Source organism: Ananas comosus, linkage group 4 (assembly GCF_001540865.1).
Source record: "Ananas comosus cultivar F153 linkage group 4, ASM154086v1, whole genome shotgun sequence".
NCBI classification, from domain to species: Eukaryota; Viridiplantae; Streptophyta; class Magnoliopsida; order Poales; family Bromeliaceae; genus Ananas; species Ananas comosus.
This window is the reverse complement of record NC_033624.1, coordinates 10,878,452-10,950,540: the sequence shown is the minus strand read 5'-3', so window position 1 is coordinate 10,950,540 and position 72,089 is coordinate 10,878,452. Positions and strand designations below refer to the sequence as shown.

General features: G+C 36.1%; 3 protein-coding genes across 4 annotated transcripts in view; 2 read left to right on the top strand and 1 right to left on the bottom strand.

Moving 5' to 3' along the window:
- LOC109708370 (WAT1-related protein At5g07050-like) lies at nt 16,587-19,051 on the top strand. Its single transcript, XM_020230076.1, has 7 exons — nt 16,587-16,894; nt 17,000-17,062; nt 17,153-17,269; nt 17,373-17,622; nt 17,746-17,904; nt 18,125-18,276; nt 18,376-19,051. The coding sequence occupies exons 1-7, from the start codon at nt 16,692-16,694 to the stop codon at nt 18,665-18,667; spliced, it is 1,236 nt and encodes a 411-aa protein (XP_020085665.1). The 5' UTR covers nt 16,587-16,691; the 3' UTR covers nt 18,668-19,051.
- LOC109708529 (65-kDa microtubule-associated protein 5) lies at nt 33,786-49,548 on the bottom strand. Of its 2 annotated transcripts, none has more exons than XM_020230317.1 (11): nt 49,337-49,548; nt 48,140-48,343; nt 47,740-47,994; nt 47,438-47,653; nt 46,101-46,256; nt 45,830-45,989; nt 44,253-44,404; nt 43,263-43,350; nt 35,175-35,248; nt 35,007-35,081; nt 33,786-34,344 (listed from the first exon to the last, which is right to left on the bottom strand). In XM_020230317.1, the coding sequence occupies exons 1-11, from the start codon at nt 49,409-49,411 to the stop codon at nt 34,069-34,071; spliced, it is 1,731 nt and encodes a 576-aa protein (XP_020085906.1). In that variant the 5' UTR covers nt 49,412-49,548; the 3' UTR covers nt 33,786-34,068. The 2 variants fall into 2 exon arrangements, with proteins under 2 accessions (XP_020085906.1, XP_020085907.1); XM_020230318.1 differs by having other exon boundaries at nt 33,786-34,338.
- LOC109709095 (cytochrome P450 4d8-like) overlaps nt 65,961-72,089 on the top strand; it is a gene marked incomplete at its 5' end in the record, with an annotated part of 9,346 nt that continues 3,217 nt past the window's right edge. Inside the window, 4 exons of the mRNA XM_020231166.1 lie at nt 65,961-66,162; nt 69,375-69,574; nt 69,703-70,347; nt 71,631-71,781. Of these exons, the coding sequence (XP_020086755.1) occupies nt 65,961-66,162; nt 69,375-69,574; nt 69,703-70,347; nt 71,631-71,781 (1,198 nt within the window). The remainder of the gene's footprint in view (nt 66,163-69,374; nt 69,575-69,702; nt 70,348-71,630; nt 71,782-72,089) is intronic.

Below are 72,089 nucleotides of genomic sequence, written 5' to 3'. Positions count from 1 at the left end.
CAATCTTCTTGCAATGCACAGAAATAATTAACTCTGACCAAAAAGAACAAAGAAAAAAAAAAAAAAAGTTGAAGATAGCTAGCTCTTGTACTTTTAATTCTGATTCTTCCGACGTCTCACATGGGCTGTAAATAATTCTTTTCCTTTTTTTTTTTTTTTTTTTTTTTTTTTTGGGAGAGTGAGGAATCAAGATGAAGCTATTGAAGATGCTTTCCAAACCTCTCGGGTAAAAGCAAGGGCTCCACCTAAGTGCCAGGGGCCAACAACTAGGGTGGTGGAGCTCCAACATTTATGCCCTACACCCCGTGTGAATGTGGGTGTGTGTTTGTATGTGACCTACCCAACTTGACCCAAATGTGTAATGCCTGGTCAGCTTGGAGGTGATCGATCACTTGTCTCAATCAGTTGACAAAGTCCTATTTGCACTCCTTTTGTTTTTTTGAAGCAAAAGCCCCTAGCTAGATATTCCATTAAAAATAGTTTTGATTATATTAATAAAACAGTTTTGGGGCACAATGTAGAGTACAATTCCATTCCAATAAAGATAAAAGGGAACAATATATATTATGTAGAGTTCTACTAATTTGCACTTACAATTCAACGTTTTCTAGATCCTCTTGGCTCTTCTTTTGCTTCCGCTATTAAAAGAAATTTTTTTAGCAGAGCGTTTGGAGACTTAAATATCCAAAAGCTTCTACTGCAATGGAATGATAGTTAAAAAATAAAAATACGTATGAATCTTAACGATCGATAGAAACTCCCAATCAATTTTTAGAGTTCTATTGCATAAGAAAGTTTCTGGAGGTGTAATTTCACTAAGGGTGTGTTTGGTTCGAAATCAGAATCGGTATCAAAATCGGAATGAGAATAAGCTAGAAATAGAATTGGAATGATTCATTATCTCATTCTGTTTCGTTCCCACCTGAATCTGAATCGGAATAAACTATTCCCATTGTCATATTTGATTCAAATAGATATTAGAAATGTAATCAAATTAATATATCAAATTTATCTTTATAATATATTAGTTTAAATTCAAACTGAAAATTAAATATTAAAAAGTTACTTAAAAATTTTAAAATAATGTCAAAATTTTAAATATATTTTTAAAAAATTTAAAATTTGAAATTGAACTGATAATCAAAATATAAAACTAAATTTTAATTTATTCAAATTCAAACTTAAAATTATAATTTTAATTTTAATTTGAATCCATAAATTTAATTTAAATTTTAAATAAAATTTGAAAAAAACTTTAGATTTTAAATTTAAATTTAAATTTATAAATTAGATTCAAAATGCTTGATTGAATTTTAATTTTTAATTTAAGTTCAAATTAAAATTAAAATTTATAAATATAATTTTTAAACTTAAACTTATATTTTAATTAAAAAGTAAGTTTAAAAAAGTTAAATTTAATCCAAACAAGTCCATTCCATCCGAATTTAATTTCCAATCCGGTCTAGCAGACCGGATTGGAAAGACGGGTAATTGTGGGGATTCTCATTCACCCAGGAATCGGAATCGGAATGGAAATCCGGCGTACCAAACATGGATAAACAAATTTATCCATTCCGGTTCTGATTCCAGGGTGAAAAAGTGGCAAACCAAATATGCTCTAAGTATTTGTTTGATACTGAGAACCATCTAGTACTATTTGGCAAGACGGAATTAGAATGAAGGCACATAAAGATATGCTTCTTCGTCTTTTGCTGGGATTATTGAATATATATATATATATATATATATATATATATATATATATATATTCTGACTAACTCATTGCAATATAAGCAATGTGATATTACATACATAAACATTTTAAAAATATTCCATCGTACTTTCTTGCTATACGTAACGCATTCTTTTTATAATATCAAATAGAACCTAAGTCTTCTTAGATAACATTATAAAACAAAATTTCAGTAAAAGGAACTTCATTCTACAAGGAGGCGGCCACACGGCCCCTAAATATTGCAAAAAAAAACAATGCAACCCGTACTTCCCGTAATACACCTCACCCATCCAATGGGTGAGATTGCTTTACTAGTCACATCATGTTAAATAATGCGAAATAATTATTTTTCATTAAAATTTTAAGCTAATAGAGAATGATATTTTTACATTGCTAAATTACAGAAAACCCTGCTGTCAAAACCCGATTTTTCACTTCCCCCCCTGTCATTTAAAAACCTACACTTTGCCTCCTTATAAAATGAAAAATGTGCACTTCACCCCCTACCGTTAGCGTTCCGTTATAAAATATTTTTTATGCCAAAAATATCCCTCCGCCCTCTTCCCTGTTGCTTCACCTCCCTCCGGCTCGTCACCTCGTCGCTGCCTTGCCGTCCTCCATCACCTCGCCCTCGCCCACATCCCTTTCGCCATCTTCCGCCGCCTTGCCTTCGCTCTTGTTGCCTTGCCTACCTCTCCATCAACGCCCACCTCGATTTCCTCCTTACTATCGCTGAAATCGACGAGCGGCGAAGGTGCGGGAGGAGAAGAGGAGCAGGTGGAGAAGAAAATGGAGAAAAATCGCGACCGATCGAGGTGTGAATCGCGGCCGAACGAGGCAGCGGTTGAGGAAGACGATGGAGAAGACGAAAATGGTGAGGGGCAAAATGGTCATTTTACACACCGTACCCCCTCGTGAACATTTTTTATTTTACAAGGAGGCAAAGTGTTGGTTTTTAAATGACAAGGGGGGAAACTGAAAAATCAGGTTTTTACTGGGGGTTTTATGTAATTTAGCCTTTTTATATTTAACAATTTCTCTTATGTTTATGCTCAAGGCATTTTGATAGGTTCAAGACGTTGCCTTAAATTAACTAAGAGGAAATCAATTTTAATTGTTGGAAATCTGGCATGACTCAAATTTAGAATCTTCTGCTCTTACAACATGTTAAATTATATGAAACAATCCTTCTTCTCTAGAGTCTCTTTTTTTTAGAAAAAAGTAGCAAGCTACCTGCTTCATTCATCAAGTGATATGAACTCAGCGTACAACATGGAAGTAGCTAAGGCTTCCGAAAAACATACAAAAGAAGGTAAAGGTAAGAAGCAGAAAAGAAATGGCTAGGCAGGAAAAGAGAGAAAAAAGAGAGAAACTAGTGTGATGTTAGAGCAGAACAGTCCAATTGTCCAATAGCAATTTGACACGTTCTAGCGACCGGGTGGCATTGGGCAGATTTGTCAGAAAAACGAAATTGTTTCTGTCCCTCCAGACCACCCACCAAATTGCAGCCAGAGTGGTCAGCCCTTTTGTCCGCATTTGATCTACAGGGTTGGTAGAGAGTCCGACCCAGAGACTTCGGACGTATTCCATGAGGTCTTCTGGTACATCCAATTCTTCCACACAGAGGAGTAGGTAACGTATGAAAACACAATTGCAGAATGAGTGATCACAACATTCCGATAGTATAGCGCATAGGACGCAATGTTGCTCTACATGCATGCCTCGGCGAAGCAATCTATCGGCAGTGGGTAATCTCTTTCGGAGAAGCGGCCAAATGAAGACTTTGATTTTTACTGAAATTTTCAGTCTCCAGATATGTTGGTTTGTCGGCACTCGCAGTCGAGCATCAGTGAGGAATACGTATAGGGATTTGACCGTAAAAAGCTGATTGGAGGTCCACCTCCATTTTGTTGAATCCAGTCCATTACGAGGGCAGTGGCTCAGTAGCAAGTCTTTAAGCCTCGCTAGCTATCTACAATTTTCATCAGATTCAGAAACCACGAAACCGCAGCAAATGAAGCGCCATCTCCATCCATTGGAGTTCCAGCATTGGTAGACTCGGGCTTCCTTGTTCGTAATTCTCCGATAGATGTCAGGAAATAGGGTGCTTAGGGAGGTTTCTCCAATCCAGATGTCGGACCACAGCCTGATAATTTTTTCGTCACCTAACTCATAGGTAGCGCCACATTTAAACACATCTCGGCAACAGATTACGCATTTCCACCACTGCGAATAAGGAACGAAGGATTTTCCCTCATGCAGTGGCCTTCTTCTGACATAGTAGAGGGTCCTTATCAATTTGCACCACAGCAGTTTAGGTTCATTGAAGAAGCGCCACCACCATTTACTTAGAGAGCAAGATTCATAGATTCCAAATCTTTAATTCCTAATCCGCCTTCTTTCTTACTTTTGCAGACGATTTTCCAATTGACCAGACATGCGCCACCAGTGATTGTGGAGCACCTTTTCTAGAAGAAGGCTCTTTGAGCGCGACTATCCAGTGAAGTACCCACTGAGGCGCTTTGAAGATAGGCGGGTAGAAGAGCGGCAAATTGGTGAGAATCGAATTGACTAGAGTGAGTCTTCCCCCAAATGATAGGAGTTTAGCTTTTCAACCTTCGATTCTCTCCCCTATACGATTAATGACCACAGCCCAGTCTCCTTACGAAGTTGCTTGTTATGCAATGGTAGTCCTATATAGCGGAATGGTAGCTTGCCGACTTTGCATCCTATAATATTGGCGAGTCTTTCGGCTTTGCGTGAATTGGCCCCCACGTAGTACAATTTTGATTTGTCTTTGTTAATCCGTAGGCCCATTCGAAAATATTCCAAAGAAACAGGAGGTTATGCATGAAGCATTTTCTTGGCTCGCTGAAATAGATTGTGTCATCGGCGTATTGGATTAGCACCGTCTGGCACTCATCGGATGGTCCAAAACAGCGCAGTAGGTTGTTCCCCCGTGCAGTGTCAGTCAGCCTAGGTAGACAGGCAACCATCGGTAAGAAAAGGTAGGGGGAGAGAGGGTCCCCTGTCTGAGCCCCTTCTTTGCTTTCATCCATGGGGTTGGAGTATCGTTCACTAGAATGGCTACTTTGGCATTGCAGATACATTCTTCCATCCAAGCCCACCATTTGTCACTGAAACCAAACCAGTGCAGTATACTTCTAAGGAATGACCATTTGACGTTATCAAAGACTTTCTCAAAATTGACCTTGATGCTTGCACATTCCTTACCGATTTTAGAGCACCAGTTTACTAATTTGCTTGCTGTGACAAACGAATCAGCTAACAGCCGGTCTTTGAAAAAGGCCGGTTGAGTTGGGGAAATGATGGATGGCAGAGTAAGCGCTAGTCTATTGGTCAGAACTTTGGAGATGATTTTCTGAATTCCATTGATGAGACTAATGGGGCGGAAGTCTTTGACCTTGCACGCTCCTTTTTTGGGGATGAGGCATACGTATGAGTAATCTGTAGAGTGAGTGAAAAGTTTATCGGCCTGTAGGTCCGAAAAGACTGAAAAGATGTCTTTTTTCACCACCTCCCAGAAGGTTTGAAAGAAGAATAGCGGAAAACCGTTCGGCCTGGGGGCTTTCTCGCTGCCTAGTTGGAAGGTTGCTATCTTGACTTCTTCGAGGGTAAATAGTGCTGTTAGGGAGTCGGGATCCATCACTCTGTTAGAGTTATATAGGTCGCTCCAGTTTCTGAAAGACGGTGTGATTTCCTCTGCACGACCGAGCACTCGTTTAAAAAATTGAAAAAAGTAGGATCTCTTGTGTTCCTCGTTGGTGATTTGTTGACCGGAGTCATCAACAATGAGTTCGATCGTATTGTTACGCTTACGACCGTTGGCAACAGCGTGAAAAAATTTGGTGTTACTATCACCCTCCTTTAGCCAAAGCTGTTTTGCCCTGGTCCTCCAGAGAATTTCTTCCTTCTTTAAGATAAGCTGGAGTTGTGATTTGAGCTCAGCCCGCTTGTCCAGTGCATCCTGGGGCAGGTTTTGTTGTTCCTCTAGTTGGTCAATCGTTTGAAGTTCCGTTAGTAAGTTCTTCTTAGCGAGGGATATGCTGTGGAAGTACGTCCTGCACCATTCTTTTATTCGGACTCTGCAGTGCCGGAGCTTAGCCGTGATAGTGAGGATGGCCGAATTCTTGCGAGCGACTTCGTTCCACTAGACCGGTACGTTGGAAATGAAATCCTCTTAGTGAACCAAACACGCTCGAATCGGAATCGTTGTGACGCCGGAGGGAGCCCTGTTGTAAGTACGATCGGGGTATGGTCGGAAGTGATTCTAGGGAGAGCTTTAACTTTGCATAGAGGAAAGGATTGGTCCCATTCCGTTGAGACGAGGAATCAGCCAAGCTTGGCAAGGGAGGGTCTGAGTTGCATATTCGACTATGTGAAATTTTGATTAGACAAAGGTAGATCGATGACCGCGAGGTTACTGATGAGGTCAGAGAACATGGCCATAGCTTTAGAACTCCAGAGGTTCCCTAATCTTTCAGATTGGTTCTTCATGAAGTTAAAGTCTCCACAGATTACCCAATTGGAAGAGAAGGTGCTACTGAGGGAGAGCAGTTCGGAGCAGAACTCGTCTTTGCCATCCCATGATGGGGGCCCATAGACGTTCGTGACGTAGAAGGATTTCCCACTTCCTAGGTGAGTCAAGTAGAGAGTCAGCGAGTACCGTCGCACTAAAACTTCGGAGCACCGAAAGAATTTCGAACTCCAACACGTGATTAAGCCACCGGAAGCCCCTATTGCAGGGATGAAGTGGGACCTATCGAAGCTAGATCCATAGCAGGAGCGGAGAAAGGAGCGAGACACCGAATCCACTTTAGATTCTTGAATATAGACAACAGAGTAAAAAAATTTTGAGACTACAGTCCTGACACATCGACGCTTAGAATGGTCGTTTTGTAAGGTACCGAACTTCAAAAATTATGAAGTTATGGTGTATGTTAGTTTGGAGTACTATTAGAATGGTTCCGGTGAAGTTCGGGAGCATTCGAGTGTTTCGGTGCGCATAGGGCGCGAAAACGGAGCCCGAAAGGCTATGTTGGATTATGGACTAAATCCGGCAAAGGCGTGGACGGAAAGATATTTTGAACGCACTCGAAAACATATATTGGAAGTCTCGGTTCGATTTGAAAAGAATCGGAGGCCAAACGAACGAAAACGAGCGAAAACGGAGAAGAAACGAAAAAGGCTGAAATTTGGCTAAGTCCTAAAAATGCTGAAATTCTGGACCTACGGGAATGGTTCCCTCAGCCAAGGACCGGTCATCCGGGGACAGGTCCCTCATCCAAGGACCGGCCCCCGTACCCGAAAATGGCCCAGTTCGGGTTGTGCATATGTTGCATTGTTGAAGGGTTTATTTGCAAAACTGTCTTGTGTAGAGTGTATATGAGAGGGTTAGAGCTCTTCCCTCTCATTTCTCTCACCCTAACACGCACACTCTCTCTCTCTAGAGCTCTCTCTCTCTCTCATCAAGGAAGGCAAGAGAAGGAAGGAAAGAAGGAGAAGGAAGCTAAGAAGAAGAAGCTTCTTCTTCTCATCTTCTTCCTCGCCATTGGAGGAGTTTGTTGAGGTAAGCCTTGGTGCTCAACAATGGTAGAACTCTAGGGTTTATTCCTAAGCTCTAGAAATGGATTTGGTAGAACCCATTGATGCTAGATAGATGTTTATTGCATGAATCAAGTTCCAATTTTGGGTATTCTTGCAATAGTATTCATCTAGGGCTCCAAATGGGGGTTTTGCTATGTATTGGGGTTTGATCTCAATTAACCCTATGCAAACCTAATTGCTAGGTATTCTGACGCGTTGACTAAGTCGGTTCGGCAATTCGTTGAGCCGGTACGAAGATATTGAAGAAACGGAGGATTTGGCTTCATTTCCGCCTGGAGGGCCGAGGCAACGTCCAAAAATCACGAGAACAGATCCCGAGCATCGTGGCGGCTAGCTGTAGACCTATAATTTCCGGAGCCACGATTTGATGCACGGTTGGTGTGCAATTGCAAGATCGGGCTGAACCGAATACGGGTGCCCTGGGAGGCCGATTGCAAGTGACTACAAGCAATCGGAAAGCAAATCGAGGTGGGTTGTAATTACCGAAGCGACTAGGTCGCCTGCATGTCAAAATAGAATATGGATTCCTATTGACGCATATGTATGTGCATGTGGGCATTGTAAATGTGCTAGATGAAAATATAGGCATGTTAGCTTTATGTAAATACATGCTAGTGGATAATTGTATAATGATGCATTGAAAATATGCTAGTGGATAGATTCATGTTGATATACATGCATAGTGGAATATATGTTAGATGTATTTAGCATTATGAAATCATGTTAGATAAGAAGCATGTTGGCATTGTGAGCATGTAACTATAAACTCGATGTGGACAATTAAGATGTCGGGTAGATCGAGTGGCATTAAACCTAGTGTTATTAAACATAGGTTGGAAATAAACCTAGTGTCGTGAACCTAGGATGAATACAAGTGGCATTAACCTAGTATCGTGAACATAGGTTGAATACGAGTGGCATTGAACCTAGTGTTAAAGAACATAGGTTGAGAATTAAACCTAGAGTGAAGTGAACCTAGGTTACGTGATAGAGGCATCGAACCTAAAGTCAGTTGGACCTAGGGTGGAAAGGACAACGGACCTAGATAGGTCGATACTATAGGGTTTGAAACCAACCCCTGAGATGCGAAATGGATTCCGGAATTCTTAGTGATGTGGCCGCAAAAGAGCCGGTGGAAACTTGCTGTAGAATGCAAGTGAATCATAACTGCAGGTATGTGTGGTTCTCCTCGCCCGGCAGTGATTCAACGGGTATGTGTGGTTTTCCTCGCCCGGTATAAGCTCGAAATGGGTATGTGTGGTTCTCCTCGCCAATTTAGTTTATTGGATGATGCCGTCAGGATTGACTTGAGCCATTGTTGGGTGAGGTGCAATGCGTTCGCCACCAGATGGCTAAGTCAAGGGCGCGGTGGGCTGTGACGGCAGCCAGGCTGTGGTAGAGATGCAGCCAGTGCGCGGATTATCCGCAGTGGATTGACTCGAGACCGAGTCGGGTGGCTAGCTTGGATAAGATAGATTGAACCTTAGGAGCTAGTTTGATATGAGCTAGATAGCGAGATAGAAGTAGAATCGATAGATTTATTTCTTTGGTTGCATCGTTGCATAAATTTCATATAGCATGACATTGTTGCATTCGTGAGGTTGCATAATTATGATATTATATTTATTTGTTGAACTAACATATTGTTTGCCTCCTTTGGACCTGTTGGTCGAGTTTTTTCCTTGGGTGGCCGTACCCACTGAAAATTATGGAGTTAGTTCTCACCCCACGTTGTTTCGGGGTGCTACAGGTTCGCACGTGAGCGGCGCGGTGGCGCGAGGAAAGGGCGTAGCTCCGTAGATAGCGCCCTACCATCGAGACCTGAGATAGCAGTACCCCGAGGTGGTCTAGCTTAGGGGTGTTATAAGTAAAAGAAACAAACTTGAAATAACTTAGATTGTATTTTGGAAGTAATATGTAATTGTGATGTAAAAAGCATGTATATTATATATATAGAGAGAGTCCGGCTACTATATTATCGATAATACCAAATACTTAGTGTTGTCGAATTTTGTGCCGTTAGATCTATCCGTTTGACCAATTTTACTCAATAGATCATACTATTCAACTAACCAACCACTCAACTTTAGGGAATTACTATCATCCTAACCGCACATCCCTTCATCCAAGTGCCGAAGATCTAATAGCAAGTGGTTGGTAATATATATATATATATATATATATATAGAGAGAGAGAGAGAGAGAGAGAGAGAGAGTCCGGCTATGGTGTTTGTAAAAGTACCAAGCACTTGGTGCTTGTAAATTTTTTATCGTTAGATCTATGCCTTTAATCATTTTTACCCGTTAGATTATACTATTCAACCAACCACCCACTCAACCCTAGGGGGGCCCATATCATCCTAACCGCACATCCTTTAATCCAAGGGTCGAAAATTTAAAAGTACCAATGACTTGATACTTTTAAAAGCATAGGAGCTCAATTTTATATATATATATATATATATATATATATATATATAAGTAGGGCTACTGTGCTATTAAGAGCACAGTAGCCCTTGGCTCTAAGTTCTAACATCTATCAAGTTTGATGGGTGGTTAGAATGAGAGATGGAGGAGATATTGAAGAGAAATTCAAAGAGAAGAGAATTGCGACACCCAATTTCTCTCAATATCTCCTCCCCTCTCATTTTAACCACTCATCAAACTTATGGTGTTTCGAAACTTAGGAGCACAAAGGCTGCTGTGCTCCTAATAGCACAGTACCTGCTATATATATATATATATATATATATATATATATATATATATATATATATATATATATATATATATATATATTATATATATATATATATATATATATATATATATATATTCGAGCTTTTCGAGCCTAATTCAAGCGAGCCCGGTAATATTCAAGCTTGGCTTGAAATTAATTTCGAGCCTAAATTTAGGCTCAAGCTCGACTTGAAATTAATTCAAGCTGAGCTCGAGCGAGCCAAATATCGAGCCGAACGCGAGTCGAACACGAGACGGCTCGCTCATTTGCCAGCCCTAATTGTCACTGGCCTGCACAAGCAATAGTCGGTTCACTGGAAGAGTTTTTTTGGACATTCGTTGTAGAAATTAATGCAAAATATAACCAATATATAATTCGATATCCCGTGTAATTTTGGGGTAAAATGCAAAACAAATCATACCTATGCAATTTTCAAACGAAATGAGAGAAAGGCATTGATCTTTTTTTTCCTCATTTGACTATTATATTATAAAAATAATTTTAATCATCCATTTGCAAGATATGTGACTTTTCTTGAATAAGATTGAATAGTTTTGTTGAAAGGATTAAATTTTTTTTCATTATAGTTTTTTTTTAAAAATTATTTGTATATAATGTACACTATATTTACTATTTTTTATACTAAACTGATATATATTTTATTCTTTACAAATTTTCACTTTACCAATATCTATCCGCCGTAACGCACGGGTCACTACACTGATATAATTAATATTGCTAGTTTTAGTGATGTATGAATTGTTTTAATAAAATTAGTAGTGATGCTTATTGAGATTAGGCTTACAACGTTTAACACGTGGATCAATCGGAATCCAATCCGGTCGGTCCGATTCCTGCTGGCCGAACTAAATTCCCATAAACTTAAACAGTAAGGAAACATTTTGTAGGAATCAACAACGTTCTTTTCTCATCTGATTTCGCGATTTTGTGAAAGAGAAATATTCCTATCTCTAATTGATATCAATTTAGTATATATATGTAGTGCCATCACAATATACGTACCAACTTTAAATCCAAAAATGTTTGTGCACAGCACTACTATATATATAAGCTTTCTAACAAAGTGATGCTTGGGAATAATTCTCACACAAGGAATCAAAGTGACTGATTTTACGTGTACTAATTTCAGTGGTATGATAAAGACTAAAAAATTCTAATTTGGAAACACCAAATAGAATTAAGAGAGAAAGAAGAAAATAAATCTAACAAATAATTTGCATTGTTTGGCCACTAGCCTATACACGTACGTTCACAAACATAGATGGAGCAAAAGTTTCTTTATAGTCACAAGTGAGGTAGAAAAGATGCATGTCTTTTAAAAAACCCTAATTTCAAAACATGCCCAACGCTTATCAAATATAAAAAAATAAAAAAAATAAAAAAAAAACTAACAAGAGAAAGTGGGTGTTAATAGATACTCAAACAAAAGTGCGTAAGATTAGAATACAGTTTTGGCTCAAAGAAGTTTTTTGTTCAATTTTGCCCCAAAAACTTTCAGGCCGGCCACAACATAAAATTGATCAGACCTAAGAATTCAGGACACATCTAATTCTCATTAAGAATCTTACAATGTGCTTTGCAAATTGAAAACCAAGTTGGAAAATCGACCCTTAGTGTCTCTATCTATGTCATTATGCTTGTAAATCGTGGCAGGTTTGGTGGCCACCACATGCACAAAATTATGCATGCGTGCGTAGAATTAGGGCAAGTCTCTCCTTCCTCGAAGTTGTTGTTGGAATCTTGATTTACAAGCATAATTACATACCCAACGCTTATCAAACCCTAATTTCATATGTATGTAACAGATTCATATGCTCAATTTTAGTGGTGCCCCTTGAGAAAAGAAAGATTCACGAAAACAACATACTTCACTTATCTAAGATGATATATTTTTGTATGCTAAGAAGCCATGCATAATCTCTCTCTCTCTCTCTCTCTCTCTCTCTCTCTCTCTCTTGTGATAAGCATAAATGCATTGCACTATAAGGTAACGAATAGTAGTATAAATTGGATTGGATCCTAAAATCTGCACAAGAACACAGAGAATATATATATTTAGATATAGATATAGATATAGATATACTGCATCCATCTGAAATAGAAATGAGAATATATACAATGGATGCTTCTAACGAAAGATCCGAGTCTCTGAGCTCAAATAGAGATTCAAGTTACTAAGCTATATACAAATATAGCTTACAAAGTTTGATCCTTTTATATGTGGCAACAGTTTTAATCCCTTTATTTGATGTGTGGGAGCACAGGTTATATAAAATCACATTTAGCATCTCTAAAGCCAAGTTCCACTTAAAACCCCAACTGTACTGGGAAATTCAAAGCAAAGATGTGTAAATTCTAATATTAATTAGGCTTTATCATTGTCCCTCACATTCAATATACTATACTTATTTTTTTTCAGCACGTCTCTTTTATTTGTTCATGAAGAATGTAATATTTGGTAGAGTACAAATATGATTAAATGTCCCAAAAACCATGCACATCATAGGTGGAGTGCACATTCTTAACAAACCATTGGTACCAAGATCTTCTAAGGATCGAGATAAAGAAAACTCCAAGATTTCAGTAACAAAATTAAATTTTCGTAGTGAATAAATTGTCATTGGATAAAATGTACCAAAAGCATTAAAATATATTATACCAAGTGTTCCAATTCACCATATACTCCATATATGCTTCTGTCAATTTGGTTAGTCGCCCATTAGTTATAACTTCACACAACTCATATATCTTGGGTAAAATTATTAGCATGCTCTACATATCACATACGTAAATGTGAGTGGTCTGATCTATGACGAATTATAACGAAATTTTTAGTTGGTGAACGAATACCAAATCAGACTTAAATTTCGTGTAAAATTTAGATTCTTTTCAAAACTTTTTTCTTAAAAAAAAAAGAACTCAAACTTGAGCATTAATTCTCTTTTTTTTTCCATCTCCTCTATATTTTATCCATAAGTACTCTCTTTGATTGCGAAACAACATTACAACAAACACATTCCACTACACCACCTTCCCCGTAGTTGTGGCCACAATGAATAGCACCCCAACATGCACCATTAATTAATGAGGCTCCATGTATAAAAATCTTATCCAATTTCCAAAACTTTTGCTACCAACGCGCACGAAATTCGGCGCATTATCCACAACAGCACGAACGGCGACGATCATCCGCGGGCGCGCTTCTTACGTGGCGGATTCCGAGTGGTCCGGTCCACGGATGACGCGGTGGGCGTGGTGCGGGCAGAAGCGTTCCGTGCCCACCTTTTGGCATCACCCCGCACCGCGCCTCCCCCTTGGATGGTGCAACAGTCCATATCACGCGCCACTACTGCGTAGGAGCCCCCCAGTGGGGTGGGGCCCACCACGCAGGGCGCCTCCTATTGCTGCCACGTGGAGGCAACTCGCCCAAACCCCCCAGAGGTGTGGGTCCCGCGCCAGTATATGGCAATATGCAGCCAATCCCACGTGTGGAACACACGTGCCCGGAAAAGAACCTCCGCTCGAGAAACTATTGCCTGCATCTGGCGTACCTGCTTATTATGGATCAGAGCCTAAAATTTTATCTGAACCCTTCAAAATTAAAAATATTAATTAACACCTCTTCTAAACTCTGTTAGTAAATTTGCGAATAACGAATTTTTGAAAAAACGAATTAAACGGTCGAATACGTATTTTTTCGAAAAATTCGAAAAAAAACACATTTTTTTTCCCAAAAATAATTATTCGCGGATTATTCGCAATTCGCGAATAATTCGTTGAAAAAAAGGGCACTGGTGGTCGCGGACGTCGTCGCCGCTCTCGTCGCCAAAATTGTCTGGGTCCTCCTCCTCCTCCTCCTCCTCCTCCTCCTCCTCCTCCGCCGCCGCCGCCGCCCTAGCCGGCGTCGGGAGCAAATACGGCAATGATAAGTCAAGCAAATTGGGTTTTAGAAATTTCTCGCAATAACTTAAAATTTTGAGTCAAAAAATTATAGCAAATTAAATTTGAGGATCACAATATCACACGCCTTATAGCTTGAGGACCAAATGTTCAATTTAGTCTTTTCTTTATTTCAAGAGATATGAGATTCTCTCAGCAAACTATATTTCTTTTATAAGTTGTTTTTCATAACCTAGTTCGAAAAAATAAAACAAGAAAAAAAAATAATTTAGGGCCCTTAAAATAAATGAGGAGTCTTTTCACGTATATTTTATACAATTATCATAACTATAAATTTATCAAAAATAATTAATAATCCTAAATTTTAAAGTTAAAATATCATTGATTTAAATCAAATGCATTGAGTGGTTGAATAGTAATATTAAAATTTTAAAAAATTAGATAGTCGATTTAAAATAGTCCAAATTTAAATAAAAATTTTGTACGTTTTTATCTTTAAAGTTACTATGCGTGCCTGTAGAGTTATAGGCCTAGTTATCAATCCGGCTTTTTTCTTATTCTTTTACATCTAATAATACTAATTAAAAATATAAATTGTATGGTAACCAAATTACTACTCCTTGGGCCTTCTCAAAGCAAAAGTCAATTAATTTTATTGGAACATTTTGAATATTGCATCATTTATTCGGTATTCATTATTATTAGGGCTTTTTTTGCAAATAGCCCCCTAACTAATTTTTTTTTAAAATTGGCCCTATCAAAAATTTATTTGCAAAAATGGTCCTGGTCCCACCACGTCAGCGCCACATCAGCGCCACGCGGGCGGGGCTGGGCCATGTGTTTAAGTTGAACACGGTGAACCATTCACCGTGTTCAATACAAGGTTTTTGTATTAGACACGGTGAATGGTTCACCGTGTCCAATACAAAATGGTTAACTGCGAGGTATTTGTATTGGACACGGTGAATGATTCACCGTATCCAATACAAATAATTGAACACGGTGAATGATTCACCGTGTCCAATACAAATACGCACAACTTAGTCATTTTTGGCTAAGTTTGAGGTATTTGTATTGGAATTCACCGTGTCCAATACAAAAACCTTGTATTGAACACGGTGAATGATTCACCGTGTTCAACTTAAACACATGGCCCAGCCCCGCCCGCGTGGCGCTGACGTAGCGCTTGCGTGGCGAGACCAGGACCATTTTTGCAAATAAAATTTTGACAGTGCCAATTTTAAAAATAAAATTTATCAGGGGGCTATTTGCAAAAAAAGCCCTTATTATTATTTTATTATGTATATTATTCCAGAATTATTTCTCTTTTGGGTAGCTGTATTGAATATCTTTGATTGAATTATTGTTGATGCCGATTTTATCCCTTATTAAATTATATTTTTATTTATTTTTTGAAATATATATAAATTTAGTATTTGAAATTCTATGTACTAGTTGGATGGATAAACAGTATCTCCGTATAGTTGAGTGACATCACTATCTAGTGTAGTATTATAAAGAGTAAATTATACTTTAGTCCTCAAACTATGAGACGGCCAACACTTTGGTCCTTATATTTTAATTTATTATGATTTTTTGCTAGAACTTTTTCAATTATTATATTAAATCTCATAATTCAAATTTAGTCGGCTAAATATTATAGCATCTTAAGTATTATTACATCATCAATCAAAATAATTTTACATCATATTTATATTAATAATTTATTAATTTTTGTAAAAAAAAATTAAGTTACAATCATTTAGAAAATTTAAATTAGAAATTATAATACAATAAAATTTGAGAAGTAAAATATTGTGCCCCCTCATAGTCTGGGGACAAAAAGTAATTTATTCTTATTTCTAAATGGATTATGGACTATTCTACTATCATATAGATGTGATTGGTAAAAATTATCTCAGTTTAAGTCGTTGAGCTAGATATATCATACACACACTACAACAGAATTAGGTTATAGAAACACATATTTGGAACATTTTTGAAAGTGTCCCATTTATACTAAAATTTAAAAAAACATCTACTAATGCCTAAATATAAAGCCCAATCCAACCAAAAATAAAAGATTACTCTACTCAACCCACCACACCCAGTCCATTTGACCCGTACAAACAGAAAAAAAAAAAAAAAAAATCAACTACCATCTTTTCTACTCTCTTTACTCAATCCACTGAAATTCTAGACGAAGAGCCTTTCCTGTCGTCCTCCTCCGCCACCGCAGCCAACGAGATAGAGTTTTGGCGGTTGCTAAATGCTTAAATAAGTGTTGGTAAATTAGCAGCACTCTTTTAGGTTATAGCGACACTCTTTAACTGTCACTATATACCTAGCGATCCCACGTATAGCAATACTTTTTAAAAGTGTCGGTAATTTTAGCTAGCAATATTTTTTTGACATATACCTATATTTAAAAGTGTCGCTATAAATCGTTTTTGTTATAGTGACACTTTTTTACGGTGCACAAGAAGCATTTTTCATGGATTACCTTTCCCAACGGCTATAAATAGGAACCCAAGTTTCTCATTCCTCCTTAGGAGAGACCACAAAGCCCTCTTGTGGTTCTTTCTCTCTCCTCTCTCCCAACCTTTCTCTCTCTCTAGCTAGAGCTCTTCTCTTGTTAAGAGCTTCCACTCTCTTAACTAAACAAAAATGGAGGTGCAAACCTCTTGTGGCAAGTTCTTGCAGAGGTGCAAGCCTTACATGGCCATGATCTCGCTCCAATTCGGCTACGCCGGCATGAACATAATCACAAAAGTTTCACTCAACCACGGCATGAGCCACTACGTCCTCGTCGTCTACCGCCACGCCTTCGCCACGCTCTCCATCGCCCCCTTCGCTCTCATCCTCGAGAGGTAATCCATAAAAATTGTATATACAAGTCGCAAGCAAGATGAACACAACTGGTTTGGACTATACTTGGCCTTTCAACTAATACTGTGGCGTTATATGTACAACAGGAAAGTGAGGCCAAAGATGACATTTTTGGTATTTGTTCAAATTTTTGTTCTGGGCCTTCTCGGGTTAGTATTTTTTTCTGCTTTTCATTGCGATTCTTGTCATTGATCTAGTGCTTAGGTCCAAAAGCTTAATACGAAATCATGCATACGTAGGCCGGTGATCGACCAGAACTTCTACTACGCGGGGTTGAAGTTCACGTCCCCGACGTTCTCCTGCGCGATGAGCAACATGCTCCCCGCCATGACCTTCGCAATGGCAGTGCTATTCAGGTACGACAAAGCATTGATGAACATGCATAGAAAGAGTTGTGCTCAAGTGTTGTTTTAATAGAGTTGATATATAATAGAGCATTTGTATATGGATGAAACATAGGATGGAGAAGGTGGATGTTAAGAAGATTAGGTGCCAAGCAAAGGTGGTGGGAACACTGGTTACAGTAGCTGGAGCCATGTTGATGACCCTCTACAAGGGGCCTATTGTGGAGATGGTGTGGACCAAGCACATCCACACTCGCCACGCCGATATGCAAGCTGCTCCTGTACCAACAGATCAGGAATGGTTCAAGGGCTCCATCTTCCTCATCATAGCAACCCTTGCTTGGGCCTCTCTCTTCATCCTCCAGGTACTTTATACATACATACATACATACATATAAGTATGAGATGTATAGTTGTGAAGCACTTTTGTGTTGTGATATGGTTCACCTGATTGGTTTTACGACATATTTATGCTTGTATGAATATAGGCTGCAACACTGAAGAAGTATGATGCTCCCCTGTCTCTGACCTCATTGATATGCTTTGTGGGCACCATACAAGCTATTGCTGTCACCTTTGTCATGGAGCACAAAACCTCTGTGTGGCGCATTGGGTGGGACATGAACCTCCTTGCTGCTGCCTATGCTGTTAGTACTCTCTCTCTCTCTCTCTCTCTCTCTCTCTCTCTCTCTCGCTCTCTCTCAAATAACTATTTTTGATACAAAACTTAGAGCTTAGTGTGTTTGAACTCAGAACCTCCTATTATGATACCATACGAAACAACCACTTTTTTCTCTAAAATCTAAAGTTACAAGAGAACAGTATTTTATCGCTGTCTTTTAAATATTGATATTTATAGATGTGCAGGGAATTGTGACATCAAGCATTGCCTACTATGTGCAAGGACTGGTGATACAAAGCAGAGGACCAGTCTTTGCCTCTGCCTTCAGCCCCCTGATGATGATCATAGTGGCCATCATGGGCTCCTTCATCCTTGCTGAGAAGATATACATGGGAGGGTAAGCTTATAATTCATTAGCACTATGAATTATGAGAATCTATAGCATCCAAAGTTGTATATCTTACATGTTTCCCCCTCCGATCTTCTGCGGGCGCAGCGTTTCTGGGAGCGTATTGATTGTGGCAGGGCTCTACTCAGTTTTGTGGGGCAAGTACAGGGAGAACAAGGAGAAGAAGGAGCAAGAAGCAATGGAGATACCACTGGCCATTAAAGCCATTGAGAGGAATGGTAGGATCATGGACATTGTGGAGGTTGATCAAGTGGAGCTGGAGAAAGCTAAAGCAAACAACAGGATGGTTTCTTCAGTTGATCAAGCTGTTGTTGCAGTTGCTGTCCCTGACCCTGAGATTCAAATGAAGGGCCAGGATGAGCCCCAGCCACAGGATTAATTACATCTTAACATGTTGGTAATTAAGTGAAGGGGAGGAGGGGAAAGAGAGAGCCAAACAGAGTGAGGGGAAGCTGAGGAGGAGGGGCTTTTTGTCTTTTCACCTTCTCACCTTATATTTTTCTTTTTTCTTTTTTTCTTTTTTTTTTTTTTTCCTTCCTTTCATCTTTTTGTCTTATGGAATGGGGTAGTGTAAGGGCTTATTAAAATGTTTTAGTTTGGTAGCTATAAGAATGCAACTGGAGAGTTTCATCTCTCAGTCAAGCAGATATTACTTCAGATATGATGCAAACCTTTTGTAATTTAATTGCTATATCTGGCAAGTACTTGAGATGGTATTCAAGCATTCTAAACAAATGCTACTAACTAATTAGATTTGGCATTAGCATTAGATTTGACATTGATATTCATGGTGGCCAGAGACGGAGCTATGTATAGACTGAGGAGGGCCGTGGCCCCGAAACTTTTCATAATTTGTATAATAATTTCTTACATATAAAAATTTAAAGAATATACTTTCAAAAAGTTCTTAGCGCGAATATAGTGCTCTCTCAACTTTGAAATTTTTTTTTTAAGTACCTTCATAACTACTTTTTAATTATTTTAGATAATCTTTTTATTTAATTAAATATTAAATTTAATAGCTCTATCAACTAATAGTCAATGAATTGCCATAATTGTATTTATTAAAAATTAATAAATTAGATCATTAAATGAATTAATATTAGATTTAATAAATTTTAAAGTTATTTGAGTGAAATAATGTAAATAAAATAATTAAAAGTTAAGTATAAATAAAAAAAACGGGTATATAATGTTTTTTTGCACTAATTATTTAGTCAACATATTTCCTGATAAAAAATTTGATTAGGTAAATCTTGTTTAATTATTTGCTAAAGTTTTGATTTGTATGTATTTTGGCCGCTCTTATAATCAAGTCCTACCTTCGTCTTTGATGGTGGCAGTATACTAATTAAAAGTTCTTTTTTTTTTTCGTTGTTTTCTGTATTGAGTCAATATTTTAGCCAACATGTTATCGTATCTAAAGTCACAAATTCAATCAAATTTCAAAATTTATAAAAAAAATTTCTTACTTAATTCAAGCCATATCTTAAATTTATCAAAAGTATCAATTCTAGACACGGAGACAAGCATTAAATATTACATACTAGAATACCATAGCTTCAAATTTTGAAGTACATGTTATCTATATTCATAACCAAAGTTGATTCTCACTTTTGTAATGGAATTTATTCTTCAAGGATTTGAATTTTCTTAATAAAAATTTGAGTAAGAATTTCTTGATGGACTAAACATATGAAAACTGCTCATTTTGATTTCCATTTCTACGTAAATATTTCTATAGCATGTAGATATTCATGGCTGCGTATACATTTTTTCATTATACCTAAAGTCTCATAGCAATAAAATATATGAGTTATAAACTATATTTAAAGCAAGAATGTTTTACTAAAATATGTTAGGCCTAATTTTTTAAAGCAATACTATTCATACATTCTAAAATGGGTATGACCTTGTTTAATGAAAAAAAAAAAGCAAAATATAAATCATACCCAGTTCATTAAATGAGTGAGATTTTTTTTATTGGGCACATCAATGCGACTGAGAGAAAAATCCCTCCCATATAATGGGCAAGGTGTTTTGATAATATTTTTCTATTTTTTTATTGGAATGCATTAATCCGCACTATCAATGAAACATCTAAGGGATGCTTTTACAAGTAATGTGTGTTTCACCGTTGCAAAAACTATTTAAGAAATGTTTGGTATTAGAGTCGTTACCTTCTATTAGAAATTCTCCGCCATACTGATTCTAAATTTTCTTTGATATCAATTTTTTTTGACAAAAATAGCAAAGATTTAGTTCGTAGAATGTGAAAATATCAAAAAAGAATTGAAAAAAAAATAAAGCATACAAATGTTTACGTGATTCGGTCACTGACCTACATCCATGAGCAAAAGCTTAGTAAAGATCTTCATTATAATCAAAATGGTATGCAAAATATGACTCTTTCACAAAACTAGATCTAGTCCCAAAAATACATTCAAACACTTTCTCATATGCCGCACTAAATTAATAAAATGAAAGATATAATTATAATAATAGCTAAATTTTAATATAATTAGGAATACAAACTACTAAGACTAAGAATAATCTTAATAAAATTAGGCATAATTAAAATTTAACTTAATAAAATAACCAAAATAGAATAGGGTTAGGAAACCTTGTGGTTCCAGAATTCAAGATATATCTAACAATCTCCATCTTGCGTTAAATTTTTTGTCTTCTCTACCAAATCCCCAAAAGCTTCTAAAGTATTGTTGCACATGCGAACCAAATTTGTGGAATATTTGAACTTTATCATTGGAAAAACTTAATGAGCAAATCCGTAAGATTTTCTAAAATGCCATTCTTCTTATTCTCTAGTTATGCCTTTTTACAAACTTTGTTGCTATCAAAATAATAACTTATCATAGAGCAAAACTGCTGGAGCAATCAAACTTTGAGATCTCAAACTTCGTCAACATTTTGAACACCCAAACAAATAATCTAGATACTAATACCAATTTGTTAAAAATTAAAACTAACACTGATACCAAATTTTCTCTTATACCAGTCTTTTATGACAAAAGTAGAAAAGATCTAATTCACACGGTGTGAAAATACCAAAAGAGAATCGAGAAAAAGAGAAGAAAAAAAAAGTACATAAATATTTACATGGTTCGGCCAATGACGTACATCTACTAGGTGAAGATACATGTGAGATTTTTATTATAATCAAAGTGGCGTACAAAATATGTTTATCTTATAAAACCATACTCCCAAAAATACACTAACATTAGTTCTCATCTACTGCACCAAATTAATAGAATAAAAGATATATTTATAACAGTAGCTAAGTCCTGCTGCAATTAGAAATATAAATTCACTATGATTAGGCATAATTTAAACTTAACTTAATAGTATAATCAAAACAGAATAAGATTAAAAAATCTTGCGGTTTTAGAATTCGAAATATATCTAACACTTTCTATAAAATTATATATAATAAACAAAAAAATTAGAGCTTCTGCTGGTGGAAGAAGGTAAAATAAGATTGTTAGTCCTAAAAGGAGCAAGTTATTCCATGTACATTAAGGTTCATCATAGCCAACTTCATAGATGAGCGCTTTCAATCAAGTAGTCAAACGAACTCTCCCTGCCCATACAGCAAATCTAGCTTGAGAATAATTATGGTATTAGTTTGTTGATATTCTGAGTTTTCCCTAGGATCTGTTTTTTTAAGAGTTCACAAGTGAATAACTTCATAGTGGAAAATTATACGAGAGTAAAAAAAAATGATATACACTAGTGGACCCAAATCTAATAGGCTAAAGTTTTTAAATTGAATGAATTTTATTAGATATGTCACATATTTGGGCTCTAGAGTTGGCCCAAAACGCTCTAACAGCTTATGTCAGAGCTAATGGTTTAATAATCATGAGTTACTCATCTAAGTGATACAGTGCGACTAAGTTGGTGGCTCTTACAAATATGACAGGTTTCTAGAGTGGAGTCGTGAAAAGCGATATGATAGTTTGGTGCACTCAAAAAAATTGGGCTTGAGAGACAGAGGTTAAACTCATAGGCTCAAATTGTCACACCTCAGTTTACAAGAAAAGCCCATGGATACACTAATAGATCCACTGTATACACAAGGACGTGCCCCGCACATGCAAAGTGTAATCCAACCAAGCTGTATATAAGTTGTTAGTATGGCTTTATTTGGATGTCAAAATAAACTATTTCATGACAGCTTATATATTATGAAAATAAGATTTTCTTCTATGATTATATATCAGTTAGCAATTTAATTTTAGCTCCTTGAAATATTTTGGGATCCATTGGATATCCAAGCTAGTCTAGTAGAATGTTGTATTTTACAGGTAATGTGATTTTTCTTATTTTAAGAAAATAACTTAAAAGCGAAATATGATATGTCTATCAAAAATTTAATTATACTTTATATTAATCAAATGCTGTAAGCTTTTTGAGCAAATAAAAGCCTTGTGCTGAATATGGTATTCAAGCACATCCAAATTGCTCCTATACCTTGGACTTAAAAATTAGGGTTAATTGCATATAGGTCCCCGCAAATATGGTGAATTACAGATATATTCCTACAGAGTTCAACTTTCAAGTTATTTCTGGAAAAGTCCTAATGTATTCAGATATATTCCTGCCGTTAGCATCCATTAAAAAAATTTAGTTAACAATAATTAAAATACTTAACCATGGTTAATTAATAAGATAAATTGATAATTTTACCCATCTTCTTCTTCCTCTTCCTCCTCCTCCTCCTCCTCCTCCTCTTTCTCTTCCTCTTCTTCCTCTTCCTTTTCTCCTCCTTCTTCTTCCTTTTCCTTTTCCTCCTCTTTCTTCGAATCAGTCGCACCTTCGCTCTTCGCCTCGTCACTGCAGACCTCAGCTTCATTCTCGTCGGTTGCAACTCCGACAAGCTCCACGACGTCGCCGCAGCCACCTGCTCCGACAGCCCGAAAAGGAAGAGAAAGGGAAAAAGGGATATTTGTGAGGGCATTTTTGCAAACATATACCAGCTGGAGCTTTTGGAGGGACATATTTGTGAGGGCAAAAATATCATTTCACGAATCTACTGTTAAAAAATAGGCTAAATTACAAAAAACCGCCCTGTAATAACCCGCTTTTTTACTTTCCCCCCCTGACATTTAAAAACCTACACTTCGCCCCCTTGTAAAATAAAAAATATTCACGAAGGGTTATGGTGTGTAAAATGACCATTTTGCCCCTTACCATTTTCGTCTTCTTCCTCATCTTCCTCAGCCGCCTCTTCGATCGGCCGCGATTCCCACCTCAATCGGCCGCGATTTCTCTCCATTTCCTTCTCCACCTGCTCCCCTTCTCCTCCTGTACCCTCGTCGCCTCTCGATTTTGACGATAGTAGGGAGGAAATCAAGGTGGGTGTTGATGGAGAAGTAGGCAAGGGTAACGAGTGCGAAGGCGAGGCAGCGGAGGAGGGCGAAGGGGATGTGGGCTAGGGCGAGGCAGTGGAGGACGGCAAGGTGGCAAGGCGGCGAGCCGGAGGGAGGCGAAGCAACAAGGAAGAGGACGGAGGGGTATTTTCGGTATAAAAAAATATTTTATAACAGAATCCTAACGGAATCCTAACGGTAAGGAGTGAAGTGCACATTTTTCATTTTACAAGGGGGCAAAGTGTAGGTTTTTAAATGTCAGGGAGGAAAAGTGAAAAAGCGGGTTATTACAGGGGGGTTTTCTGTGATTTAGCTTAAAAAATAAACAGTTCTCTAACGGGTGCTAACCAGATGGACATATCTAAATACATTAGGACTTTTCCAGGAATAACTTATAAAAATTGAACTTTATAGGAATATATTTACAATTCATCATATTTGCGGGGATCTATATGCAATTAGCCCTAAAAATTAAGTGAAAGAGTGATAAATGTGGAATATATAGTGCTTCGCATTTAAATTGTTTCCATATATTTTCTGCTGAAAAGCAAAAATCATTTGAAAAACATTCAAGTATGGAGCTTTTGGCTTCACCGTAAAGCTAAAAGAGGGTTTATGAACTATCAGGAGTAGACAAATGTGCTACCCAAAAAGCGATTTGGTAGAAAGCAGCTAAGAAATAGTTTCACGTTTCCCTTCACAGTCGCTACAAAAAATTAGTAATAATATTTAATTTTTTATATTTAACGATGCTTAGAAGTATTAGTCTAGCATCATATTTGAGAGTGTTAGTTAAAGTATCAATGAATGAAGAGTCGTCACGTATATACCGATGCTTATGTCAAGAGTCAGTAAAATATATTCTAACGCTTAAAAGAATCAGAAATTTTTTGAAATCCTAACGCTTTAAAGCCTCGAAAAATTAAAAATAATAGTGAAGTTTCTTATTTAATAAATTAGTTTGAAATCAAAAATTAAAGTGCCCATTCAGCACAGGCTATATTTACCGTTCCATATCATGCCAGCAAGATATCAGCACGATGCAGCTCCCGTATCGATGGCACGACTCAAAATTCTCTATTTTTGAAATTAGTAAGTAATTTTTTTAATAAAGTTTCAAAGATTTGATAAAAAATATATAATAAATAATTGGCATATATATTTTGTTGCTAAAGAAAATAAATATTTCATTCTATTACGTGTCAGTACACATACATTTTTTATAACTGACGCGCATCTGCATGACTAGGCACATACCGTATCGACAAGTTTCCAACACAACCCCATGTCATGATATTTAAATCCTTATTTGATATAATAGAGAGTTCATATGACGTCGCTTTTTGAAGCGCCATATTTGCCATATTGTAGCATAATCAAAAAGCGTCCTTACATTGAGATGTTTTTGTAGTGAATCATAATATATAATAGACATTATGTAGGCTTATAATTGACGGTTGTTACTCAAAATATCGATATAATTAATTAAAATACGACACAAAATTAGTCTCAGCGAAAATGTAAAAAGTTTTCTTTGCTAGTTTCAACAAGCTGTTACCAAGGAATTATAACAAAAAAAAAAAAGACAATCCTTCTTAGTACATTTCTAATATAAGCTAGAAGCACCACGTGGGCCAAAAGAAATGCTCTTATTCTCCTTGGATTCGAAATAAAGAAGTTAAAGCAATGTGCAGGGGGAATCCCTCTAAGCATGCACTATGTGGTTATATGTGTCAACCCATTAATTAGGGTTCCATCTCCAACAATCACTTTTGAGTGGACAAGTTGTTGCAAAAGGCTCGCCGAATCAACATGCACGCATTCCCTCTTGGATTCCAAAAGCACTTCTTCTAAGCACTACGAAATTCGTGCATGATGTTATATTTTAGTAGCTGATACGATTATTATTTCGTAGGTTTCATTCCCTACTGGATCAAATATATGCTTGGTGATTGGCTGTTTATGTTGCATGATGGGTGAGTAGAATCTAAGGACTAGTTACAAGTGTTCATTCTTTGTTGCTTCTTTTAGGTATGTTAGTTATATATATCGAATAAAGTTTGATAAGAACATGCGTGTGTTGACTCTTATCATGTTGTATTTATGTACTAGTTATCTGTAAATTAACGCAAAATAAGGAACAAAAACAGTAAATTCATACTTCAAATTTAATTATGTATATCCAAAGATTTATCCTCTTAAATTTGAATATTTTCTTAACATGGTAAATTTAATTTAACTATGCATCACATGCTTTTGATGTATCCCAAGCATGTTACCCAACAATATATACAGGGCGCGTTTGGTTGTTCACTCCATTATTACTTGTTCTCTTTTGTCCCTAGATGTAGATTTGTTGCATTAGACGGCTAAAATTTTATAGCATTTCAATCTTAGTTTCATTTTGCCTTCTTTCATTGAGAGATGGAAATCTAATGCGACATGCCATTTTTTTGTTCTTAAAGCACATCAATCACTTTGCATCAGAACAATATATGCATATTACCACACTAATCAAGATTTATAAAGGCTTTTAATGAATTAATTATAACGATATTTGTGACACTCACATGTACGGGCTTAGTAACAGTAAATGACATGGAACGTTAGATTTTTTGTCTCTCTAAGCACATGAACTTAGTGGTGAAAGTGAGAATAAAAGATTTCAAACCCCATGCGGCAACCAATTTATCGAAGTTTAGAAATCATAACAAAACTCGATCGTTTGGCAATAGTGACTAATATATGGTGTAATTTACCCACTATATATGCATGCATAACGGATCGTCTGTCTAATGATTTGTAATATTCCAAAAATCTCCTACATTTTTTGTTCAAAATATTTAAATCATTATTATGCAATTATTGAAGCTGAAAAGTTGAAAGAGATGCTAGTGAAGTTGTGGAATCATCGCAGATTCCCAACTAACTAGTAGGCAATATTATGATACCATTAGTTAGGAGGTACATTTGTTTCACGCTTGATAGGAATCATAAGTTAGTCAATTAGCAACTATATACAATTAAGTTTCCAATAACATTCCAACCAAAGTGACATAATTAGCTGGTGACAAACTTTGATTCCAAATACAAAATATAAGATGTTCCTGAAACACTATAAATCAATGAAATTAATGAACGATCCTTTAAAATTTATAAATCAAAGTGAAACTCACACAATATAACCGATGGTGTAATTTACCAGCGATATTTCTATAAAAGTCATTCTAGAAAGTCTTTGCATGACTCACCTATATATGTATCACGGACACTTCTATCAGCCTCGCGTGTTTGTGTGGGACACTTGCGTGTCCGTGTCAGACACGTGTCCGATATGGACACTATTTAAACGCACGTTTCATGCTAATCCATAGTAATATTATATTTTTATTTTACTTTTTTTATGCATTATAAATATAAGATGATAAATATTTTAGCTTTTTGACGAATTTTTAACGAATGCATATAAATTTTTTTGACAATATAAATAAATTATGTATGATGTAGAATTTTTTTCTTAAAATATATGAATTATTAATAAAGATTTTACTAACTTTTCATTTGTATGAGAAATATAACAATATTTTATCAAAATTAATATTTTATATATAATAAATATATATTATTATATTAATAATATTATATTTTATTAGCGGTGTCCATGTTGTGTCCGTGTCTTAATTTTTGAAAGCTGCCGAGTCGCCGAGTTCGAGTCGTATCGTGTATCGTATCTCGTGCCAGTGTCCGTGATGCCTAGTGATTCACACAACTACATATAATTCTTTAAAGGCATTAACAATATGCCAACAATGGTTTAAATTATAAGCCAATTGATTATTCATCCTAGCTACTAGTTCAGATTAATTGCACTACATTCTCACCTACTTTTAATGCAACTACTCATTTGGGCTGTGCAAGTTGCTATATGTACTTAAATTGTGATATTCCATATGAAACTTGTACATGTAAGCCATTATGCAAAGATATACTGTGAATGATGAAGAGAAGAGGTCTTTATCAATACATATCATGACCACATCATGGATACTGTCATGTCCCTTATATTCTTTCTCATCCACACTCCAAATTAAAACTAAATCTAAAATAAATATACCTTACTTTGGAATCAGATATCAATAGCTCATTTTGCAAGTCCTTTCTTAGTAGAGTGGATCAAGATTCATTTGGTGGCTACAAGAATATTAGAAAAGGGATATATATATATATATATAGAGAGAGAGAGAGAGAGAGAGAGTAGGGCTACTATACTATTATGAGTATTGGGCCCTTCGTACTCATAAGTTGTTTTCGATAATGGAGCTTCCGAATCGACGATCCACTTCATTAAATATGATCTAGAGTATTTGAAACTTCTAGAAAATAAATTTCGTAATTTTTCGAAATTATAATAAAGTTCATCAAGTAGACATAAAATGAACGGTCAAAATCGAACGATGTCTTAAAAATGGATGATTGGATCCTTCAATTTAAAATTCGAGTTATTGATCTTTATCTAGGTAGTGAATAGAATTTTCTATCAAAAATTCAACTTATTCGGATTCTTTTGCACCGTTAAACTAGCAAGTATTCCATACCGGCTGTTAAAAATTGTCAATTTTGTAAGCTTTTGATCATAAAGTAAATGATGTCGAAAAATTATGAAATTTGATTTCTAGATGTTTCAAATGTTCTAGATAACGTTTAACGGTGTGGATAGTCGATTCGAAAGCTCTATCATCGAAAACAACTTATGAGTACGAGCGCGATCGTACTTATAAAAGAATAGTAGCCGGACTATATATATATATATATATATATAGAATTATGCTACTATACTATCGATAGTACCAAGTCCATGATACTATTGAGTTTTCGCCCGTTGGATGAAAGGATGTGCGGTTAGAATGATAGTGGTCCCCTAGGGTTGAGTGGGTGGTTGGTTTAATAGTATAATCTAACGGATGGAAATGATCAAAGGGTAGATCTAACAGTAGAAAACTCAAGAGTACCAAGGACTTGATACTATCGATAGTATAGTAGCCGAACTCTACATATATATATAGATATATGGCCATTAAGCCCAAGGATCTATTAAGGGGGAGCTCTATGGAGGCCAACAATAATATGGTGCAGTGGGATCATCTTGGATGACCTCAGCCTTATTAGGAAGTGGAAACTAAGATGCACGAATGAGGGGAAGAGAATTTATACATTAATCATGCAAAACCATTTTGGGGTCCATGGTATTGTTTTCCAGCTTCAATAATTTACTAAAGAGTGGGTTGCTTTTTGCCAAAGAATAAAACAAATAGAGTGGGGGAAATGAATTGGTTGTTTTTATTCAGACTAATTGTGGATCAATTTTCTATTGGATTAATTTTTTTCGTTAATATGTATCAGAGCCAGCACAATCTTCGGCCCCTCCATACCAAGAGCTTTTGAGTTCATGCTCTGTATCCATTATTTTACCTTTCTTGTCAATTATCTCATTGTGTCTCTTCCATTGCGATTTCTTTATTCGACATTTCACCTTTCTTGTCAATTATTATCTCATTGTCTCTTTCACCATCTCTCTAGTCATTATAAGTAGTATGATTGTACCTGATATTCATCATGCATATGAGTGAGAGTGTTAAGACAAATTGTAAATCATTTCTTACTGAATTAGTCATTTTGACAACAATTATATTGCCTTTGAGCATGCTTGGCTATTTCTATTTCTATTTTCAACACTGGTATTTTTTAGTAGATTTTTGGTAAAGAATAAAAAATTAAAAGTTTTTTGCTGTAACAGAAAGCAAAATGAGATTCCAAGCCTCAAAAATAGAAACTCTAATCTCATGCTTTCTACTCAAATTAATTATAGAGCAAAAATTTTCATTGTTTTAATTAATTATAGCACTACACAAATAGCACTATACCCTATAGCAAAGCCAAACAGGCTACATTCTATGAAGGGCTTGAGGTTACCGGCCCTTCAAAAATTGAATAAAAGAACATTTATCTCAGCAAGGCTAGAATACTCATAATAAAAGTAAATGAGGGCATTTACTTCTGTGTCATTCTCAATAATAAAACATTCAAATCAACGATCAACATTATTAAAATTAATCTAGGCTATTTGAACATTATTAAAATTAATCTAAGCTAACCTTTGTTAATGTCTCATGCAAGAAGTAGTGCATTGTCAATCTTTTTTTCCTTTCACTTTCTATACGAATAAAACCAAAATAGTATATCACTGTCAAAATGTTTCTCATGCAGTAATGCAATAATGCCCTAAAGATGGTTGTCACTGTAGTACGCACTTGTTGGGATGTTCATGCACAAAAGATATATAGTCTCACGTGAAAAAGTGAATGAAAGAATGAAGGGTTTACATCCTACTAGGTCCACACCTAATAATTTAAGTTTTTGGGGTATATGAGTTTTAATTGATGATCGAATCTTATGTTTAGGTTACATCCTCATTACTAATATCGGAGCTAATGCGCGCTTTGGCGATCTATCCTGATCAAATAGTGTTAGCATGTGAGGTTGTTATTCTCAGTCACTGAGAGTGCTAATAATATTTCATCTTGTGTCCAATTTTTTCTGTTTCTCGTAGAGATGCGATGCACACACTGATAGACCAGGTATATATTAGGTTTGAGACATCATTTTTAGTTAACACACATTGGTTTAACCTTTTAGATCAAATAAATTTTAATAAATTTGCTATATTCCTAGTTCATGCAGGTTTAATTTGGACTTCATATTATCCTTCTTTGTGTGTGTGTGTGTGTGTGTGAGAGAGAGAGAGAGAGAGAGAGAGAGAGAAATGTATGTTATCTATTTCATTCATTACGAAAATAAAGTTTGCCACATCAGTAAAACAGCTAGGCCTCGAAAAAGGTCGCAAAAAAAAAAAAACAACAAATGGGTTAAACCTACATCTATAATTACTTGATCTCTACATTTTCTAATCGGTACGTGCAAAAAAAATATTAAATACATTTTTGAATTTTTTTCTATCAGATCATTTTTTTTTTTTTTACATAAGTTTTCATGCAAAGCCCTACACGTTCAGTGCACATCCAGATCCTATACGTTGCAGTACACTTTACCAATAGTTCCATCATCTAATGGGCATTCTGTTTCAATCTTTTCGTTTAAAAGAAAAAAAATTAGTATATTATCAGGAGAGGCATGAATAGATCAAAACATAAAACGTCGCGAACCGAAATGCCACATTTACTGGGATAGTTCTGATTTATTATATTTTTTTTGTCCTTAAATTTTAATTTATTATAATTTCTAGTTTGAATTTTATGAATTATTACATTCAGGTCCTACAACTTAGCTAAATATTGATAAATATTATTGATGTAGAAGTGATGTTAAAATATTGTAATTGACGATATGATAATAATTAAGTTACTAGCTACATCACTTCTTCATTAACAATTTGTCAATAATTATCGGTTGTCCTTACAGCAAGTGGCAAAGGGCTTGATGGTCAGTACCCGAGGTCCCAAGTTCGAATCCTAATTGATTCACATTTTCTAGCTAAGTTTATTTCTAAATGAAATAAACGAAGCGAGCAGTGTGCTATCTATCTCCCAAAAAAGAAAAAAAAAAGAAAAAAATTGTCAATATTTAGTCAACTAAATTAAATTGTGGGACAATTATAATAATTCAGAAAGCTCGAATTAAAAATTAGAACGAATTAAAATTTAAGAACTAAAGTATCACATTCCGCATAGTTTGAGGAACAAAAGTGTAATTTACCCTATATAATTGAACGTCATCATCTCTACAAAGTGAAAAAAAAAAAAAAAAAAAAAAAAAAAAAAAAAACAAAGGTTGAAAATAACGGCATCTTTTAATCACCTTTAGCATGGTCGATAGTTTTTAGTTTGCAATATATATCAGGAAATATAAGGAAATAGACCAGTGAGAGAAAGTATGAATGCTTGTTATCTTTCTACTCATTCCACATTATCAAAAAAAAAAAAGTTCGAAATTATTCTACCTTTTTTGTCATCAAAATTGCAGTTTACAAATATTTTGGTGTGACAACAATGTCAAAAGACGATCTTGTGACAAATTATTGTCTCTAAACGACTACTGAACTAGCATAGCGGTTATTATCTGGATCGTGGTTTTAGAATTTGTGAACCTGCTTGCGCATTTCAGAAATAATGGTCAAGCTCCTCTGCCTTCTTGGATATTAAATTAGTATAGGTACGCACTAAACAAGTTTTCTCAATAGGAACCTACGTACAAGTAAGATCATCAAACAATAAAAATTAAATTAAAAAAAAAAATCTACTATTACCACAATATTAAGTTGCACACGTTTGTGGATGATGATAATGGATATATGAAAACACTGATCTAGAATCTATTATTAGTAATTAACCAACATTTGACGTTGCCATGCACCTCTACTCAACACAAGCATATAGCATATGTAATCTATCCTGTCTCTGTCTTATGGGAAAGAAAAAAAATAAATAAATAAATAAATAAATAAAAGAAGCTAATTTCATATGGAGTTCTCTGGAAACCAGGTGAAATGAAATTATTTTTGTCACATATATTAAAGGCAACCAAGTTATCAACTTTTTTGAAAGAACATATACACTTCAAGGAACCGGTTAAATGTTTTGTTTTTTATGTGCATCTTACTAGAATGGATAAGAAGAGCAAGCTAGGCTAGCTTAGTGATCATGTAATCTTATATTTTTAACTCATTATGAGGAGAATATTTTGTAGATGAGGATGCTAGGCAATGTATCTTTCAATGAATACATAGTGGAGTACACACTATCAAAAAAGGAAAAATGAACAAACACAAAGCTCTGTGACCTCATAGACCACTAGCTTTCGAGCCGATTCGACCCAGCTTTTTCGCTGCGGTGCGGCGCATTGAAAAAGTTTTTTGTTGTGCAGTGTGCATGGCTGAACACTGCCATTTACTGTACTACTCCAGAATGGCTCCTAAGTTGCAGTTTTTCAATGGTCTCAGAGGCAGTTGCTATATACCCATCCACAAGCACCCTGACAAACAATGATGATTGCTGTTATTACAGGAAAACCGATTCGCCAATCATTGAAAAATTTACACGCAATTGTGCAGGAACTTTTGAGATGCATATATTGCACATGAACATCATGCTTCTTCCATGAAGATCAATTAATTTCCTCCTACATTTGTGACAGCAAGGGAGTAAAGCAATTCAAGTTCCTCAGAATTAATAGTGATCACGATAATTTATTTGATTTGATGAATTATACCACAGCCAAAACCAATCTTCTACAGCATAAAATCACCACTAGAGAAAAACAGCCGCATATGGGGTTTGGAGCTTCTGCAGTAATAAACCCATCAGCGGCAGTTTCTTTTTTTTTTCCGCCTATTTACAAACATACGACAAACTAACCAAACAGAAAGATAACTACATGACACTGCACCTTTGGGCCCAGCAAAAGCTGGGCCAAACAGGTGCATAATTTAACAGGTATTTATAGCTTTAATAGGGTTATTACTTATTAGGTCTGTAACGTAATTATATTGAATTTGTCGTGTAGTTTCAAATCAGGTTCTAATAGCAAATCCACTATAATGATCTCTAGTAGTTTAATTGTTTCATATTCAAAATAAGCTGAACTTTGAGTTCAATATTTAACCTAACTTTCAATGTAAGTTGACACTAAAATTAATGAAACATAACAATTCCTTCGGCGTAACAAAATTGAAATTGTGCAATAAATATGTAACAGTGCGCGAAATGTAGCAACTTACATGTAAAGTTGAGCAAATCAAGTAGAATGACAAAACTAGAAATAAAGGATGAGCGAAAAAATTATTTATCAAATAAATTAATACACACAAAATACACACATCCCTTCATGTAAATTGTTGATGATATGTATCAAAGCTCCATCAGATATGAATCCCAATTTAGATATGAATTCACAATTTGGACGCCGGATATGCTACACGAAATCTATTTCAAAATTAATCGGCAAATGGATCGGTATATCCATATCATGATCCAGATCCTATTAGTCTCACATATAACTGAATGTGAAAGAAATGTTCAGGCAAAACCGACGAAATTTAGAAAAGAAATTGAGCTGCACCTGAGAGAACTCATTTACTTCACTCATGTACTCCAATCTAGTAACAGAAGCATTTACAAGTAGCAGAATCATCAGCCAAATGTAAAAACAGTAATCAAAATAGAAAAGCAGCAATTGCACAAACAGCACAACATAGATGAAATCATAGATATTTCATTCCAGGAAAGGAAAAGAAAGAAAGAGCAGATAATGCTCCATTACAACTTCACCAGAGGCGTGCACTAATTAGCACGGAGATCATGCTATGGAAGACTGCTTCTCAAGGGGATAGAATGTCCTTTGGAAGGGCGACATAGTTGACAGGAATCACCGCATTCCCCTTTCCAATCTCCTTTTTGTCCTTACCAGAAGATGCGAACCCATGCCGCGACAACGGGGTGGAGACACGGCGGCCGGTGGGAGTTCCAACAGCCATGTTCACGTTGGAGCTCTGTCCCAGCGGTTTCTTCACAGGGAACTGCCGCATCGGGCTTGGCTTCGTCCCATAGAGTGCTTCTTGCTCAGCAGTTTGTTGCTCTTGTAGCTTCTTCTGCTCCTGCAGAATATGGAATTAGCAGAGAGAGTAATAAGTAATTTCCGCCATTCCCATTGCAAGTGAACAAAAAATCAAATGTAATCAAAAATATTACATGAGATTGGTTTACATGACACCAACAAAAAATTCTTCTCTCATGCAAAAATCACATAGAATCTGCAGTTTGCAGTTTTTGTACATTGGCACGGCAACTGGAACACTCGAACACTTTGCCCTAGTCAGTAATGTATGTATTTTATTGCCAAGTAGGAGGAAAGAAAAGAGGACGCTAAATTATTTGTAATACAGGTGCAACTTAAAAATCAGTGGTGGAATAAGATTTAGTCAAATAAAAGGTCAACAAATGGACGATTTATATGCAGTAAGAAAAGAAGTCTTTTCCAGATTAAAGGACATCTAACATTTGCAAAAGCAGTCTTCCTAAATGAAGGAATACATGAACAAAAATGAGGAGAGACAGTGTTTGACTTGGTCTGTCCTGCCAATCATTTGGCATAAGATTCGGTTCACCCATGAATGGACATCACAGAGAACACAGAGATGGCCAACCCTAAATTATTATTTTAAGACAAATATAATAAGAATTGAATCAAGCAACTTGACAAAAAAAAGGTGATAAATATAGTATAAGAAAGCATATAGGGTGTGAAACGTGAACACACCCGGGATCGCCGCTTTTCCTCTTCTTTCTGCTGCCTGAGTGCCGCGTATTCTTCCAGGGTGTCTAACAATCTTACCTGAAAAGCGAAGTACCACTCTCTACATTAGATACATATATTACATCGATATTTGTCATTCCTCATAAAATTTTGTGTGTTCTAGCACTTCACCTTGTCATACATAAATGGAATTCCTTTCTCCTGCTCCCAAGCTCTAATTTTTGCACTCAAATTCTCTATCATAGCTACAAAATGAAAGGAGATATGAAACATCAGAAAGAACAAGACTAGCCGTAAATGACAACCCACTTCTAATGACAACTAGAAAGAGAAAATCGCACTGCAGAAAAAACATAAAAAGTAATGCTGATATGAGATTTAATTGTCACATGATAAATAAATTACACAAGCATTATGGACACATTTAGGATAAACCATTAGGGAAGTTATGTAGTTCAGATGATTAGGCATTGCTCCATTAAATAAATTAAAATTTGGTTCACATAGTAAAAGCGTGAAAGTTCAGGGGAGGTACATTTTTCCCAAATCAATAATATTACAATCAACAATCGAAGTTCTCAAAATACTTTGACTCAAACTGAAGATAGAAAAAAAATCAACATTCATTACTCATTGTCTTAATCAGAAAAATATTTGTAGATTATTTATACATAAAACCAACAAAAAACTTCTACAATCAACCATTGCAATTTCTCTCCATCGTATGGGACAAAAACTAAACCAACTATTGCCACTCCCCAAAAGCTGCAACCATTGCCATTAGGCCAGTCAAGTTGCCTCGCTTTTACAAGTCAATAATCAGAGAGCAAGCCGGGCCATCATCGACTTCTATGAAAACAGGAAAGAAAGTTATTATTCTTAAAAACCCAGAAGCCCGAAACCAACTTGTAAAAATCGAACATGTACCCAACACTCCAAAAACACAGGATGCATAAAATATCTAGGCTCAGGTTGATCAACCAGCGGAATTTCTACAACTAACCAGCGGGCTTCTCATAGGCTGCAACGATTGCCAATAGGCCAGTCAAGTTGGCATGCCTTTTAGGATCAATTATCATGTAGTAAGGAAAAATTAAGAGCGTAACAAAGTAAACTAAGTTCCAATTTTACATCGTCAAGGTAGGTACGGTAAAGAAAACAGCGAGAAAAAAGAGGGAAAAAAAAGCTTCCTGCTATAGCTTTCTACATGGGTAAGCACACAAAAAACAAAAAAGGCAAGCAGCCACAAACCAAAGCAGATGATCCACCACAGGCCACTTAATTTCATAGCCAGGTGGTGCTACGGGATCCTCATCTGAACCAGCAGCACTACTATTATGGCCTTGCGCAGTAGCATTCAGCCGGCTAAGCATCTTGGCGCACCTATCTATACTTTTTCTCACTTTCCGCAGCTCAACAACATAACTATCCTTCTCAGCGAGCGGATCGTTGTAGTAGCCTCGTAGGAAGTTGTAGTCGACTTTAAGCCTATTTGTATTTTTTCTCGAGCACACTATGGTCCGCACAAAGGCGTTCATACAAATTTTCATAGAAATTTATATCCTCCAAATTAAAGTCCCTTACTTTGAAGACCAACTCATCATGAAGTTTTCCAACAGCTCAACGGGCGACATCTTCTTCAGCCCGATCAATATCATCACACAGTATACTCCAACGCCTAACAGATTCCGTAACAAAATCTCCCCTACGAAGCTCGATATTAGCATAACACTAACCAAACCCTGCTTATTTTCAACAGGGATATCGTAAATCGGCGGCACCAGAGAAAAGCACTGGCACACATCACAAAACAACTCACGAAAGCAAACAGTAACAGAAATCGCTGACATAACTACGGCCAAAGCCGAAGTGTAAACACAGAAAACATGCTAGGAACACAAAGCCCGAACCAACAAGAAAACGAAGGGAAAAGCAATCAGAAAAAAAGATACCACCACAGAAAAAGCACGTATTACCTTATGACCCAAAAAACCCTCGACCAGCAACAGTGCGCGGCCAACGAACCGGCCCTATATCACCGGCATCAGAATAAGCAAACATGTATCAAGATAAAAACAAAACGGTGAGCTCAAGGCAGTGTTTGAAAAGGCGCAAGGCGTAAAAAGGCGCAAAGGTTTTATGGAGCCTAGGCGTGAGGTGCACCGCAAGGCGCGCGCCTGAAGAAGGTGAGGCGCATGTCTAATAAAAATAAAACACTCTTAACAAGCCTGTTTTAAATGGATGTTTTATATTAAAAAATTCTAAAATAGCTATACAAAAACAAAATAACCATAAAAATGTAAAGAAATCGCATGCATAAATGTTCTCAACTTAAAAATAAAAAAAATTATGTTTCAACTTTCAGCTTTAAAGTGTTTGCTGCTGCTTCTTTCTTCTTGCCGCTGCTATTTATTGCCATTGGGGGGTGGAAGAGAGAACGACCAAAAGAAAAGGAAAAGAAAACATTCAAGTAGAAATTTTTTTAAAAAACTTTCTTAACATTTTAAAATATATTGAAGAAACTCAAAACCCAAAAACCCACACCGTAGACACATTAAACGTAAATATCACGAGGCGCGTCTGAGGCGCGCGCCTCACTCCCTGAGGCATTGAGACTCGCGCCTTGCGCCTAGGCGCTGAGGCACGCGCTTGAGGCGCGCCTTTTCAAACACTGGCTCAAGGTGGACACAACGCCGCAAACAAATACCGACACAAAAATACAGACCAATACTCCAACCAAAAATTACCGCAGCACAGTCCCGTGAGCTTCAATCCAGACACCGAGCAGCCGTGGTCACCCAAAACCAAGGAGAAAATAAAAAAATTAGAGCAAATCCAACCTATGCTCCTCCAAAAAGGAAGGAAATATAAGAACAAAACCACAACCAGAGGAGGACGAAGAAAGCATCAAAACTAGAAGCAAACTGAAGAAAAAATGAAAATAGACAAAACTATTGCATCTATCTATTTATTAATATCAAAGTAAAATATCGAACAATCTAAGAAGAAAGGAAAGGAGGAGGGCAAACACCTAGATGAAGAGGGTATACGACCTGTCACTATCTCACCCCCGCCCCCGTGTCATCTACACCGACGGTCGTCCTCCACGACGCGTCGGCGAGTTACAGAAGGCCACATCATGCATGGGCACATAGAGCCCACCATTCGAAGAACCAAAACCGGCTGCAGCAAAGCGAAGGGGCCACCACCATACCAAACGCCCCCCCAGGCTGCGGGGAAGACAGCGACAGCGCCGTACCACACCCGTCCTTGCCCAAACGACCATAGCCGCCCGGGGAAATGGAGGAAACAATGGATCGCATAGCAGAGACCACGTGGGAGAGAGAGAAGGCGGAACGACGAAGGGAAAGGAAGCACCAGACAGCAAACAGCATCATCTCAATCCGCATTAATAATCGAAACGGCACTATGAAAGGCCCGCAGTTAATGCGAAACCCACACACATATACAAAGGCAAGAAAAAGTACAGCAAGAGAAAGCAATTTTTTATTTTTTAGGAAAGCTAGCCGCTGCATGAAAGGAAAACTCGCGGATGCAAAAGAAAACTATGGCTCTGCATAAAAGAAAAGGCCAACGGGCTCCACCCATACAAAAGAAAAACACCGTAGCAGGCCCCATATGCATCATGCATCTATATGAGGTGGGAATCCAATGCATATGCATATTATATTATGAGGTGGGGAATTCCCATTGAGAACTCTTAATGCATATTATGTTAGGAGATTTCCCATTGAGAATTCCCAATGCATATTATATTATGAGAATTCCCATTGAATTCCCAATGCATATGCATATATATATATATATATATATATATATATATATATATATATATATATATATATATATATAGAGAGAGAGAGAGAGAGAGTTGAACTGGAATACTATCGATAGTAAACGGACTCCGTTGCTACACATTTGTTTTTTATGATGGAGCCTCTAAATCGACAATCGGTACCGTTGAAAATAATCTATAGCACTTGAAGTATCTAGAAATCAAATTTCATACTTTTTCGATGTTGTTCTCTTGTCCATCAAGTAGGCGTTAAAATGAACGGCTGAAAATGAATATCCTCTAAAAAGCGATGATAGGAATTTTATAATTAAGATCGAGAGTATAGATCTTGTTCTAAATAGTTTAAAGAATTTTTCAACCAAAATTCAATTGATTTGGATAGCTTTACACCGTTAAACGAGAAAACACCTCATATCTACGATTAAAATTATAAAATTTGAAACCCTTTGATCATTAGGCCAATGATGCTGAAAAAAATTGAAATTTGGTTTCTACATACTTCAAGTGGTATAAATCATGTTCAACGATGCCGATCGTCGATTTGAAGACTCCATCATCGAAAACAAATAGGTGGCAACGGAGCCCGTTAGCTACGAATAGCATTCCAACTCAACTCTATATATATACCATCGTGCTTTCGGAGGCACGATGGCTATCATATGGTCGGATCGAGATATATATATATATATATATATATATATATATATATATATAGAGCTAGCTGGTATACTATCGCGTAGCACGGAGGCTTTCGTGCTACCAAGTTGTTTTCAATGATGCGGCTTCCAAATTGAATGATCGGCTTCCGTTAGACTTAATCTACACTATTAAAAGTATTAGAAACTAAATTTCATAATTTTTCGACATCATTTAGCTAGTGATCAAAAAGGTCTCAAAATTGACAATTTTAACATGGTCGATGTGATGCGTTTGTGAATTTAACGGTGTAAAACGATCCAAATCTGATGAAATTTTTATAGAAAATTTTTTCACTATTTAGAGTAGTGTCTTCATCTTAAATTCAAGTATTTTATTCATTATTTTTTATGAGATTTTATTTTTAGCCGTTTAGTTTTAGACTACTCGTTTGATAGGTAAATGATGTCAAAAAAATTATGAATTTAGTTTTCAATACTTCCAATGATGGTAGATCAAGTCTAACGGAGCAATCGTCGATTGGAAGCTACATCATGAAAACAACTTGATAGCACGGAGGCCTCCATGCTACCGATACCATTACCAGCCTAGCCAGAATATATATATATATATATATATAATTGAGCTCTTGTGGTTTTAAAAGTACCAAGTCATTGGTGCTTGTAAGTTTTCGGCCCTTGGATTAAGTAATGTGCGGTTAGGATGATGTGGACTCTATATATATATATATATATATATAGAGAGAGTCCGGCTATGGTGCTTGTAAAAGCACCAAGCACTTAGTGCTTGTAAATTTTTTACCGTTAGATCTACGCCTCTGACTATTTTCACCCGTTAGATCATACTATTCAACCAACCACCTACTCAACCCTAAGGGGCCCACATCATCCTAACTGCACATTCCTTAATCCAAAGGCCAAAAACTTACAAGCACCAATGACTTGGTACTTATAGGAGCTATGTTATATTAAACAATTATATATTATATTAAATTATAATATTATATAATATACATAGATTATTATATTTATATACATATATATATATAGATTATACTTTATTTATTATTTATTATTTATATGCACCATTTAGGAACCAACCCATTCTCATAGAAAAAAGAAGCACCATTACATAGCTGAACTCTACCTTCTTTCTTTGATCGGTTTGTTCGATGACTTGAGACTACAGAATATCTTCATGCCTTGTGGCCCACACATAGTTGTCTGACATAGTTAGCTTTAATGTAGATAAGAGATTTTTCTTCATACATGACATATGGTAGACATTCTACAACTGCACTTGGTGCAAACTGAATTGAGGTGTGAACTCTTTCCTATGTGAGTACTAAACAACCTCAATTTGTTAGTTGTCACCACTAATCTTCCTCCTTTATATTCAATCACAGTGTAGCATTTCCTTATTACCGATCATATGATTGAAACATTCAGAATTGATGATTCAATCTGGATTTGCTACTACTATAAGGGCATTTGTTGATACCTGCTCCAATTGTTCTTCCTTCTTGGCATTCGGCTTCCCTTCTATTGTCTCTTCTATAATTACAACATTTTTCAATCTTCGTTCTTCAAAGGCCACGTCCTTGTGTAAATAACAACCTTTATTTGTTTCTATTATGACAATGAGGCTTGAACATCCCACTCTTCTTCACTAGTAAATGTTGTTTGGTGGTCACCTAATATTGCCATGTTGCTCTGTGCTTGTTTCTCATATAAGTCAGCAATTTCGAGTAAATTGTCCTTTCTTATCGTAGTTATAACACTCCACTTCATCGTCTATCGCCTTTAGAAGACCAACTACCACAATCCTTCTGGATGTGGAATCACATTACCAAATGACTCTCAACCAACCGTTGTTTTGGCATACAGAACTCTTTATAATCTTGCAGCTCTTTGTCCCCTTGTTGCATAACTCTTTCTTCTATTGGGACAAAGTGTCTCCTCTTTATTTTTTAGTGAGACCCCAACCATCTGTTTATTTAGACCCTTTTGATTAGCTAGTAAATTTTTCAACTCCCTATGTAGGTTAATAAACCAACCTCATATGGTAGCAACAAACCCATTGTATTTGTGTTTTAGGCTATGAACAATAATTCTCCGTATCCTTTGATTGTTAATTTAATATTTTTTAATTATGGACCTAACTGAGAAATTTCAAAGCAAAGAAATTTTAACTTTATAATTGTCACATCACCTTGTGATACAGGCAAAAGATCGTTCTCTGGTCATTGAAGTTAGGCATCATTCTTCCACGAAAATAATGTGGCGAGGGCATCCCATGCAGGCATGGTTGTTTGCACCTCTTATGTGCTCCAATAGCCCCTCCTCGATTGTCATCTTCGAAACGAATATCGTTTTCTCAGTCTTGATATGCCACTTTTTGGACACCTGAACATTCTCCTTTGGTGGTAGGATCATCTCTGCACCACTAACTACCTCCCAATAGTTCTACCCTTACAGGTAAGACTCTATGCAGGTTTACCACTAACCATAATTATAGTTGTTAAGCTTTTTTAGTTTTGCTAGTTGCCCTAGTTAGATCTGCCATAGTGTCTTGGTGATTTCTAGCTATCAACCAAGTCAAGTCTAAGATCAAACAATTTTATAATCTCAGACTGTGCAATGGCAGAGTATCTACTTATTTCGGTATTTAACTGTTTATACTGGCAGAATTTTGACCACCTGAACTAGCAAAATTTTCTTTTTCTAAATCTAGATCTAATAAAAAATTGTAGAATACTGGCGTATTAAGAATAACAACAAAGTCATTTTATTAATACACAAAATACAAGCTCTCACACCACAATCACAACTATATATTTATAAAATCACGCATTTTTAGCATGTAACGGAGTCACACACTAACCAAAGACTAGTGGTAGATTCTCACTCTAACCTACCTACTAGTTACTACACTATTCTACACCCATTCTCTTTGTGGTGGCTCTCAAAAGCTTGCCTTGGTGTGGAGCCCACACCTTTATAGGCTCCAAAGTCGGTCAAAGTTGGTTCAATTGACTTGGAATAAGTTTGCTCCAACTGACTCAATTAGGTCAGTTCATCCTCTAGAGCATTCCAGACTACTTTGTTTTCGGAGCTAAAAACTGAGAACGAGGTATATAGATGAGAAGAAGGGGGGAGAAAGAGAAAAAGAGAGAAAATGAGGGAAGAGAAAGAAGCGCAGCGTTGGCTACTTCATTTTGATGCTAAGTGCCCCTATAATTTGATTCCTAAAACCATTTCAGAATAACTAAGGAAAAAAGTGTAGCAAATAAACAGTTGCAATTCTGAGCCATTTGAGAGTACCTGACGAAGGAAGTAGTAAATAAATTATGGTTGTTTCCGGTTTTGAAGCTTTCATAGTAGGGAGCTTTCTTTCAAAATTACAGGTATTTCTGAGAAGACTATAATGACTACTTCCGCAATTGAAGATGTTCATATAATTATACCACATGCATCACCAAGCAAACCATGAGAAAGCAACAAACAGATAAACGTTACTAAAAATGTGACTACAATTTTAAATGGTAGTAAGGCCGATATGAAATTTCATGATACAAAATCTATATTTCAGGCCACAAAATCTATCAAACAAAATTATGCATGACCAAAATTAGGTTGTTTTAAACTAAAGAAATTTGAAAAATGCATCAAATTATTCTAGCCTTCATTCAGTAACTATATCAGTCAAATTTGTAATAAACGAAAGCATTTCATTTAGCCATGTAGCTTTGGTCATCTAAGATAAACAAGACATTAAAAGCTCACATGGTATTTTGCTGACAAGTATTCGTGCTTTTTCTGCACGCTTTAGATTCTTGTGCACTCCTCGACCAGTATTATAACGATTTTGATCCTGCAATGAAAAGGAGATGTTACTCATCAGAACAGAACACGAGATGAACAGTAGATTCATTCAAAAGTTGGCAAAATTGAGCTTAGGATGTCATGAAATATGTTTTATCGTTATGAACATCCTATTATTTCAACGGCACTTGTCATCCTTGTGATGGCATTTATTTTACATGGCGACCTTTTCTGTTGGAGTTATAAAACTGTTTGATATGGACAATGATCTAAAAAATAATGTACCCCTTTATATATTTGATCGGATCTCTTTGAGAAACCGCTGTGTGAAAAATGAATAGGTTATAGGTCTTGCATTACGTCAGTGGCTCATGTCACAGTTGTTCTGTAGGACACATCCTGCTAATTTTTGTTCCAGCTGAATTATACCTATCACCCACTCCTATAGTAGGTGGGTTAGCTATTTACGGGAGTCCTCTACTTTTACCCGATAAAAATTAGACATAATCAGCTCTAAAGAGAGATTACTTGGAGGAGTGCTGAAATTCTTGGGGTGAAGGCAACCTACTTGCAGGACTGCATCCTGCTGGTCGCCGAGAAATGGTAGAGGACAGGTTTATCTCCAGATTCACCCCTTTCAAAAACCAAATTTTAGTGGGAAATATAATTCAGTAGAGGCTTTTCATTTCATCAAGAATCTACATTTTGATTCATAACAGGACATAGTAAGATCTAATATTGAACAAAATGTCAGCATCAGAATGCAATAGGCAGCAGATTCACATAGCTAAATCAAGATAAAAGTTGACAAATAACAGGTTTACGAGTAGAGAACTTTGTATTTTGAAAATCATACCTTTTGAATATTCAAGGTTGGGACATAAATAGTCAACAAGTAAAATATATGAAATTTTGATCAATGAAATTAATAGTATTAAATGTTTATAATACCCTTTCATAATCATCAAGCCACCTCTCCTCCTCAGATGCAATTTTCCATTTCTCAACCTTCTCCAGAATCTCCTTTCTGCTAGAAGCTTGCTCTTTAGCCTTCTCAATTCGATTTTCCATGCCTCCCAACAGCTCACAGAGGTCTGCTTTTCCTGTTCAGAAATATCATTAAGAATATTATCCTCTGAAGAACATTTAGCACATTAGTTAAGCTTAGAAGTTGAAAGAAGCTGGAGTAATAACTCAAAATCACAACTAAAGAAATAGAGAACTTGAAAAGGTGAGGTTAATTCAAGAAAAATTGATCATGTTCTGTGAAAGCAGAAACAAAAAAACTTGCTTATTCCCAGGAGACTAATAAAAACAAGCAATGTGTGCAATACAGTCACCAATTTTATGTTTCTATGGTCTAAGTAACCCTGAATGTAAGACGGCATCATCCCAAACATGAATTCCCAAAAGAAACAAAGGATTCTTCTAGATGGTCATGTGCATTATTAAGATAATAAACATTTATGCAAAAGTGCACTAATCAATTAATCATAGTACGACATTACATTGTAGTAGCTGAACATCTTTGATCATTTGACTAGTCATTATGTGCCTGAGAATACGCATCTGAGTGTAAGGGTCCTCAGTGACACAACAATATAACTGATTTGAATGTTCGAACTCTCGAGAATTTTACAAGTGACAGAAAAGGTTTGTTTACTAATGTTGCAGACCAAGGGCTGTCTGCATCACTTCTGGGCATGTGTTGCATGGAGCAGGCAGTTTTCAAGCATTTGGCATTATCAAACACAAAGATGTGCTTCGCTTACTTCAATTTTGAGCTCACTTGAGATGCACTACCTGCTGAGGCGTGATACAATCAGGCACTGGCCCCCGAATGGGCCAAATAGGCTCTAAGTGCCTGTTGGCCTGACCTTAAGAAGACCTTCTCTGGATAAGTGAAAGCTCCGGTAGAAAGAAGCTAATATTTAGAGCTTATACATCTACATTTAGCCTGAACTTATAGAAGAGATTTGACACAAAAGATTCTTCCAACAACTCAATTCAAACAGCACTTCTACAAAAGCTCCAGCCAAGCCACCCTTGGTCATGAAAAGATCCTTTCCACTTGGAGTAAGTATGCATATGTTTGACGCTCCCCAAAACTGTGCTGTTGGAATTTCCTAAGCCAACATAGTATTTTGGCAGGTCCTCCATATTTTGAGACAAAATGAAGTAAAATACTAACATATTTGCGAGAAATGTTGGTTGAATTCTACGCATACTTTTATGCATGATAGAGAACGAATAAGAAGAATGTTAGCGACTAATACAGTTATTCTACATTTGGTAAATAGATACACTAAAGGAGATGAGCAAGGAAGAAGTTTTCTTGAAGAAACAAGATTTCCCATTTGATAATCCAGAAGTTGGTAAACAAGAAACAGTATGAAAAACTCAACATTTAGGTCTAAATTGTAGCCCTTCCACACGTTTAACAAATTCATGACACTTTATAATAACATCAAAACACAATCGTAGAAATGCAGAAATATGAATGCACAAAGAAAGAATTTGATGATAACCAGAATCGATGAAGTTGATAAGAATCTGTCGGTCTGTATCACTTTCAACATCCATATGAACACTTCGATAGATTTCTTCAAGCTCACTCTGTTTCTTCAGAACAAGCTCTTTCATTTTGCTAGCTTTCAGAACATTCAACCTGTCAGCTTCAATCCCAACCTAACAACAAGAAGTTAAAAAATGATATAGTAATACATAATAATTCATTGGTCCAACAATGAGAATTTTCGACCCTTTGCTTACGAAGGAAAATTAATAGCAAGATTCAACCTGCTCAATCACATCAAGCGCAAGGCATCCATTACATGTGACTGCGTCAGATGTTGCTGAAATCAAGGAGGTTACATGGTCAAACCTCTTCTGTTCATCAACTGGCGTGTCCATGAGGTTCCATAACTCAATAAGTGTACTTCCAAGATCTTGAAGCTACAAGATAGCATAAATAATTTTATAATAAGCAAAAGTTATTCAACACTTTTGGCCAAAAATAAACAGTCACTAAACTCCAATAGCTAAAAACAACTACTGAAAGCAAAACAACTAAATCAAATAAACGACAAATCATGATTTTGACGACATAAAAGGTATGTTGTCTGCCAGTAAATTTGATATACAATCTTAGTAAATAATTATAAGAATTTCCTTCCCCTAAAAATTTTCATAACAGTTCACTCTCCATTAAGTGAAATAAGTGCAAATATTTTTTTGTTTGTTATAAATGTCAGCAACTTTACCTTTGCAAAACTTCGCGAGATAATATTGACAATTTCGAGGGGGAAAAAAATAAGATTATAGGGAGAACTACTCATTGCAAGCACTACTCATGCATTTTTATGATGAAACATGATAAAATTGGAGCTTAATTTTAGGAAAGGTAGCTTTTTCCAAATAACTTATTCACACTGTATCTAAAGGCATACATAGAGAATATATATTTAGTGACATTAACTTAGTCACACTATATCTAAAGGTACATATACACTTGGTGACATTAACTTAGTAACACTATATCTAAAGGTATGGATTGAGAAATATATGTAGTGACAAATTAGTAAACTTTGTAGATCTACCCAATGTCTGCCTTGTTCACACATTTGTTGAAGTACTCTGATAGACTACAGTTCTTTGAGATTTACTTCAAGCTTCATTCAAGTACTTGGTCATATAATTCAATGAAATTGAGAGTAATTTCTTAAAAATTTGGTTTCAACTTACCCACTTAGTGACCCTCCATTTAGTCAAGACATGGATTATTTCAAGATGACATCAGATGGTTCCTTGCTATCAAGATATTAAATGATTTTCAGATGCTTTTAAGTTCTAACCTATGCATCGAGTGGTCTCAAGATTCAAGGTTTGGATGGTCATAGTTTCCTTTCCTTTTCATAGACTAGGTTAAAATAATATTTCAGTTTTCAGACAATATACTGAAAGTAGTAACTGAATCTCTAGCAAAAAGAAATATCACATCTATTGCCCATTTGCTTTTCTTTATCATATAAAAGGATGCAAACAACGTCCTTCCTCTATAAAGATACTTAAAATCTTGAGCAATACTTAAATGCTCTCTAGATTACATACAAACAACCAAATGTTGTCAAACACACCTTTTTAAGCCTCTGCAATTTTTCTTGCTTTAGGGCATGAACAGTTCCCCCTAGTCTAGCAAGTGTATCATTGCTAATACTCTTTGAATGGTTGTTTCTTGAATTGGAGAAGCAGGAATGAACTTCAGATAATGTCTTATTAAGCTCAACAGACATCACCATGCATAGTTCATGTATAGATTCCACGAGAGCATTCACCTTCTTCAACCGAAGGTTCTGAAATTTTAAGGGAAGAACATGGTAAGTTAAGGAGAAAATTTCTCTAAAATAAGAATGAATTATTCTTTTGTGAGGAATGACACCTTATCTAACTGCAGTTCATGGAGTTGAGACTTCAACTCTCCCAGTCTCTTAATAGTTAAGTCTCCTTCATCCACCTTAAAAGTAGCAGGACTTTCTAGATGAGCAAGCCCTGCAATTTCAGCACATATACGAACAATCTGCAATTGAACATCCGTAAATTCTCTGATCCTTTCTTCTTTCTTCCGTCTCAATTCCTCCAGCAAAGGCTTTAATGCAGCCACTTGTTCCTTGAGTGAGCCCTTTGGCTTTTCTAACTGATAAAATAAAAAGAAAAAAGGAAATCCAAATAGGAATAAGAAGAAAGGAGCTAGGTAAGTATTTCATAAAATAAATAAATAAATAAATAAAAGAAGAAGTAGTAGAAAGAGACAACATTCACGAGAAGAACAGTTCACAAACCCGCATAAGGGACTCGCGTTCACCAAGAGCAGAGATGACAAGAGACACTTCAGCTTCACCCTCGGCCAAAATCTGATGCAAATCTGCCTTTTGTTTTCTAGCTTGGTCTACTTTCTTTCTGTAGATATTGAGGCATTCCTGTTCAAGTTGTAATATCATTCTATCTCTTTCAAGGTCAGTCTCCCCTATTTCATCCCACAAATCCTGAAACGAAAGTCCATCCTTATTGTTGGTCTAGGAATCATAATCATTGTAATCAGCAAATGATGATCAAAAGATTTTTGGAATATTTTGAAATATAGCAAAACTGGCCCACTTGACAGACCAATACATAAAGACGAAAAACAACTACTATACGTTGTAACCAGAAAGCATCAGAACAAAGCATATGCAATCCTTTCCTGCATCCTACAACATAAAAGAAACAAACAACCCAAAACTCCTCACCAAATGATTCACTAAACATCAAAGTATCTTCTGAATTGCAGGGACCTGAGTTCACTGTTTCACCAACACAGTACACAAAGTACATGCCACTGCATCTTACCCGGCCCAGAAACATCACTTGAACATTCAAGAAATGACATGGGCAACTTAATTACAGGGAATAGAAGAAATGCTTCATTCATCTCATGGAAAAAATGTATAGCAGATTTCACATTGTAAGCTGATCTCCACCCAACCTACTGCAAGTTATTACCCGAAATCCTAAAGAAAAAAGTAGGTTAAGGAGCCAAATGTACGAAAAAGGTTAACTGCCTCTGTGCTTGCATCTCTCTCTCTTCAAACTGCTATTTTTTTCATGCTAAAGTATGAACCATGCCATTCAGGAACATAAATCTTTTACTTCGTTATTATCAGAATTCAGAACAAATAAACAGTGACTGTACAAGGTACAAGAAATGCAACAATGTGAATTTTGAAAAGGAAAATGCTTTTAACAAGCAAGAACCCTAAAATGAGACCAAGAAAACCGCAAGAACTGCGAGTAAGTTAATGATAATTGAAATATAACTGACCAAATATACAATTAAAACCCCAAAATCCATCCGATGCCTCATAATTCTCCAAAAATTGGGACCCAAGCATTCAGAACGCAACAAAAGGAAGCTCATTTCGAAATCATAAACAATCAAAGAAGAGAATTACGAAGAAATAAATGGGAAAAAGTAGGCCAATAAAAAAAAAAAAAAGAACCTGTAGTTCTTGGAGCATAGATCCGCACGAGGTGGCCTCGTTGCGAGGCGGGGACGGTAACTGGAACCGCGACATTGAAGAGACCTCGAAACCCTAGCTCTCGGAGGGAGATGGAGGTCGGGATCACCTAGGGTTTCTTCGAGAGAGGAGGAGGAGGAGGAGGAGGAGGGGGTTAAAAAGGAAAGAGGAGGAAGGGAAGGGCTTTTCGCAAATTTGAAACCAAAGGCGCCAAAACCGAAGAAGATATCAGGGGAATTAATCTCTGACGCGGTTGGCGCATTCCCGAGCGGGAAAGAGCACAAGCTTTTGCGTGCACCTGGTCTATGCATACATTCCGTGCACTACGCTCTGTTTTTGATTGATGATTAATATATATTATTATTATTATATTATTATTATTATTATTATAAAATCATAATTTAATTAAGCATACGTGTTCTACAACATATAAATAGTTTATTTATATATAATTGCATATTTAAACAAATTCATAGATGGTTGATTTGTTAGAAATCGATAAAAAAAGCATTTGTAATTTTTAGGCTAAAATACAAAAAATTTCTCTATAAATATTCGCTTTTGCACTTTATTTTTCTATCATTTAAATATCTATTTTGCCGCATCAAAATATGAAATTATAGCGCTTAATCTTGCACTGTTAATATTTTGTCACTGTTCTGTGCATATATTGTATCTTATAACTAAGTAATTACTAATATAATCATGTTATTCTTAGAAATGACGGAAAAAGTAGAAAATTTCTTTAACAAAATTAGCTAATTTGAGAAAAAAATATATGATTTTTATGCATTCCCACCATAAGTATATTGAGTATTTCAATAAATTATTCTATTATACCACATAATTTATACTCGGAATAATAATGAAATTATAATAGTACTGAGTAAAGTACTACAAGTTTAAATTTTAAGGAGGAAAAATAAAAATTTTTAAATAACAAGAGAGTAAAATGGAAAAAAGAATATTTATAGAAAGCTTTTATACGGAATAATGATGAAATTATAATAGTACTGAGTAAAGTACTACGCACAAGTTTAAATTTTAAGGAGGAAAAATAAAAATTTTTAAATAACAAGAGGGTAAAATGGAAAAAAGAATATTTATAGAAAGCTTTTTTATATTTAATTTAGCCTAATTTTTAAGAGGAGTGCTAAGTATATATACAGCCGAAAGGATTATAAGCCCTATAACCCCTCATCAAAGGGGTAGTAGCGGCCACCAACCCCTTCTTTGGTTATAGTTATAAAAAAAGAAAAAAAAAATATGGTGAGATAAGTAAGAGAAAAAGGGTTCTTAAATAAATGAGTTTGTAAGATTACAACTAATTGCAGGGCTAGCATTGCTCAACTTCTTAATGTATAAATTTTTTTCAACATCTCATAACATGTATATAAATGTAAGATTAACTTCAATTTACCCTCTTGTGGTATAGCACATTTTTACGATTGCCATCTCCTGATTTAAAAATTTATATTTATCTTTTATTTTGTCATATTATAGTTCAAAAAGTTAAACTTAACTATTCCGTGTCTTTTTTTTTCGTTTTCCTATAAAAATCCACTATTAAATAGGGCATCAATATGTAGTTTTTAAAATTATTTCTTTGCTAACCTAGTTGACAATAGATTTTTTTTAATTATAATAAAATTAAAATTACATGATAGTTAAATATAACTTTTTGAACAATGCAATGAAAGAGTGAGAATGCCTTATGTCACAAGGGGCGCAAATTAAAGTTTATCCTACATATATTATGAGTTAAATTTTAATTTCAAGACCTTTTAGAGGTAAGGTGTACGAAATGTAATTGTACACCAGGTGTAGTCAATAACATCTCGGTGAGAGCAGGGAATTCTGAGCGTACACGTGGCAAGATCCGCGGTTAGTTGCAAGAAGTAAGTGCTGTTGTACGGACCACAACAGAGTGGGCACAAAAACTGGTTTGGTTCGGGGACCGGACCGGTTTGTTTGTGCTTTGAATTCCTGTCGTGTGGTTGTAAACACGTTTTTAGCAGAATTGTGAAATTAAATGAAACAAATTAAGGTTACTTTTAAAAAGTCTAATAGAGAACGATATTTTTATTTTTATTTTTATATTTAACACTTTGAAAGATATGTTTTTATATTTTTTATATTTTTATTTTTTTATATGTTTAACACTCTTAGATTAGTGTTTTCGTATTTTTGGTATTTTTATATTTTTTATATTAACACTTTTGAAGTGGTATTTTATATTTAACACTCCTTCTTACATCTATAAAGAGAATTTTTTATATCTTTATATTTAACACTCTTTCTTATATTGAATTCGAGACTTTTCCATAGGTACATGAGAAGGATTTGAATTAAATAAAAGAAAGTCAATTATTTTAGGAGTTTGGCGTGAACTTAAATTCAGGACCTCATACTCTAATACTATGTTAAACTAAATAAAATAACTATTATTCTCAAAAAATCTAAATTAATAGGAAACGGTGGTTTTATATTTTTATATTTAATTCTAAGTAGGACTTAGGGTCTTACTTAACTCACTCTCAGAATTTTAAAATTCGAGTCGAATCTGCTAATTAGACCAGTTCAACTGTAATTAACCTTTATAAAATGATTTGGTTCGACTCATAAAATCAAATTCTATAAAAGATCGTGTTGAAGAGGCTCTCGAGCTAGTTTTATCAAACCACCCAATGCAATGAGAAGGGAACCTAAGTATACTTTAGAACTTGCTAGTTGAAGTTCGAGTCTTAGCTACTGATCGAGCTGTTACCACATTAATTAATTTGTGTGCATGTCGCGACACATGCATAACCATGCAAAATACGTCAAATGAGCGTCTCAGATGATGCCTAAAATAAGCAAGTTCAAAGCGCTCAAACTGTACTGTAAATTGTGTGAAACAACCGTTGTACGGTAAAAACTTAAGCTGTTAAAGAACGGTGTTTAAATATTTTTATATTTAACACTCCCTCCCACGTCTAGACTTGAGATTTTTTAGTCGGTTCATGACGTGGGCTTGAATTAAATAGGAGAAAATTAATATGCTAGGAGTCTGGCGTGACTCGAACACAGGACCTCATTCTCTGATACTATGTGAAACAACTGTTATACTCTAAAAACTTAAGCTGTTAGAGAACGGTGTTTAAATATTTTTATATTTAACAAATTGTTCGATGGTGTTTGTTGCAATGTAAAAATAGACTCTGCCAAACAAGTGAGGTCAAATAAGTGTGCCTCTTGCAGAACGCAAGGTTTCAAGCCATAATCTATGCTAAAACTGGCCTTGAGTCTTCTGTAAAAGTGTTTTTTTTAAAACATATATTCGATAATTCCAACACTTTTTGTTGTAACAAAAGTGGTAAACACCTAGTTTGTCGAACGCGAAAATACTAGCAGATCAAGAAAGAGAGTAGAAACGTTAATGGGATTAGAAATAAATTTATTTTAACTAAAGGCGTGTTTGGCTCGCTTTTTTTTCACCCTGGAATCGGAATGGGAATGGATAAATCCGTTTGTGGGTGTTTGGTACGCGGGAGTCCCATTCCGATTCCGATTTCCGAGCGGAATGGGAATCTCCCAATCACCTCTTTTTTCAATCCGGTCTAGGAGGCCGGATTGAAAGTTGAATCCGGATGGAATGGATATTTATTCGGATTAAATTTATTTTTTCAATTTTTTAATTAAAATATGAGTTAAAATTTAAAAATTAAATATATAATTTTAAATTTTAATTTAAACTTAAATTAAAATTTAAAATTTAATCAAGTATTTCAAATCTAACTTATTAAATTAAATTTTAATTTATATAAAATTTTATTCAAATTTTATTTCAAACTTAAATTAAATTTATGGATTCAAATTAAAATTTAAATTGTGATTTTAAGTTTGAATTTGAATAAATCAAAATTTAGTTTCATATTTTGAATTATCCATTCAATTTCAAATTTTAATTTTTTTAAAAAATATATTCAAATTTTGACATCGTTTTAAAATTTTGACATTATTTCAAAATTTTGATGTAAATTTTTAATATTTGATTTTTAATTTGAATTTAAATTAATATATTATAAAGATAATGTTAGTATATTAATTTGATTACATTTTTTATATCCACCTGAACCAAACACCGACAATAGGAATGATGTATTTTGATTCCGATTCAGGTGATGAACCAAATAGAATTAGATAATGAGTCATTCCGATTTCGATTCCAGCTTATTTTGATTCCGATTTCGATTCCAATTCCGACTTCAAACCAAACACACCTATGTTAGAATAGTCATCCAAACTTCATCAAGATTAGAAAAAAAAAAAAAGTGTAGTTAATGTAAATTAGTTGAATAGAATAAGAAGAATTAATTAGAGTTTATTCTATATATAAGTTTTACTATACAACCCACATTAATTGGTGGCCTTGCATAAATACATGTACCCAAGTCTTTTAATTGAGGTAGGGCATAGTAGAAGCGTCCATGAGGCTGAGGGTGTAATTAAATATTTTTTATTAATAATATTAGTATAGTTATCTTCTTTTTCTTCAACGTCTCATATTATCTTATTTTAGTACATATTTTAGATCCTAGGTAATATAATTGATATTAACGTAAATACCAGTTCTGCCATTGGTATAAGAAAAAATCGCTTTTCTAATAATTAGTATCAGAGCAAATCACGCTTCTAATAAATAGTATCAAAAATACAAAAAGCTAGTTAAGAGCAAATAGGAAGAGCCATATAGAATCATTGTTAAATAGCTACGTTAAAGTTGGCGACGAGTAGCACATCGGCAGAGGCGACGTTCAGGTAAAACCGAGTGAAGCAGTCGCTTGACGAAATTGGTCTCCACACAATACACGAAAGAAGGAAGTTAAGATGCTTGAAGAAATGAAAGCAAGGAGAGTCATGAAGAGATCGAAAAGACTATAGCTAGAAGGCTAAGCAAGTAAATTAAGCCGAGATACAAAGAACTCAATAAGATAAGACTGTCATCCAAATTAAGAATTACATGTTTGAAACTTAATTTTTCGACTTTTCAAGTTTTTTCATAGATTTAGATTAGTTTATTCTTTCTTTCTTTTTTTGAGAGAGATAGGTAGCACGCTACCCGTTTTGTTTATTTCATTTAGAAATAAATTTAGCTGGAAATGTGAATCAACTAGGATTCGAATTTGGGACCTCGGGTACCAACCACCAAGCCCGGCCTTTACCACCACTTGCTCTAGGGACAGTCGGTTAGATTAGTTTATTCAAACTAGCTTGTCAAAGTTTAATGGAATAAACTTTAAGCAACGGAAAAGCATTATTCAATATTCTTTTATTAGAATCCCAATACTTGTAGTAGGATATAGTGGAGAATAGAAATTAGAAGAAAGAATTTGGTAAAGAAAAAATTAGAAATTAAACGAAACAGAAAGGGTTTATCATATAATTTCAAAATAATGAATTAGCCATTCCTTAAAGACGACACGAAAAGTATGAAGAATACTAGCTAAATTAGGAGGAAAACATTTTGAGAAAAATAATGATATTCAAGAAAAAGAAGAGATTTAAACCAACGGCTAAAACACAGGAGCCCAGTTTACAGCGAAACTTGGGAAGAAATATTTGATCACACTTGCGAAAATGATCGTATTCATAAAAAGCAAACCTCTACTAATGGGATTGAGGACATATGTAAAAAGAAAATCACAAGTCCATCTACATGCCAGCTTTTGGTCCAGATTCTGGAGAAATCTAACATATAGATGTGGGAACAAAAGCCAACTTTTTTTTTAAAAAAAAAAAGGTTTGTAACAGTCCGTGAGTCACACTGCAATTTCTTATTTAAAGGGACTTTTTTTTAAAGTCACACTGCAATTTCTTATTTAAAGAGACTTTTATTAGTTGGAAAATAACGAACATTAAAATAAATATTTACTTTTAAAATAATTTATTGTTTTGAAATAGTCTAAAATAAAAAAGTAAAATTATATTTGATTTATAATATTATTATTCTCAAGAATAATTTAAAGGGTTAATTTCATATATGTTCCTGCAGATATAATGAATGACAAAAATATCTCCATAAAGTTCAACTTTTATATGTTGTCTTTATAAAAATTCTAATATTTTCAAATATATCTCTCTAGTTTGTTACCGTCAGAGAACCGTTAAATATTTATATTTTTAATTTTGTCATCATAAATATGTCCCTCTAAAAGCCATAACAGTATAATATAAGAGGGATAAAAAAGTCAAAAACTAATCAGGCTAAAGTATTTAACCTATGGTTAACTAAAATTTTCTAACGGATTCTAACGATAGAAACATATTTGAAAATATCAAGACTTTTGTATGAACAATATATGAAAGATGTACTTTATAGGAATATATTTGTCATTTACTATGTTTGTAAGGATCTGTATAAAATTAACTCTAATTAAATTACGTTTGGTTAATTTTATGAAATAGTAGAGAAATAGTGAAAAAAAAAGTGATGGTTGAATTTAATATAGAATATAATTTAATAAAAATAATTTTTATAAAATTATTTTTTGTTCAACTTCTACTTTAACTTTAATTTAATAAAAATGATTTATTATAATATTTAAGTATAATTTATTATAATAATTGATTATAATATATAAGTACAAATAAGATGAATTAAAAGAGTACAGAAAATAATTTTATAATAAAAATATTTATGATAATATAGAAATATACCATGTCTACATAATTTACTTTAACTAAATTTATAAAATTAATAAAGCTTGAAATTAAATTTTAGGAATAAACACTATTCCACCAAAAAGATAGAATAATTTATTTCAAACTATTCTGTAATAATCGAAAATAGTTAGGTTTGACCAGCATTTTATTTTGGTCAAAAATATCCTATTTGGTGACGGGGATAATTTTTATTATCCTTTTTTTTATTTCCGTACAAAACTGGACTTAGAGTTAATTACATATATGTTTCTATAAAGCGATAAAATGATAAATTTGACCATACAAAATTTTATGTATGCACTTATAAAATTTTAGTTATTAAACATATTAGTCCAAAGTTGTATATAGTTTGTAATTATGTCCTTCTCTATTAGTTAACCGATTAAAACTGACTTTTCTTTAACGAAATAATCATTTTACCTATAGATTTAATTTAACTTTCATGTTATTTTACATAAGCCATAAATTATAAAATCTAAAAAAAAATAGAAAAATTAATTAATTATAACTGTCCAAGCATTAAAATTTTAACTACACTTAGAATTTGTATATTTTGGAGCTTGAGAGGAATATATTTAATAATTAAAAGGTAAAAGTGTATAAAAGTGACATGAACTAGGGACTATTTTGAAATGACTATCTAATCTTTTAAAATTTTGATTTACTACCTAACTCAATCTTTTTAATTTGTTTGATTGAGTCAGTCAACAGCATCTTTTATTGATTTAGTAAATATATTTTATACAATTCTCGTAACTATAAATTGATTAAAATAAATAGTTAACTTAAAATTTTGAAGTCAAATACCGTTGACTAATTACTTAAATCAAACAAATTAAAATGTGCGGTGGATAGCTGTTTCAAAATAATTCATATTTCAGGTAAGTTATGTAAGTTTTGGCTAGCCGTCTCAAAATAGTCCAAATTAAAAGATATCTTAGATAGCTGTTTCAAAATAGTCCATATTTCAGGTAAGCTCTGTAAGGCAGTGTTTGGTTAGGGGATAGGGATAGGCCCTTATCCCCTTTACATCCAAACACTAATTTTTTATTCGAGAACAGTAGTTCTCGATTACCTATAATAACCAGTTATAACTATCCCCACCAACACCTCTATTTTCTATATAAAACTACCTAATATTTTTTTTATTCCATATTATCTATCCAAATGCTATTTTTCTTATCCGCGGGAACAACTCAATTTTCATCCAAATATTTTTTTTCTTATCCCCATATTTGTGCATATTCCTGTAATAGCTAGTTCTTGCTTATACCCGAATCAAACGGTACCTAAGCTTTTACCAAATTAAACCTTTATAATCGGATACAACAAATTTTGTAGAAATAAATGTGCAATTTCATAGCTTTGTAGGGACACATTTACAATTATCCCTTTTTAATTATTAAAAAATTAAAGAGAGGATTAAAAGATCAAACAGCTGATTCACGAGGCCGATGTGCACATGATCATCCTCTCAGAATAAGCCACCGCCTCTCGCTTTCATGGAGATTGGAGACTGTGCCACGTTGCATAAATATTTTCTATTTTGTACCTGTCACGGATGTCGTTCGGTTCCCAACGTAATAAGCTCTTGTTATGCCCTTTATTTTTAAATATAAATTTTTATATTTAAAAATAATAATATTTGAATTTTTAAAATAAAGTTGGTATAATTTGGTATAAATTTGAAATTCTTGCTTCATTCTTCTTTTTTTTCTAAAACAAATTTGTTTCCAACTGAGAACAAGATTAATTAAAATTAAAATTAAAATTTATTTATAATATTAAATTATTAATTAATCTAATTAACATATTTAAATCATTATCCATGGCTTAAATAATAAAATAATTAATTTAATTTATTACTTATAATTAATTAGCTAATTAATTATAATAATTTAATGTGTTTATCCATAAACTAATATTTATATTGATCAATAATTAATATTTTTTTAATCTAATTAATTTTTTTTACTAGTTACCTAACTAAAATAATTTACTAACTAATTAAAAAGTTAATTTTTTATATTTAATTAATTAATTAATATATTATATTATTTTGCAAAATATTATAGGTAATAAATTTATTAAATTATTTAATTAATATTTTAATATTTAATTAATTAAATAAAATATTTTTAATTTAAAATTATAACTCTTATCACTCTTGTTCCAATCTAATCATCCAAATATTATTTAATTTATTTTAAAAAACAACCCAATTTTTTTCCAAACACAAAATTGGTCTAATTCCTACTTATACCAACTTATCCATTCTTATAATAAGCAGTTCTTATTTATACCCGAACCAAACGCAATACGTTTGAAAACTTTATTTATTACGTATGATTGGAAATTACGATAATTTTTTGTTTTCTACAAAAAATATTATAATGTGTAGATCATAACATTCAATTATTATATAATTTTATCACTCTATCCGAAATAAAAATATTTTTTTTTATGGTTCTATTTTATTTGTGATATTTTTAATTTTTTTAAAAAAATATGGGTCTCATTATAAAAATTTAAATATTTACTTGGCCAAAACATCTGGTATGGTAAGAATTAATGATACTCATAATTCTTACCAAACATTGGAAATTCTAAAACTTACCTTCCTTTTTAGTTTTTTTTTCTCTAAGAGTTTAATTTTAATTAATGGACTAAAATATTCTTTTAAGTTTGATTTCCATCATTATCCAGAGTTCCAGACCAGCATAAATAATGAAGATAAAAATATATAGAGAATCCTCAACTGTAGGCCATTTCGAAGTACTCCCAAATTATTTTCTTTGGAGTCTGTAGTAATAAATAAATAGACTGTGACCTCCTTGTTCTCGATTTTGGCGAAGATTTCTGGGAGCAGGGTGCTAAGAGGGGTTTCTCCAGTCCAAATGTCGGACCACATCCTGATGTTTCTTCCGTCTCCAAGTATGTAAGATACACCACGTCCGAACACGTCACGACACCTCACCACACTCTTCCACCACTAGGAGTAGGGTCTGAAAGCTCTTCCCTCGTGTAACGGCCTTCTTCTGGTGTAGTATAAAGATCTAATCAACCTCCCCTAGAGCAGTTGCGGCTCGTTGAAAAAGCGCCACCACCATTTGGTTAAGAGCGTCGTATTCATTGATTCCATATCTTTTATCCCTATTCCCCCTTCTTTTTTGCTTTTACAGATAGTTTTCCAGCCGACTAGACATGATCCCTCAAAAATTTTGGAACACCCTTTCAAGAAGAAGGATCTTCTTAGGGCTTCAATAAGGTGTATAACCCATTGCGGCGCTTTGAATATGGAGAAGTAGAATAGCGGCAAGTTTGACAGCACCGAGTTAACAAGGATGAGTCTTCCTCCTTGTGAGAGTAGTTTAGCCTTCCAACCTTATATGCGTGCTTCTATACGATTAACGATCAGAGCCCAAGCCTCCCTTCGAAGTGGTTTGTTATGGAACGGCAACCCCAAGTATCTAAATGGTAGATTGCCTACTCTACAACCCAAAATGTCAGCGAGTCTATCCGCTCTGCTTGAGTTGGGTCCCAGATAGTAAAGTTCTATTTTGTTCCTGTTGATCTTGAGACCTAAGGCCTATTCGAAGATCTTCCAAATAAATAGGAGGTTACGCATGTTTGACTTCCTTGGTTCGCAAAAAAATACTGTGTCATCCACATATTGGAGAAGCACAGTTTGACAGTCTGCAGTTGGGCCAATTCCGTGAATCAAGCTGTTGCCCCTAGCAGTTTCAGTGAGTTTGGTCAGGCAGTCGGCCACCAAAATGAAAAGGTAAGGGGAGAGCGGGTCTCCCTGTCTAACCCCCTTCCTTGCTTTCAGCCATGTTGTTGGGCACTCATTTACTAAGACGGCGATTTTAGCATTGCAAATGCATTGTTCGATCCAACTCCACCATTTGTCACTGAAATCGAGCCATCGTAGTATACTTTGCAGGAAGGACCATCTGACATTAGCGAATGCTTTCTCAAAGTCAACCTTAACACTGACGCACTCATTACCAATTTTTGAGCACCAGTTGACAAGTTCGCTTGCTGTGACAAAGGAGTCGGCTAGTAATCGGTCTTTTAGAAAGGCCGATTGTGTTGGGGAGATAATTGTCGACAAAATGCGCGCGAGTCTGTTGGCCAGGACTTTGGAGATGATCTTTTGGATTCCGTTGATGAGACTTATCGGTTGAAAGTCATTTATTTTGCGCGCTCCTTCCTTTTTAGGGATAAGACACACATATGAGTAGTCAGATGGGGACGTGGAGAGAGTGTTATCCTGGAGATCGGTGAAAATTTTGAAGATGTCTTCCTTAACTATTTCCCAGAAGTATTGAAAGAAAATGAGAGAAAAACCTTCAGGTCCAGGGGCCTTATCACTACCCAGTTGAAAAGTAGCGTTCTTAACTTCCTCGAGGGTGAATGGGCTAGTAACGGAGTCAGGGTCAGGCAGAGTGTCTCCGCGGTAGAGGCCACTCCAGTCTCCAAAAGATGGCGGACCCTCCTCCTCCCACCTGTAGAGTCGTTTGAAGGAATGGAAGAATAGGATCTCTTTTGAACTTCATTGAAGATTTGGCGTCCAGTTTCGTCTTCAATAAATTCTATTGCGTTGCTGCGCTTGCGCCCGTTGACCACCGCGTGAAAAAATTTAGTGTTACAGTGACCTTCCTTAAGCCAAAGCTGTTTAGCCATAGTTTTCTAGAGAATTTCTTCCTATTTGATAATGAGCAGGAGTTGCGATTTAAGGTCAGCCCGTTTATCCAGGGTTTCCTTAGGCAGGTTAGTCCGTTCTTCTAGAAGGTCAATGCTTTGGATTTCATCATGTAGAACCCTTTTTGCGTTAGTTATGTTATGAAAGTTCGTCTTGCACCATTCTTTCATCCTAGCTCTGCAGTGTCTGAGCTTAGCAGTTAGAGTGAAGATAGCCGATCTCTTAGTAGTGACTTCGTTCCACCAGAGCTGAACTTTGTTGGTGAAATCCTCCTTAGTGAGCCAGACCCTCTCGAATCGAAATCTCCGTGTGATGTGGTGGGTCCCCGTAGAAAGAACGATCAGTGTATGGTCAGATGTTATCCGAGGGAGCGTGTGACCTTACTTAGAGAAAAAGATTGGTCCCAATCTGTTGAAATGAGGAAACGGTCTAGCTTGGCTAGGGTTGGTGACCATTCCATGTTAGACCAAATGAATTTTTGATTGGAGATGGGCAGAGCAATAACCGCAAGATTCGAAATGAGATCGGAGAACATGGACATAGCTTTGGTGCTCCAAGGATTTCCAGTTCGTTCGGCTTGGTTTCTGGTGAAGTTAAAATCACCACAAATGACCCAATTGTTGGAGCAGATTCCATAGAGAGATAAGAGTTCGGAGCAAAAGGTTTCCCTCCTGTCCCAGGTTGGAGGCCCGTAAACGTTTGTTATGTAGAAACTCTTCCCACTTGGCTGATCTTTCAGATTGACGGTGAGCGAGTGGTCTCGAATTAATGCCTCCTTACAAAAAAAAGAATTTGGAGCTCCAACATGTAAGTAAACCACCTGAGGCCCCCGGTTGTAGGAATAAAGTGACATCTGCCTATAGTAGAGCCACAACAAGAGCGTAGAAAAGAGCGAGACACAGAATCTACTTTAGATTCTTGAATGCATACCACAGAGCAAAAGAGTTTAGAAACCACCGACTTGACACAACGACGCTTAACTGGGTCATTGAGACTGCGTACATTCCAACTTAGTAATTTTAACATAGGAAATAAACGACACACACAAACGACACACACAAAGGAAGCACATTCGCGAGAACAGTCTGTCAACTGTTCATCCGCACAGAAGGAACTTATGGAGCTCCTCGGCTTCGACTTCAGAGAGCTTTACCTCGTAGAGGGAGCTCTTCGACAAGAGCTTTTTGCTTGTCCACTTGCGTGCCAAGGTCCCCGAACTAGAGGTCCCTCCTTCCAGGAGATATGCTTTTCTGCACTTCGTCCTCTCAAGTGCAGAGTCTTTCATCGTATTGAGCAGCCGCGCGCTTGATCTAGGCGGCCCCCTCGTATCACTTGGGGGGAAGGAGATCGAATCCGCGGTGAGAGGAGGAAGGGTGGTCGGGGTGGTGGTCTCCGCAGCATACATAGGTGCTTCGCAAGCGTTGAGCAGCTACGCGCTTGATCTAGACGGCTCCTTCGTATCACTTGTGGGGAAGGAGATGGAATCCGTGGCGAGAAGAGGAAGGGCAGTCGGGGTGATGGTCTCCGCAGCATACATAGGTGCTTCGCAAGCGTTGAGCAGCCGCACGCTTGATCCAGGCGGCTCTCTCGTATCACTTGGGGGGAAGGAGGTAGAATCCGCGGCGAGAAGAGGAAGGGTGGTTGGGTGGTGGTCTCCGCAGCATACATAGGTGCTTCGCAAGCGGCCTGCCCAGGAGATGCAAAATCCAGAATCGTGTTGGGCCCGAGGGGCGTGCCCGAGAGAAGGAGTAGTCCAGTAGAGCCCGGGCGATCCACCCAAGTCAAGAAGAACATGTCCCAAGCGCAGCCTGGGCCTCTAAGAGGCAGACCCGAGAGAAGATATGATCCTGGGGGGCCCGAGCGAACCACCGACAACAAGAAGAAACCGTTAGGCCCGAGATATCGGCCTCCAAGCAGCGGGCCCGAGAGACATATTGATCCAGGCGTGCCCGAGCTATCCACCAGACTCAAGAGAGCTCTGCTAGAGGTGTGCCCGAGTGAGGATTTGAAGAAGCGTTCGTTGGGCCCAGGTCCAAGCCGTCCATGTTGACCCAATCCTCCGCGAATGCGTGGGGCTAGCAGAGCGGGCCCGAGATCAAAAGGAGTTGGCCTAGAGAGCAAGAAGGTTGGGTCCACGATGGGCTGGGGTTGGACATTGTCCTGACGCTCGAGAAAAATGGGGAAATCTGAACATAAATGCTGCATTGATAATCCCGAGCGTTGAAAGTGCCGTAGAAGCCCATCTTAGCCAATAAGGTTGGGTGCGACGCCCGAGGCTTTAACGTGGGGCCTCCTGTCTCGGGTTGGAGAGTAAGGAGGTCAGAAGGGAGATGGTCAGAAGGGGGGCAAACAGTATTCGAGGAAAGCCCAAAGAGAGTTGCACCGCCTGACAGGCTGGAACATCATACGCCCTCCGCGACAGGAAGCACGGAATAGGAAATGGCCGCAGAAGGGTGATTTGAAATCCTGCCCGTTACCGCACCCGCTCCGGTGATCGCCGGAGAGATCATGAGTTGCTTCTCCAGGGGTCGTAGGGTGCGAGGCGAAGATCCGAGGATTAATCAGGCCGTCGTCTGTAACAGATTTCAGAAGAGTTCCATGACATGTTGGAGTTCGAGGAGTCGCCCGCCAACGAGCGTCTCCCTCGGATGGAGCCAGCTGAGCGGCGGTGGGGGACCGGGGACCTCGGTAGTGGGTCATGCTGACCCGACCTCTCGTTGGGGGGAATGCCATGCCCATCGTCTTCACGACGGGCCCATCGCTCAAGCTGGATGAGTACTGAGCGCAACAAGTCTCCGAAAGTGATTTCTAAATTCTCAGGGATATCGTGGAGATGATTCACGGAGATGAGGCACCGGTTGCTAGTGAGATCGACCATGCGGACTGAGAAATCATCCGCCCGGATAAACCGACCGAAGTCGCCGACGAGCGCCGCCACCGTACGAGAGGACCAGCACTCGTATGGGAGGCTTACAAGCCGGATCCAAACATTGTACGTCAACGGTGGTCTGCTAGCGCCGAAATGCAGATCCCAGCGAAAACAACGAAGCCTGAGGTCGTCCAGAGAAATAACCTTTCTATGAAGAAGCTCATCACTCGGCACCCACTCAGGCAAGAAGATCACAAAATCTCTTTCGCTATAGCGGGCATGAAAGTCGGAAGGAAACCTGCCGAAACGACGCACGAGCCCGTTGGCTATCGTCTCCTGAGGAAAGTGGCCGAGACGCGCGGGGGGCAGTACGTCGACTAGAATTGCATTGCGATAGCGATTTTGTCGGGTGAAGAAATCGTCGGTCAGGGGGACAAATGCCCTGAGATAGGAGGCCCGGGCGCGCATGGCTTGATACATGCTCATCGGCAGACGATGCGTACAGGAGCGTGCTTTGTGGCCCGTCCTGAAACACCTTAAGCACCTAATTGGATCACGGCAGCGGGCGGCCCTATGAGTTCTCCCCAGGGACTGGAAGCATCTACCTATGAAGGAGAGACTGCCAAGGGAGGGAGGGAGGGAAAGGTGAGTAAATCGTTGGTAGGCGAGGTTGTCGTGGAGGTGACGAAGAGGGAGTAAGTAGGGCCTCCTTATACGTCTTCTGGGAAGAAGGTGCAGTCTTCCAGTGGTGTCTCCTCTTGTTTATAGGCGTCGACGTGTCGAAGAGAGGAGGTTTGCAGGGAGTTAATGAGCTAGGGGCGAGGGTAGGGTCCTCTGGGTGGAAGAAAGCTGTCTGAGTTAATGCACACCCCGCAGCGTCAGCCCAGAGAACCTTCTTGGAGGTGGAGCGATCGTCCGAACCATGTTTGCAAGGGTAGGTAGCCTCAATAACTCCAAAAACCTGATTCGGACATGGCCTCAGTGCTCTCATTTCCTGCCTAGAAGCCGCAGCACCTGGGACAAGGGGACATGAGGAGGTGGAAGGAGCGTAGAGCCCGCGTGGTGGCGCCGCCTTCCTCGAGTGGGTCGAAGATGATCGGTCTCCGATCTTGTTGCCGGCCTTCTTCTCCGCGGGGCGATGTATCACCTTCTCTTTTCCTTTCTCCATCCTCCTTGAAAATTACACTACTGCGTGGACTTGAAAGTCCTGTCGCCCCAGGAATACTTAATTTGCATGTAACCATGCAAAACTAAGCATCTAAATTTTTAATATTAGTAATTGCACTTCTTAAATTTTCTATAAAAAAGAGTGGTTACCTTTACCATTAGAGTTGTAATCTTAGTAAGAAGTGGTCTCATCATAATTTTTTTTTTTAAACTAAAAACCAAAAGTGCGAGTAAACCCTTTTTGGCCTTTGGATTAGGAGTTTGTAAAATTTAAAATTGCACAAGGATGTAAACTTAGCGTTTCACTATAAAAAAAAAGAAAAAACTATATAAAAATCTTTTACAGAGCGGGCTCTTTCGCAAGCAAATACTTAACGTTGTAATATTTAAACCACGTAAATTTTACCGAACAACTCAATTAGTCTTCTCTTCAATTGAAGTTACTAATTACACAATCATTTTAGTTGTATATTTTGCTTAGAATCTTATAAAATTTTTTTAATTTTTTTTTTCTATTCTAAATTATAAAAAATAACAAAAATCTAAATTTGGTTCATCCTATTTTTTAATTCTTATTCTTAATTATCAAAATCAGAGATAAAATAAAGCTTCTTTATATTTTAAAGTCTTACAAGTTTATGTGCATGCAATGCAATGAAAATCATTTTAGTTGTATATTTTGCTTAGAATCTTATAAAACTTTTTTTTTTTTCCTATTCTAAATTATAAAAAATAACAAAAATTTAAATTTGGTTTATCCTATTTTTTAATCCTTATGCTTAATTATCAAAATCAGAAATAAAATAAAGCTTCTTCATAAGTCTTACGAGTTTATGTGCACGCAATGCAATGAAAATTCGTAGTCGGATAATTAGTAACTTCTATGATGAGAGGGATCAATTAAATAATTTAATAAAGTTTAGGGGTCAACTTATATTATTTACCCAAAATTAAATTTTGTAGGACTCGAGATACAAAATAGCAAATCTGCAGGGGTTCTTTGTACAATTTTCCTTAGAAAATATCTTCTTGTCCTGAAGCGATCGCTTGACTACTGCGGACGAACTCCCACCACTACCATTTCAATGAGCTCCATCTCCATCTCCTTCTCCTTCTCCTTCTCCATCTCCTCCTCCTCCTCCCCCTTCTCCTCCTGATCCCGTGCACATGGCGGAGGCGTGCGACGCCGCGGTGCCCTACATCCTCCTCGGCTTCCTCCTTCCCGGCGGCGCGGCGGCGCCGGCGCCGCCCGGAAGCTGTGGATCAAGGGCTCCCAGATCCCCGGCCCCCCCTCCTCCACCCCCTTCTTCGGCCGCGGCGACCTCGTCGCCGCTTGCGGATCCGGCGCCGATCTCTCTGGTGAGATCTGATTCCCTTTTTCTTTTGCTTTTCTTGATCTATCCAGACGATGTAGTCTCAGCAGTTGTATATTTTGATCAGTCTCAGCAGTTTTAGCCATCAATTGTTAATAACTAATGAAATCCGCAATTCTATCAGCTGAATAATATTCAGAACAGTCAAATTAAACAAAACCCCCAATTTAGTGGATGGAAAGAACCTAATCAAAAGTCAGGGGTGGCCAAAGCGGCTGTAATGTACTGCTCTTAGCATTACCAACAACTGAATGTGGAAATTACCGTGACACGCTGTAGGAGGAGGAAAATTGGATGCAAAAAGACCCATCTCTCAGATATCAACATCAAATTTATCTTTTTACTTTATTTTGGCTAGTTTACTATAGAGTAGGAGTATTTGCTATCTTGGTTAGATATTGTAACTTAAGCATGGATCTGAGCTTACCTTCTGCAGACATAGGAGTAGTCTAAGGGGATTTTTGGCGAACCTAACCCTATAGATTTTTTTTTTTATTGTAAGGATAGGCATACAAAATTTTATTTATAAACCTAGGCCCAAGCAATGAATGATTTACGCTTTCACTAAAGTTATATATTTTCTACATCTGAACCCTGAAGGATGTATAGTATTAAGCACTAAAGATAATTTTAATGCTTTGAGAAAGCAGTAAACGATTTACTGCATTTAAAAAGCGGTAAATCATTTACCGTATTTTCCTAAGTTTGTTATTTTTTTTTGAAGAATTATTTTTATAATTATAATACTTTTTAAGTCTGTTAATAAAAAAATTCCATAGTCTAACTTAGCATACTAGGAATATTGTCAACCTGTAACCCTTGTGATCCTTGAACCTAAATCTCCAAATCAATAGACTCTCCGTTTTCCACACCCTTATGTCTGAAGCTCTTATTTTCGGCTGGCTGTTACTGTGAGCTCCATATCACTTCGGCCATTGGCAACCACTCTGGTTGTGAGGACTAGTGTTCTAAAAAGCGGTATGCGGTATCCGGATAGTTGACCCGCTGCATATTGCATATGCAGTATCCGGGTGGGTGCACTTGTGGTAGAGCTATTAAAATTTAAAAACTCAATTATAAATATAAAAAATAACTCTTATACTTTTAGAAGTATAAGAGTATGCGGTATCCAGATAGTTGACCTGCTGCATATTGCATATGCAGTATCCAGGTGGGTGCACTTGTGGTAGAGCTATTAAAATTTAAAAACTCAATTATAAATATAAAAAATAACTCTTATACTTTTAGAAGTGGGAATAAACAAATGTGAAATAAATTAGCTAAACTTTTATGAAAATAATAAAATTTCCATAAATTGTCATTTATGATCACTTAAAGTCTTCCAACAGGCTAACATAAGAAAATGGATAGTTAAATTATATTTATATGAAGGTAGTTACATTTGCATGCATAATCATTAGCCAAATATGTAAGAAGATAGTCATATTTACATGTATAATCATTAACCAAACAATCCTATTCAATACTGCATTTCGATTCCATCTTAAAAAAAAAAAAATTGCTGCATATACGGCTGCATTTGCTGCTGCATGACGCATACGCGGTCCTGCAAAAGAGCATTCAATAGTGAGGTCATATTTGCGTTCGTGGAATTCGAACAAATTTTTTTTTTTTAATTTTTTGTCATTGATTTGATGATGTTTGGTTCCACATAAAACTTTTGAAAGCAATTACATGTGATACATGTGTTTTCATCAAAAAGAAAATTTTTGTTTAATGTCGTCTGATTTGGCATATAATGGAAACAGTTTTTTTGGTCATACATTTTAGTTATGCACAAAAAGGAATTACGAGAGTCAAAGAGTTAGGGTAAGGGAGGTTTTGTCATTTTCCACTTTGTGCTTCTGAGAGAAAAAATTCGCAAAATAAGAATAAGTTTTTTTTTCCCTAAAATGCATAAAACTATTTTTACTGCAAAGTATTTTTAAACACACGGAATCTGTGTTTGCGCTAAAAAAAATCAAGCACTCTATAGATTGTTGAGTTGTCAATTGACTAAAAGAGAAGTGTAGGAGAGAAAACACAAAAAGATATGAACAGGTGCTTGCGTCTTAGGTGACTGTTTGCTCTGCCTTGTGCCTATTTGTTGACAACAGTTAATCTATACTTGACCGGTGCAAATATTTAATTCGTCGACTATGGTTAGTGCTCCAAGATGCACCCGTTCAACTAGTTAGTCTTTAGATGCTCCTTTATTAGGTCGTTCAAACCTTCAAATGAAATAACTACCAGCCACGAGAACTATTGGGCTTTAAAAATATGCTGACTATAAACCATCACTCATTATAAACTATTACATATTACCTGCTATCATTGGGCTATGGTCTTGGGCTCCAATAAATGGTAATAGTACCATAAAGTCTGCAAACCCCTTTTTTTATTTATTAATTATTTTTACCTTCAAGAAGCGTATGTATAGGCAAGTAATGGGTATGTTAGCTTTTTCATGTAAAAGTAGAATCCCATTCACATGATTCTCTCCCTCTAATAACTTCACCATCGAAATCATAAGGTAATAAAAGGAAAATGCTCAGCTATATTGTTTCAAATTACTTCTCTTAGACTATCCAGCATTCCCACTCCAGCTAACAATTTCCCCTCTTCCTTTACGCAATTGTGAGCACTCAACGTACTATTGTTTAAAATCAGTTATTTCTTCTTTGTCTTCATCTTTTATGCTGGGAAATTGTATTATCGAGAATTTAGTTTCTTCTCTTGATTCAGGCTTCTGCAGATCTTCATTTACTCCATAATCATGCTAAAGTTTGATGATTTGGAAAGATAGCTCTCTTATGTTATTGCTGGGCAGCACCATTTTAAGACCTTAAGTTGTTACATAAAACTCTGCTAAAATTCCTTTGTCTAGAACTAAAGGTTGACTTAAGATATAAAGGCATGTGCAAAATGAAACTTTGTAAGCTTCTGGATCTCGTCTAATCAACATAAGATATATATGCACTGATCAATGCGACTTATCCCTTTTTATCTTTTAAACTGTCTTAAGGTATTTAGCATTTAAGAGGTGGTTTTTCGTTTCCTGCAATTAAAGTGCATATAAAAGAAAATGAAAAACTGAGCTTTTTATTCAGTGAGTAACTTGTCGAGAGAAATTTCTATATCTATTGAAAACCTCCATTCAATTTTTCTAATTATATCTTGAACTTGTTGAACTACCAGGTTACTTGTCAAAGTTGCATCATAAGTATGGACCTATTGTGAGATTATGGCTCGGTCCTACACAGCTTCTTGTGTCAGTCAAAGATACTGGCCTAATTAATGAGGTCCTTATGAAAGCTGAAGATAAGCTGCCATTGACTGGAAAGGCGTACCAGTTGGCTTTCGGTAGATCAAGTCTTTTTGCATCCTCCTTTGAGCAGGTATTTACTTTGTAGGGTAGCACAGTCATGGTATATAGAATATGATGGAACTAAAATTATTGCCATTGCTACTTATTTTACATGGAAAAAGAGTGCTTAAACTAATTATTTTGGTCCACTACCTGCAGGTGAAAAAAGGAAGAGAATCTTTAGCAGAATACTTGAATGCAAAGTTGGATGAGAGAACAAACTTAAATCTTGTGAAGGTGGTTGAAACTATTCTGGGTAGAGTTGATTCTATTATGGCTAAAGGATTTCTCGATTGCAGAGTTTTCGCGCAACACATAGCATTTTACATTCTTGGAGCAACGATTTTTGGGGAGGCATTTTTGGATTGGCCCAACTCGACTATGTATGAGGAGCTTCTGATGATGGTTGCGAAGGATGGTTGCTTTTGGGCCTCTTGCAAAGTCCCTCCCTTTTGGAGTGTGGGGTATTGGAGGTACCATTTGTTGTGTGCTAAGTTGAAACACTTAACAAGAGAAATTGTCCAACTATATAGATGCAATTATAGCACTGCAACCCAAGATGACCTAAAAAAATGTACTGGAACTCAACAAGTTGGAGAGGAAATTAGGATGGAATCTACTAGTTTGCTAAATAATGTTATATCAGGCAGCTTTATCCAATGCGATATTGATGGGTATCTCTGTTCGCAAGAAGAGCCATGTGGGAATATCTTAGGTTTGATGTTCCATGGATCCCTAGCAATAGCAAGCTTGATCGGTGGCGTTATAACTAGGCTTGTACTGCATCCCGAATTACAGGGAAAGGTAATTTTCTATTGGCCTGTTTCAGATTTTCTTGTCAGCTTGAATCTTATATGGGTTTCCATATATTTCACAAGAAATATAGTGATATCCTTATTTTATGTTCTGTCATGTGATCCGAGATGCCAAACCAGTTCTTCTTTTCTATTCTATAGTTTGAGGTTCTAAATTAGAATAAATTGACTATCCCTCCTTAGAGGATAGATCATCTTTTAGCAAAAAGCTATTCAAATGCTAAGAATGCATTCTAAATTTATGTACTGCTTTCTTGTTTTTCTGTTAAGGTCTTGTGTTTAAATGCACTTAGCGTTGATTATTCTTGTGGATACCAATTTATTTGCGAACTCTTTTTTTTTTTTTTTTTTCTTTACTGTTGTAAAGTTGCTCTATATTTTGAAATAGAAATCATCGATGGAGAGATTCTGAATTAAGTGATGTTGACAAAAAGTAGAGAAGTTCATTCTTAGTGCTCGTTAACTTGAAGAACTTAATGAGAAAGGATTTTCTTAAACAATGCTAATTCCCTTTTTATCTTCATTACTCCTGTAAAATCAACAGATTGATGGTCAATATACAACTTTTTGCGAAGAATAGAACCTGTAAAAATTTACATATATTTAATTAGTTGTGCTGGACATCTCAAGTGCTGAATATACTATTTTTAACTGGTAGAGATATATTGTTATTAAATTTCTATTCCATGTAAGTTAGCAGCAGTTGTCCAAGTTGCCCGGTAACGTTCTTGATCCATCTAATTCATTCCTTTTTTTTCTCTCCATCTAATACTTAAGCTCAACCATTCTGGGTATGTTTGAATTGCTGTAGCTTTTAGTCTAAAATCTTCCTTGAGTGAAAGCTTTTTCCAAGGTTTAAATCAGCTTCTGTTTGAAGTTATTTTTGGTATGAGACTGTTCCGACGTCATGACTTAAAAAGTTGCCACAAATATGTAAAAGTGATTTTTATATGTTTGCTTGGCAAAAACAGAAAGCACGGTATCGTTGCAAGATGACTTAAAAGGACAATGCCTAACATTCTGTCTACTAATAAATGATGTAATCAGACAGTGCAAACAACTATGAGCAGAGTGAGATTTCTTTTTTTCCCCCTCGTTTTTTAAGAAATGGTCATCCATTTAATGATTTGGCAATGAGGTTAAATGCACAGACGTTGTCGACAATACCATGGTGTGTATGGTGTGTAATATTTATATATAACTTATAACTTTCAAGTTTCAGTTATTTCTTTCTTTCACTGACATGTATGCTCCTCCTGTTTTCTATTACAGTTATATTCAGAGATTATTGCCACAAGGAAGAGGAATTCTCAGCTAGAAACGAGTGATGTGCAAAACATGCAACTTTTACTGTCTACAGTTTATGAATCGGCTCGTCTATTGCCGGCAGGACCTTTACTCCAAAGATGCTCTTTGGAACATGGTATGGATTTCATTATGCAATCATATCATCATATATAATATGTCTATATTAGGGATGGCAGTGGGGCCGCCTTACGATGGGGTGACCACTCCCTGTAGGCATCCCATGGCTCGTTGAGTTGGAATGCTTTGTCCCCATCTCCTTGCAGTTTACATTGTTCCTGCTCTGTACCCACCTTGCAAAGCTGCTTAAAGTTCATTCTGCTTAAACTACAATCATTAACTCTATATCTAATGGTAGAAAGTTACTAGAATTTAAATTTGTCACCATCTATTATTACATTAATGAATTATATTTATCCAAGTGGT

Bases quoted from the DNA above. Each gene is read 5' to 3' on its own strand.
- LOC109708370 (XM_020230076.1), top strand. From the start codon at position 16,692: ATGGAGGTGCAAACCTCTTGTGGCAAGTTCTTGCAGAGGTGCAAGCCT. The intron at 17,063-17,152 runs GTTAGTATTTTT...ATGCATACGTAG, and splicing joins TTTGTTCTGGGCCTTCTCGG to GCCGGTGATCGACCAGAACT. The intron at 18,277-18,375 runs GTAAGCTTATAA...CTGCGGGCGCAG, and splicing joins GAGAAGATATACATGGGAGG to CGTTTCTGGGAGCGTATTGA.
- LOC109708529 (XM_020230317.1), bottom strand. From the start codon at position 49,411: ATGTCGCGGTTCCAGTTACCGTCCCCGCCTCGCAACGAGGCCACCTCG. The intron at 46,257-47,437 runs GTGTGTTTGACA...GCTATCTTGTAG, and splicing joins AATTGCAGAGGCTTAAAAAG to CTTCAAGATCTTGGAAGTAC. The intron at 34,345-35,006 runs GTGTGTTCACGT...CATATTCTGCAG, and splicing joins AGGAAAAGCGGCGATCCCGG to GAGCAGAAGAAGCTACAAGA.